This window comes from Anopheles moucheti, chromosome 3 (assembly GCF_943734755.1).
Source record: "Anopheles moucheti chromosome 3, idAnoMoucSN_F20_07, whole genome shotgun sequence".
NCBI lineage: Eukaryota > Metazoa > Arthropoda > Insecta > Diptera > Culicidae > Anopheles > Anopheles moucheti.
The window spans coordinates 10,666,388-10,729,858 of NC_069141.1; the positions used below are offsets into that span (position 1 = coordinate 10,666,388).

At 46.4% G+C, this 63,471-nt stretch overlaps 3 protein-coding genes across 3 annotated transcripts; 1 reads left to right on the forward strand and 2 right to left on the reverse strand.

The window, feature by feature from the left end:
* Positions 1–29,450: 29,450 nt before the first annotated feature.
* Positions 29,451–48,139, reverse strand: LOC128301600 (uncharacterized). The gene is made up of 18 exons (XM_053038169.1): positions 47,398–48,139; positions 43,783–43,952; positions 43,425–43,707; positions 43,165–43,356; positions 42,906–43,082; positions 40,100–40,282; positions 37,941–40,031; positions 37,711–37,877; positions 37,524–37,631; positions 37,349–37,442; positions 36,937–37,275; positions 36,704–36,854; positions 32,080–32,198; positions 31,843–32,002; positions 31,620–31,770; positions 31,191–31,554; positions 30,727–30,897; positions 29,451–30,598 (listed from the first exon to the last, which is right to left on the reverse strand). Exons 1-18 carry the CDS (start codon positions 47,459–47,461, stop codon positions 30,357–30,359), a joined length of 5,226 nt encoding a protein of 1,741 aa, XP_052894129.1. The 5' UTR covers positions 47,462–48,139; the 3' UTR covers positions 29,451–30,356.
* Positions 35,227–36,792, forward strand: LOC128301601 (uncharacterized). The gene is made up of 4 exons (XM_053038170.1): positions 35,227–35,535; positions 35,795–36,298; positions 36,396–36,525; positions 36,600–36,792. Exons 1-4 carry the CDS (start codon positions 35,227–35,229, stop codon positions 36,683–36,685), a joined length of 1,029 nt encoding a protein of 342 aa, XP_052894130.1. The 3' UTR covers positions 36,686–36,792.
* Positions 48,140–49,602: 1,463 nt separating the features above from the next.
* LOC128300472 (uncharacterized) lies at positions 49,603–59,384 on the reverse strand. The gene is made up of 15 exons (XM_053036544.1): positions 59,291–59,384; positions 57,749–57,984; positions 57,270–57,434; positions 56,032–56,453; positions 55,856–55,966; positions 55,639–55,788; positions 55,169–55,560; positions 54,988–55,093; positions 54,526–54,915; positions 54,244–54,448; positions 53,979–54,186; positions 53,361–53,909; positions 52,972–53,292; positions 52,561–52,898; positions 49,603–52,489 (listed from the first exon to the last, which is right to left on the reverse strand). Exons 1-15 carry the CDS (start codon positions 59,356–59,358, stop codon positions 52,137–52,139), a joined length of 4,014 nt encoding a protein of 1,337 aa, XP_052892504.1. The 5' UTR covers positions 59,359–59,384; the 3' UTR covers positions 49,603–52,136.
* Positions 59,385–63,471: the final 4,087 nt, after the last annotated feature.

Sequence of the window (63,471 nt, forward strand, 5' to 3'; positions counted from 1 at the left end):
CATAGAAAAAAAAATGGAGCGTTACGGTGGTACTAGTGAGCTTTACTAGCGTTTGCGCGGGACTGTGGACAAATGCACTGAATTTGTTTCCAGCCCAGCCTACGGCGCTCCCACAGCAGTACGACGAATCGAAACAAAGCGCCAAAAAAAGTATACATTAACCGACTTGTAAAGTACCAGAAATACGCTACAGATCATGCTTCAACCGCGGATAAGCCATCAATTATTCATGCTATTTTCCAGCTGATTTATGCAACACATTTAAAGAAACATGAGATTTCCCAACGCAAACGCAATGTCGGGGCCCCCCGTTGCCCAAAAACGCATCGTGCGCTTCGGCGAAACTCCACCCGTACGCACAGCTGCCGTGGTTTTGGCTAGATCTGCTTTCAGCGAAATTATCTGAATGTTAACTAGCGTCGTGAATTATGCGCCGTGTGGCATTCGGCAGCAAAATTGCAATTTTACTTCAACACACGGTTCGCTTCATTCGGTCATGATTTGTCGGTTTTGGGGGTACATTATAATCGCTATGATAAATTAGCTATAAATTTTCATCAAAATCCAATGCTTTTTGTGCATGAATGCGTGTGTGTGTGAAATGATTTTCGCGAAATTTGCATTACTTTTAGTAGTATATCTGTTCCTGTAGCATATGTTTCTGGGGAATACCAAGATGCTTTGCAGATAGTATACTTTCAGGCGGATAATTTAGTAAATAAGCGGAATACTATCTCCTTCCATCTAGGATGAATGAACTCCTTGCTGCACCGCGTTGTTCCTTTCCAAATATCGGAATACGATCCCGCTGGTACGGTGCCGTGCCTAACACAACTTAATAAACTCCCATCATCAGCAAAGCAAACAAGCTTAACCTCTTCAAGCGCTCCGCAAGAAACGGCGCTTTAGCGCGAACCACGCACCATCTCATCCATTATCTTTCACTGCATGCGATCGATGAAAGCGGCGACCGATACAGACACGGGCACGTGATTTGCGGTGTAGGATGTGTAATTTAAATATTTCATCCCCCTGCCGCTCTTTATTAAATTGTTTGAAATGTAATACATCAGCGAAAATTATGCTTCACCAAGACAAATGTGGGCAGTTATGAATATTTATGGCCGTGTGGTTCCAGTCTCTCCTTTATGCCCGGTGCCCAAAGATTTCACCATGCGAAATGGATGAGACGCACCACAACAACAACAACAACAATAAAAAAAACCACATGAAACACAGGCCCGAGCCACCGCATAAGCAGCATAACCATTCGGCATCCATTCAACTATGGCCAAAGTGTCGTAAAGCAGTACGGTATACGCATCGTGGCATCCTTCTCGCCCCTCTCCCAGAAAAATCAACCAACCATCCATTTGCTACGCTGGCTCGAAACAACTTTGCAATACGTTCGTGCTCGGAATTTTTCCCGCACATAAGTGTCGTTAAGTGAAGTGAGCCGAAAGCTTACGCGCACACGTTTCGCGGTGCTGGATCCTGCCGCTGCTTTCGTGCTTTGTGCTTTCGTTTTTATTTTCTTCGACCATTCACCCTCGAATTGATTCCAAATTCACTCAATAAGTACAATTCATCATGGGTGGAGGGATGGAGCGTAGTTTCGCGCGTTTTGCTCAATTTTTCCTTCGCTGTTGCGTGGAGGTAAATATTGATGATGCTTCGTAATTTTCATTCAATCGGTTCGTTATCGTGCATTAGCCAACCATGAGTTGCAATGTCTCAAAGTATTACTGTAAACGACTATCCGTATCTGGATCTGAATTGGGCCATTTTTTTCCATATTCATGCTTGTTGTGATGAATGTACTCTAAAGATTAGTGTTGGTAAAAAGATCGACAATTGTTGACGGAGCGGTACCTGGTTCTCGTTACAAAATTCCAGGTTACTTTGGTTCTGGTTGTCAAATGGAGACGTGTTAATTACTTCCCTGTTACTCTCTATATCGAGACCAGTATATGATCCCTTCTCTATCACACTCATTCGATTATTCAAATCGATTATCTAGTTGCTTTTTTTCATACCATACGATTCATACCAAGGTCTGTCTAGGATAGAGGTCGAGTAATATAGAGCAATTTGAAGAGTAGCCAAAAGTTCGTTACACGTGATTTGACGTTTTGGACGCCCTTTTTCATTCAAATGTTGTGTGTGTAGTTGTGTTGATTAATCGTGATATAGTAAACAAGTATGCTAAACGCAAGGAATCTTACACGGGCGACGAAATGTCAAATAAAATCCAAAATGGCGAACCTCTATCTTGGCTATTACTCGACCTCTATCATACACAGACCTTGGATACATACAATCACGCCTTGGACCCGGTTACTTTTCGTGTATATTACTAGGTTCAGTACTTAATTACAGCACCTCAGGTCGTTACCCTGGGAAAATTTCATTGCACATATTTTCACAGTGTAGATGTATTTCTTTAAAAGACATAATTAATTGTACATTCTCAATTTTAGCATTATTTAATGTAACTATTCCGATTCACCAGATCCGTTAGCACTTTACCATCACTGCTAAAGATGTTAAGTGTTATCTACATGATGGTATAAATTCAATTCTAACTTGCCTTACCTAGTAGACTCTTCTAAAACGTAGTTTGCCCTTCCTAAAACCTGTAGCAATTTAAGGAAATCGTTTTCCATATAACCTTCTTACAAATAACCGCATAAGGGGGTTAGTAAATCACGGAATTACTGTACGTTCTACGAATGAAAAACCAAGAATGGAATTTCCTTCCAATAAACCACACTCAATTTACAGCACAGCACTTGCTCTACCCACACAAACAATAAGTGTTATTGCGGGAGCGTTCGTATTCTGTCGTTAAACAGCTTCATCGCTTTCGCCTGCAGTGCCTGTTGATGGATTGTTACTTATTCCATTCCTGGAAGTCCTGGCGCGGGTGGAACACTGCCGGGATGGAAGGAAACTAAAGTACAATACACGTTACACATTCGAATCCCGAGAACAGCCCGTTTGCAGCCAGACTATCGGTTAATGTTGATAATTGATTTCTCATCCTCAGCGCTGCAGTACCGCAATCGGATGCAGTTTCATCTACTACCATTCCACAAACGGGAACATACAGCCCGCAATGTGTGGCACTATTTCCACTCCCAAATCTTCCGGCCAGTTCCTGGTTGATATCTAGGCAAGGATCGCAGAAGACTTTCGCTACTGCTTCTATTCTACGTACCAACAAAACTACAGAGCTTAAGTTCCCGATCCACACAGATAGTGTGTTCGTGTGAAGCCTTTCACTGGGTTCTTTATTTCTTCGAGAAATGGTAAGCAATTTTCTAATGGCAGTCTCTATCACCGACCTGTGAAGCCTGTTCTCCGCATGCACTCCACCGTACACAGTTTGGTTGGAATGAAGGCTGGCAAAAGGCAATAATTATGCTGAACAATTTCTCTGCTTCCGCTTTGCCCTGTACCAAGCAACTCCCGTACCCAGCGCTGAGCAACTTCTTGCCAGTGAGTGTACGTGTGTACGGGATCGCAAAGAAAAGGTGATATTATTCTAGCCCTTTTCCCGTTTGGTTCGTCTGCTTTCTGCTAGCCCTGAGCCCGGGCTTAACCTGCACTTAACTTGATTACACCCAAAACGCCACCACCTTGGGCCATCGTGTGCTGCGGGCAACGAAGCGAGGTAGAGCACAGTAACGGCACGAGAAACGGAAAAACGGATCGCTTTTCACTCAAGTGTGGCCAAGAGCGCATTTAAAAAACTATTACCCAAGCGACACGGCGTGGACTGAGAAAAAGATAAATGGCACTATGCCACGCACTTAAGTGTCGTAGTGGAAGGCGTGGCACCATGCAAACGGCACGGCGTGATTGTGCGAAACGAGACCCATTCAAACACCGTCCCGTTACGCTTTCTTTTGCCTGGTTCATTTGTTGCGCTGTTTGCAACCCGTTCCGGTGCCAACCAGTCCAGACGGTGTTGAAGTAGACATTTCCGGGATTTAAAACACGTGTAAGCTGTTTCTTATTTAATTTCTGCATCGTTGCAGCGCTTGAACTAACGCGCCAGGGTTTAGAAAGTCGCTGTCGCGTTCAATTCACCATTGCAACGAGCGCTTAACGTACACGTTACGCTATAAACCTTGGGCAAACACATCACCAAGATTGGAAGCAAAAACACACTTCCCGATCATTATTGAACCATTTGCCGATGTCTAAACCTATTATCCCAGAACGCATCCATCACAAGCGAACATGCTTCGTGACCTATCCTGGCGGGTTCTAATCTCTGCGAAATAATTTACCCATAACCTCTCCGACCTCCACCAACCCTCCATCACCCTCAACAATCATTCTCCCAATCACTTGATCGTTTCCTCGGGTGCCGGCAAACTGATTGCACCGCCTGTGCGATGGTACAGTTCATTCAATTATCCCTTTTTCTGATGCCTTTTTCTCCCCCCACCCCCCCCCCCCCCACCATATCCGACCCGACGCATAGCAGGCCGTGATTATGCTCTCGGGAAATTTGTCTGCGCGTGTTGTCACCTTCGGTAGCGCACAAGAACCACGGACGAGCACTCGGGGACATCCACTTTCCACTTTGTCGCACGCCGGCTGGAGAATGTTTACCGACGGAATAATGACACTCGCGTGCCTTTTCCCTTACACCAGCTGCGTGTGTTCCCATGGTGTATTAATATTCGTCGTTTGTTATCCATGTCGACACGTCGACTCATCCCCGTCGTTCATCTTCGTCCGAGCGTCGGATAAAAGCACAATGGAGACGGTGTGTGTGTATGTGTGTGTGTAGTGTTAAATTTGCCTTTTTTGCTTAACACCTTAGCTTCAGCAGGATGGTTTCGGCAAATAACTTCTTAGTTGGTGATATCACCATCCATCTCTTTCGCAAGTGGTGCCTTGATATGCGACGGCTAGTAGTTGGCATCCAGTACGATTACAACTGACCAGGCGTCTCCATTGTTGAGTAATAGTTGTTTGTCAAGTACATTTATCCTTGGAAACGACGCATCTATCTCGAACTTCTTTATTTTCTACAAAAAAAAAGAGTATTGTTACGTTTGGGGACAGCAAAAATCAATACATTCAACTACTTCTCACAATTTCTTCATAAAATTATGGTTTAAAAAGAATCCTCTAAAAGCCATATCTGTTATCCATACTGTCATAATCCATTGGCTGGACTATAAAACCACCATCCACCTAAGCAAACGAATTCTCTTCAATTAAACAACCATCAAAAACTCAAAACAAAAGCCACCCGTCTGCTGTTGTAATATTATTTTTCAATCCTCAAAGCTCACTTCCCCCTATTTTCTCACCTGTTCACCAACACCAACCCTGTTCAACCGGCCATTACGTACGACGGAAGAAAGGCTAAATTGAAAACGGACCGATCCCTTTGTAAGCAGCTTAGGCATGCCGGGATTTTGATGATACTAGTTTGCGGCAATGAACACCTTCACCGTATGACCATGCGGGCAACCGAAGAAACCTGCAGCTTAGTGGCATACAATCAGTCTTCACCGACGGAAGCGGATGGATGCCGGATAAACCGACAAAAACCCCACGTATGGAAAGCATGTCGATGCAAAACCTGCTCACGTGACACAAAGCTTTTGGAAAAAGCTCGATCAAAGGTGGCATGGATATTGCGTGGAAATGGTTAGTATTGGAAAACTTTGTGAGGGAGTGATAGTTTTGAGGTTCTATTCTCCAATATTTTCCCCGAAAAGTGTGTCAGATCATTCTGGGATGAATAATTTCCTTTTCTTGCCATTCCATACTCCATTGTTCGACCAGAATATCACCGAAATCTTTCGAAAGAAAAGAATGCTTTTTTTGTGGAAATATAATACCGTACCGTGACAGTGATGGTTTTTAATGGGGAAGCGAGTATTATATCATCGATCCAAAAAAAAACAAACACGTACTCACATTGCGTCATTCTCATCAATGGTGACGCGCGTCACCACTGTGGGCTCGATCCTATTAACGTCATGTGGAACACCCCTGCCTTACGAACAACAGCCGTGGAATAAAAGAAAATTCTTTTGGGTTTTAGAACCAAAAATAACTCTACCTGCCTCCTCCACTAGCGAACTAGCAATGTTCCCCGGGGCAATGACCCGCTTTATAAGGATGTGTTTTCTTGCACGGGAAGAGTTGTCCTTTCCGCATGCAGTGCCCACCGCATATACCGATGCCACCGAAACCACAACATTGTTTGCACAAATTAATGGCCCTTTCATCAGTGGGCCCTTACCGCCCGAAGCACCGGTAGGCCTTCGCTTGCTATCCATCCGGCCAACCATCAAGATCCAGCGTCCCCCAGTTGCACTGCTGCGATGCTGCGCCTCCGGGCTAATCCAACCGAGCGGTGGCATTGGTTTGTGCGAATCGAAGAAGAAAGATCCTTTGCTAGGAAAATGGCACGGTTCCTTTTGCCAGCAGCCGTTCGGGGCAGCCTGCCTGGACGTGACAAGAGAATGCAATTGCGATCTTCTTGTCGTACGTGTCACTTCACGCTTTCCACCAACGGGTGACGTTTCGCTGGGTGACGTCCCCGGTCCGTTTGTGGTCCGGCTGCCCGAAAGCGGTGGATGCAATCAGTGTCGCATATGCTCGCAGCCAGTGCCGGCACTATCCGGGCGTATCGCATGCGGTACACGCCCCGGAATGGATGGTTTTGGTATGCACAGCCGGCCTGGCCCGACCTGACCGATGGTGGTGACGATGATGATGATGATGACGTCGATTGCAAGAAAAACCTAAAAACCGTACCCGTACCCACTCAAGGAGAACGTTATTGCTTGCCTCGGGGTAGTGTGCTGCTTGAACAGCAACTACCAATGAAACGTTGCATGTTAGATGAATGGGCCGCCTGCCATCGCCGGTACATTCTTCACATGATGTACGGAAAAATGATTTTGTGTGGATAGAATAAAAACATTTCACAACGCCAACGCTTAGTACACTTAATTCCTCGTGTAAGTTAGAGGCGGAAAAGGTACGTAAAAATCAGCAATGTAATGAAAATATTATCCGCATTCTTATCACCACACACAAAAGCGGCCGCTTTATCACATTCAGCTATTTTAACGATACAAACACCTGATGAGCTGTAAAAGGATCATCATGCTCCTCCATATTTCTTCCCCGATAAAACCACAGCCCTTAACGGGCTGATGAGATTTATTGTCCACCCCTCCCCCCGGAGACAGGGAAACCAACAGGAAAAAAGCGCCTACTTCAATCACGTTGCTTCCGTGCCGAACCGTGTCCAATCGCTGGTTCATCAAATTTTGATAGACCGGTTTGAGCTAACCGCTACGAAAAGCAAGAAAAAAAAGGCCACCGGAAAGGAATACACGGGACGGATCGCTTCATAAATCAACCTTCCACCTACCGTGCGCGGGTGACCATCAACTACAACAATAACACCAGCTGCCCCAGCAGAAAAAAAAACGTATCAAACAAACAACGTCCAACGACCGATTGCCATTCCATTGCATGGCCACATAAAAATTAATCCCGTCGGATAATCCGCAAGAAAATACTGCCCGGATAAATCATACCCCAACACCCGCCTGGCCAAACACCGATTGCCCGATGACCCGGTAATGCCTGAAATCGGAAGTCACTGGCTGCCTTGGCGTTGCCTTGCAATAATCAGCTAAACTCCATTTTCACGGCCGATCATAAATCATCGGCAAACTTCAACGACCAACGGGAACGGTGCGAAACAGGTGCGTATCGCAAAGAGGCGGACAACTACACACACACACAACATTGCCCCAACCCGGTACGGTGGGTGACAGATGGATGACAACAAGCAAAAGGTTACCTCGCCGAACAGTCGATGCAAAAATTCCACGAGCTCTGAATCGCATCAAGAAGCCATTTTGCGCACAAAACCAAATGTAACGGATTGCTCGCGTAAAAATCCGCTTACCGGAGCGATTCTTTTGAAAATCCCACTTCTCTTCCTTGTGGCACATTCTGTTTGATCCCTGCCGGATGCGTGATCTGTGTGCTTCCGTCTGTTTTTTTTGTTTCAGTCTTCGTTTGACAATAATTATCCATTTGACCTGCATAATTAATCTTTATGCTCCCGGCATTTGTCAGGCGCCCTTTTTTTTGCGGGCTGTTGTTGTTTTGGTTCGGACACGCCAAAACCCTTAGCGCCATAAACAGCGCCCCAAAAGAATGTAGTAAGACAACGTAATGAGTGTGTTAAAATTTATAAAACGTGTCTTGTGCGCTCTTTTTTTACCGATGCGGACGCGTCCTGAAAACGAAAACACCCTGTCACAGCAGTGAATTGTGCTGACTGTGGGATTAAATGCGGCGACAAAGCGGGGGGAGCAAGGGGAGTGAAAAACAGCCAGAAGATAAAGGTTTAAGCATTTTTTGTTTTGTTTTCGTATCTATCCCATACGTCACCAACTTCATCCCCCTGTCCTCCAAATCGGGTCAGTTGCAGCACTAATGGATCAAACGGGATCCCGGGTTGCCCGCCCGGGGAACTCGCACCGATTCGAACCTGTCACTATATGGACCCTCGTTTACGTGCGAGTTATACGCCCCTTCGCTCTATAAAAGCTGTCACAGCTGCAAACACCATCGCTGATTAATCCACTGTGCTTTTCGATAAACTTTCCGGTCAGCTGTCTTGGTGTATTTCGGGGGAAACGGGTGTCGGGAAACACAACTCACACGGAGAAGTCACTTTTACAGCAACGGTTTCGATTTTGTGAAGTAAGCACCGATAAAATGCGTTGCTGGATGCGGGCAACGTTCGACCGATTCATTCGGACTTCGGATCACGTCCAGTTGGATGGTTGGTTATGGAGTTTCTACACGATTATTGCTATGTTTTCATTGTGTCAAGATTGGTACCCCATGTAAAGATGTCACCGTTAACGAACAAATTTTAACAAACAATCAAACACATTGCAAAAGGCTACAATGCTGCTACTTAACCCCAGCAGAATTTCAAGTAATTATAGCAAAATATTTGAAAATTCGACTCCCGAGGATGGACAGTTCTACTTCATTAAGACATTTTCGCTAGAAAATCTGTTCCAGCAGCAAATACCCAGAGCGGATGTCCATACGACATACTGTTACGTGTCGAACTTACATAAAATTTTACGATTCTGTGCAGCATTATCATCGCTATGCTCAGCTGCACTACCTTCAGGACCTCCTGCAAGTACCGCATCCGAATGCTAACGCATCCCATCTTCCACTGATTTGTTCGGTGATGAGTTTGCCTTTCGGCATTTCGGCTCAAATCAACATTATCTCGAAAACCAAAGCCAAGAAGCACTCGAATTGCAAAGTTCGTATTTCCCATCGGACCATCGGCTTAAGGTTGCCCTCCGGACGAGCGGCATTCCCAACCCCAAAAAACCGGGCGACCTTCGCTTTCGTTGGCCTTCCGATTTCGGAATGCGATCCGAATGCCGCCGGGCATTAGCCGGCAAACGCTTCGGCTGCGGATGGGGTGAAGCGTCTGGGAGCGTTACTCATGCAGATTGCCACAAGCAATCAAGCTCCGACACACTCCGGTCAAGCCATCGAATTTTCTGTCTAGCTTGGGAGGGTTTCTTTTTTCTTCCGAATAAAGATCCCAGTTTTGCGTGCAATCACAGACTAACGGGCTATTTGCCTGCCATACTACTAACAGGGAGGGAAAATGATAATTGAACCGGACATTAAGCAAGCACCGTGTGCTGGAGGTGCAAACTTCGGGAATGGGATAATCCCGTTCCCGGGCATCAACACCGACCGACAATCAGCCACTGATTCGAGAAAATGAGCAGCAGGTTTTTGGTGTGTTACATCTCTCGCTGGCACTGCTTTTGCATAGCATATAGCAGTCACTAAACCCGGTGCGGTGATACATCTCAGCAACACGCACGTAATACGCCGGGAGTGCGACGCATCGACGGGACACCCGGGGTTGAGATGCCGAAACGTACCGAACCTAACTGCCTGTTGCTGTGCGAGTTGACCTGCTGTTTTTATTAAGAGCCTGAGACGATGTTCCAGCGTCGTACCGTCTACTGCCACACGTGATGGTTTGGCTTTGGCTCCATAATCACCATACCACCCATACCGGTCGTGTAAACGGCTCGAGGGAAAACGGAAACCTGCTTCTGCTCGGAAAACGACAGCAATGGGCTGCAGCAATCGTGTATCGTTTAGTCGGTTCCCACTCGAATTGAAAGGGATTAGTTGTGCGAAACAAACTACAGTCAGTGATTTGAAGATGGAGCTAAAAAGGGGGTTTACCCGATGGGGAGGGCAGTACAGTTTTGCTAATTGGATTATTTCCGGTTTTACGCAGGTTGGGCACGGGCTGTCTGGTTAAGCTGTTTACATACCCTTAAGTCGCTGTAAATCAGGAAGTTTCCCCTACTGAAGAATTGGATGGAGTTCTTGTTGGAAGGATATTGCTTGTCTAATAAGAATCAACATCAGAGAACTCTGCTAATGCATATGTCGGATGTTTTAATACTTCCACTTCCCGATAAAACTCTCTATCTCGAGGACAGTAGTAATCATATTACTTCCAGCAAGAGTCACATAAAACATCTCCACCGCTTCTATGAACCTCCTGCTAAGTAAAATTCTAAAATATAAATAACCATCTGCCAGATCAAACACCGGTTCATCGAAATAATCAAAGCCCCACTCGTTCGCCCACAAGCTCAATAATCATTTCCATTCGTCGTGCGCTCATGCGGTCTTGCAACCACCACGAGGCGGGCACCTCATTAGACAAATATTTTACACAGATTACATTTCTCGTTCCGGCCGACTGGACCATCAAACGGGCGGAACTGATTACCGTGTAACAGTCGCGGTAAGGTAGCGCTGCTACGCGGTTGAAACGCGCAAACGGATGATCGGCGTAAATTGAGACAGCGCAACGCATCGATGTTGGTAATGAGCTGCGTGGAAGCAATTAGTTGCTAACATTAGGAATCATTTTGGTGCTCCCAGCAAACGTCGTGCCATTCAAAGGCAGTAGGATATAACTATAACATATTTTACTGCACCCGGCTGTATCACTGCGGACAGGTCAATAGAAGTTGATGTAATGGTCAAGTTTCAATAGCGCAACGTAATGGTACTGCCGAGTCGGTACCTAATTAGCTTCAAAACTGCTAATGAACGCACGGTAATACATGAGCGAACCGTGACACGAGAAATTATTTAATCCACAATAGCTCCAATAACCTCCACACCAAAGGATGTTCAATAATGATAATGAACAATTCCTTCCTTTCGCGGAATGATACACACCCGCTGAGCGGGCAGGTAAGACAGCGGTCCTGTTGTCGAAACCCACAAAGCAAAACCATTGTTGGACTTTTCATTACAAATCCCTGCAAAGGAAGATTCATCTACTGGGTGACTGATCAGTCGATTGTGTAACGCTCACCGCTGAGGCAATGTTTTGCCATCGAACCGCATCAAAGCGTCACTCCGGACTAAATACACACCCCAGCGACAAATCACTCACATCACTCGCTGCCTCGGATTAGCAGCTGATTAGCCTTATAGATTCTATTCAATTTGCGACGACATTCGAATGCAAGTGTCCCGTTTCCCGCGATACGTCATGCCGTAATGATCTGTTGAATGGTTGGAGCTGCGGATCCTGCGCTCCCACTGCCGGGAGGGTTGAAGCCCTGCCACCGCCGCTTCCACCGTTTCCGCTTGAAGTCAAACGCCACTCCGTCAACAGGTGCGGGCGTAGTGCAACTACCTCACGATGCAGTGTAGCCTCACCGTGTGCACGGTTAGCTGTTTGCTCAAGCTAATGATTTGAGTGTTGAAGCCCGATTAATATTCAAACAACGTATTCACGGTATGCTGCCCGGTTCAGTTTGACCTGCACGTTGCCCTATAAGATGAAGCAGACGGAGCTGCCACCAAGCGCTGTTAGCTTCCATCAAATTTTATCGCACCGCTATTTGCATCAACTTTTACTATGTAAATAGCTCATATGCATAGCATTACATTCGCAGAGAAAGGCAGGGGGTGGTGAAATAATGAGCATACAAACGAGATTTAATAGAAAATATGTTTAATGTATTCACTTCCACATAAAAGGGACATCTTGTTGTAAAATGTATTAAAAGCCAGAATATTATATAACGCTGTGCGTGGGAGTGCCTTTGCAACACATTGTACTATGGCCATAAGTCAACAAACGGACACAATGGTCTAGTAAAAATATTTCCATTAGCCATTTTAAAATTCTCCCACTGATGGTGGCCAGTTATTCACCACCAAAAGTAAATACACTTGGCGCTTTCCAATTTTGCTCGTATTTATTTTCATTGTCTCCTCTTTCACGGCAGGTAATCAAAAATGAACCGAATATTCAAACGGTGGCAACATTCTTTACACTGCGCCCGCTGTCAATTGATGGATAAACACTGACAAGCGCACATAAATCTCGCGGAAAAAGTGTGCAAACGCAGCAACCGAAACGAAACGAAACACAACAAAAAAAAACACGTTTTGTGAAATATTTCACATTCATCCGTTTTTTTTCCGGAGGTAGGAAATGAAATTATTTAAAACTCAATTTCCAGCACAAAACAACGACCGACATTATTTTTCAAACATTTTCATCCGCGTCCCTGGACTGGTATGCTGTGTGTTTAAAACAGTAAAAGTAAAACAATATTCCTTTTAGCTTCAATCCTTTCGTAGTCCTTTCACACGTCGCCTGTCTGATTCGGTGAGTGGTTGATGGGATGGTGCAACAATAATGACAAGAAAAAAAAACCCCAGCAACCCTGATGTGACGTGACCGTGATGGTTATGTATGCCACTCTGCCAAAACGGTTGTCGCTTTCGCTGCTGTGTGTGCGCTTTTTTGCTCTCGAAACATACAAAAAAAAAACACCCCAAATGATAGCACTGAATTATTCATAACTGTCCCGCCCAGAAACGGAACGCATAAGGTGATACCGGCCATGTCATCCATGGGGTTTCAAAAAAACCCGTAAATGGATGTGTTTCCAAAACCCATTCTCGTGCTAGGAGATAAGGCTAAAGATTGGCCTCCAATTTCTTCGTCGCCTGCCCGCGATATGTCCAATGTTTCCATTTCTCAATCAACATGTGCCCACACACACACACACACACACACGGATTTGGTTTCCACTTTTTTCATCCTTTCCGTGTTTGCATTTTCCGCTCCCGCTCCGGAGGGAAAATGCGTGTGCAAAGGATCAGTACTAATGGTGGAAGACATCGGCTGAAATATAATGTTTATATTGCACTCGATCCTTCCGGGAGTTCCGTATTGAAGAAGAAAACACGGTAAAGACACGGGGCGCGGGTCCCGGGTCCCGGGTCTGTTTGCTGAAGGATGTTTTCATTTTTATTCCCCCTGACCCGCTGTCTGTCCGGTTCGTTACTTATTTAAGTGTTGCTTGCTACTTTATGCATTCCTCGAGTACCGTGTAGCGGTTGCATGGTCACCCCATCTACCGGCACGGTTTTACTTATGGTTTTACAGGTTAGCAACGTGATTCTCTTTGCAGTGTGTTCGCTGTTGTTTCACCTTCTCATCCGGGCTAGTGTTTGGGGCGGTCCTTTTCATCACCACACACACACACACACTCTCGTAGTAGTACATGTTTACCCACTGTCTGGAAACCACTAGACGTATGACCAATTTCTCCGACGGCTTACTTTATGCTACAGCTTATGTTCATTTTAAGATTGTTTTAAGAGAAAATTGTAACGAGTTTTAGTATTTTTTTATTAACTACATGAGTTGAAAAGATATTTTTTTCTTTGTACAAAGTAATCAGCTACTTCTTTTATTGCCAAATGGCGATTAACATTGCAATATCCTATGTTCGTTTAGTTATTGTTTTGATTTCCATTTATTACAGTGCGTGAAATAACTATAAGGCATTTATTTATTGCGATGTCGTGTCAAGAAAAATGCATCGAAGCCGTATCGGACCGCCATACGCCAACTGTCCAGAACCTTAGTTAATGTCGCCCAAAACAAAAATGTAAGCATTTGGATTCGCTATTTCATGACCTTCAACTGTGAGTCTATGATGGCCTACAAGTTATTGAATTTGATTTTCTGTTGAAGTTTTGAGCTTTTGGAAGTTATTAAGAAAATTGGAAGGTAACCATTCGAAAGCATTTTAGCATCAGAAACCTTCGTTGCTCCTTCTAGGATATTGCCAGCTGGCCAGACGCTATTTCCCTGGTATTTATTGTCCAGTAACTTCATCATTGTTTGACCGATTGCTTCAACCTATAGAGAGAAGGAAGAGATCACTTACACCTCGATCTCCAATTTTTTGCAATGTACAATCACGTCCGTTGTTAGGTATCTTTTCTTTCGCTTTGTGATCTTCCTTTAGATAGGAGAGAACTTTATATATGTCTGCTCAACCGTACTAAGACTATGGTGGTGTATTGGTAGAAATGCCAGTCTTCATACAACCAAAACGAGACCAAAACCCCATCCGAATCAATCCCTCGTGTGCAGGACTTAACTATCCTGTTACGGGTTAAACAAAGCCAGAGAAAGCAACAAAACAACAGACCTAAGACGTCTAAAGGTTGTTGTACCGGTAAAGATAAGAGATGATATTTTGGTATCAAGTCATCATCGCCTACTAAGTGTCATCAATGTGACGCTGACGTAATTTAAATTAATATTCCAAATTCAAAGAAATTTTGATCGATTTATAACACTTTTTGAGTGGCGCTCAACACAATCATTAAATTGTACTTCTACTCGAACATCTTGTTAAAACATCTCCAACATCCCATGCGCTTCTTAAAGATGTTAAACACTTTCAGTTCAGCAAGACACTGTGAAAACAATCGGAAAGGGAAAATATTCCCGTTTATTATTGCGCCCAACACGAAAAGATGGCCGCCCCGTCGGGAAAGTTTTGTAATCCATCATTTCGCTCAATAAGCACCCAACAAACAGCTCAATAAAATTTTAATAAATAAGCTAATATCTTACGAGGGAAATTGCCGATCAGCCTTTAGACAATAAAACATACCCTCGGTTACCGCCCTGAACGATTCACGCCAGGAGCGCCTTCAGAACAACCCAGCGGAGCAGCGTACAAGCGTACAAGAATCATCATCACCATTCAACGATCCCTTTATTGATCCTTTTTTCCCCCTTGCTGGAACTCCACTGGAATGCTTTCACGCTCGGTATTTCACTGGCAAATTGCCAAACGTTCAGCTGGAATCAAATTGTAAAGCATAAACGGTGCAACTTTTGCAACAAATCGGCTCTCCCGACGGTACCCGCGGTCCGGGTTTGGTCGGTGCCCGGGAGGAAGCGTTACTGACTTTTGCTTGAAAGTCGTGAAGATAGATGGTGCACTACCCGTAGGGACGGTTTAGGTTTTTGCACGGTCGGTTCCCAAATAATGAACATTCCACAAACATCCCATTATTGGTTCGGTTGGGGATTCGCGCGACTGTTTCCTGCTGCTTTTACGCCACCACCAGTTCCACCGGCAGGGGTAAACGTTTAAAATTTATAGAATCACTCATACAATTCCCTTTCCCATTGCCCATCGCCCCATCGGTGTAATGGAGCAAGTGGGAGCAAGTCCACTTTCCACAATAGTGTCACCGCACAAATATGGCACCAAACCCGGAACGGTGGAAAATTGTATCGCACTCGTACACCGTAGACCGTTGGCTGGTGGGTTTTTAATTTCTTTCAACCCTTCAGAGCTTCAAAAAGTGGTCTCCAACTAGCCCCGGCCGGTTGATGCTCCGGGGCACCGCAGGGAAGAAAATTCTCACCACCGAACCAGATCGTTCGTTCCGGGTTGGCGACAAAAGAGGGAAATCAATTCCAACCAATTATCCACACCATCCCGTGTTGCCACCATGTTGGTGCCCGGGCAGGGCTTTTCCCGGGGATGCCCACTGCATTATTACCGACGCTTGGCGATGGGTGGTGGTTTTTGGTGTTGTCGTCAAACGACGTTTGCAGCTGCTACCGTGCTACTGCCATGTAAACACCCTTGTACAATACCGAATCGGACATTTACAATCCATGTTTGCCGTTATGCCGTACCGCGGCTCCACATGTACATGTCGCTCCGGTGCCACCGGTGGGTCAAACCCAGTGCGGCTACCATTATGGCCACAGCGGGTAATGTCGTTGTTGTTGTTGTATTTGTGTGTTTCGTTTTTTTTGGGAGGGGCCGCTAATAGCAATTAGCTAAACGTGCTGCAAAAATTACTCCAATTATAAAGGGATGAAAAGTAGACACCGGGACACGTTTCGGCGTACGGTTTTTGTGTGTGTGTGGGTTGGGGGGAGTGTTCTTAATTGAACTGTAATTTGATGAGTTAGGAGCCGAACGTGTTTGGCCGGATAGTTGAGAGTGCTTTTGGATGGTGACAAAGTGTAAAATTAACCAAATACAATGTTAAGCACGAAACAATAACTCCAAACTGCAGGGCCGCAAGTGCTGTCACATTTGGTTGTTTTCGTGTAACACGGCCATTATGCAACCAGGATGTCTTTTATGGCAGCTAATTTTTATCTTGCACCAATAGAGCTTGTATTTATATTTATTATTGGGATATTTCTCATGGAATTTCTGGCGAGTTCTAGCGAGTTTTAAGCTACTAAACTGATGCATTCTACATCAACTTCAACGCAGTCCAGTTAAACTTGTAAAGAGTGCAGAAGAGGTTCTAACTTTACCACATGAACTTGAAACTCGAATTTTTGCTTTGTTTGTCGTCTTGCAAAAGTTCTAGAAAGTAAAAAGGATTTCAGGACTGTCCTGACAATATTCTAACTTCAAAGTTGCTGCGTTGATCCTCAAAAACCCAGAATACCTTGAAAATCTGAATGTTCGATTTCTTTCTGGGGGAAAACAAACTTTTTCGCATTTTCATAACAACTACCGTCCGTTCCGTTCTCCAGAAGATGTCAATTGCACCCACACTGCTCTCATATCCTGTTGCTATCCACCAATCCAAGCAAACGGGGGCACCAGTTACCAGTAGCAACGACGCAAATGAGAACAAATCGCTTCGTCACCATCATCAACCAGGCGGCATCATAATGCCATTCTGTTTCCCTCACATGCAGACACCCACGGACACCTGGAACATCTCAACCGTCTACAACTGGTGCCAAGTCTCCCTTCCCCCAAGTCTTTTTGTAAAGTGTCTTTTTGAGCGCGTAAAATTTTAATTAAACTCTTCGCCGACTATAAAACCAGCCCCATGGAGCACGGTTTTGACATGGCTGCATGTTTGGCACAAAAGCCTATGTCTGAGTTCCGTTTTATTGCCTGACAATTTCGCAAATACCTTTCCCCTCCCCCCCCCCCCTTCTTAAAAATGCTCGCCCCCCTCCGCAAACCGCAAATAAAGCACTACCCGCGTATCCGTTAACTCTAATGGCAAAAGTTGGCTTTACACCGTGACTAGTAGCTCGTGGCGCGATTTGTTTCTGCGACTCGCGGAAACAGGTTGACTGTCAGGCGCGGACCCAGACCCATCGAAACGTAATGAAAAAGCGGCGGCAAACGCACCGTACCCGGCTGGAAACATCTTCCCGGCTGACTGATTGTTCCCCAAACTGACTTCGAAAGCGGACACATTTGCAGTAGTAACCATGCACAGCCAGTTATGAACATTCTTACGTGCCTTTAAAAACTTCATCGCGACAAACGGTGTTGAACACTTTTCAAACAAATCACGTCAGGCCATAACTTTTCGGCACAACCTTCCCTCATTCGGTTATCCGGTTCGCTGGCGCACTGCACAGCTGTGACTGTTGTGCGTACGCTCTTTACAACGGAAAACCGCTGAAGTACTTACGAAACTGCTTTCTTCAATGGCTGTCAACAGTCGTCTTACCTTCCGATTTATGTTCTCACGAATGCACTGCACGATTTAATGTGCTGCAGAAAGAAAGCGATGCGGTTTATTCATTTCGTTTTATAGGAACTCTCGCTTTAGTCGTGTTTTACTTAATAACCTTGAAATGTTGGAACTATTTTCACCACACTCCTATCCAGATATCTCTATTCTTGACGTAACGACCGTTTAGGGCAGTGGTCGGCAAAGTATGGCTCGCGAAAACATCCCACATCCAAATTGTAGCTGCATTAAGAAACCTTATCGTTAATTCATGAGAATGTGTAAATAAGTTCTAAACATTGTCGACATTTTCCTGGAGAACTTTGCGTCTGTCGACTGTGTTCGTCTTGCTTAAGAAGAGCGCCGAACTTGCGATCTTCGTATATCCGTTGTGTTCGGTCGCCATGGATACTTGAAGTTTGTTGCAGTATGTTGCAGCGATCTATCGTGATGGCTGTGGCGATTAGCAACAGCTTTTTTTACTACATCTAAACAATCACTCCCCAAGAAGGACTTTTTTGAGCGATCTTTATTCACCTATTCAATTATTGTGTGTTAACTTGGTGAAATATTAGAGATAGCCTTAAAGATATACAGAGGAGCTAAAAAATCATATCCTCGTTAGCCGAGTTAGCCGATCCTTTTAGCTCGGGTGTCCTCGGCTCGACCGGTTTCGCTGCTCAGTGTAGCGCCCTTTTCAAATGTCAAATGTTCAATAATGCCTCATCTAGTTTTCATTTTCATTTTCACTTCTTTTTTTTCGTTAGGAGATCGCTTTCTATTTGTTCCACATGTTTGGCTCTTTGAATCTCATTGCGTGTGCCCAGAAGTTTACCGACCACTGCTCTAGGGTCATTATAGTAGGGTCTGCCTTATAGTAACAGACTTTCTGGACTTGTTTCTATTCTGTGTGCAGGGATTCCTACTGGAGATTGGAGACTTTCTGCGTCGCTTTAAGACTGCTACCGTTATGCAGCCTATTAAACAGCAAAAAAGCTAGTTCTAACAAGAAAAATACATCTCAACGAGCATTTAAGCTATGTTTTGTTACTTTAGTTTTTCAATCACCACCAGCCCTATGCTCCATTTATTAAACTACACTGTAAAATGTCACAACCGCCGTTTATGGTCGTGTAGTAATCGCTCGTCAAATAAAACCCTGCTAATGCTTCCCGCTGTGTAATTACTTAGCAAGAATTGGCGCCATTTCATTGCGCTGCTCCGAACCGAACAACTTCACCATGCTTGCAGATAAACGGCGCACAAAACAATAACACCTCGGTGCAAAATAAAGCAAAACGGTTATCTGTGCAATGACCCTGAAAACGTGCACTACGTCCTGTGTCCATTATGCATAATACCGTACAACATTCAACAAATACACATCACTTACGGGAGGGGGTGAAATAAAACCTAACTTACTCGCCACATTCTTTCAAAAAGCCACACCAGTGTTATTATCACACACATGTTTCGGTGTGGTTTCATTTATTGTTTTTTTTTTTTTGGGCTACACAAACCCAACGGTGCCGAAATGTTACTTCCAGTCATTTAGTTTAGTCCCATCGAGTGGTAGCGTTTCACTTTTTAACACCATTAGTGCTCAGGGAAGCGGATCATACTTCCGGCTGTTAGAGTGTACTGCTAACCCTCCCCAATTGGAAGCCGTCGGTAGTCTTACGGTGCGGAAAGCATTATCCCACCGCACGTTCGTGTCCCGCCGTCGCGCGTGTACAGCTGCTAACAAAGTGTCGCTTACTTACATCAAAGCGACATGTAGCCCGTTGTAGCGAGTTAAGGATATTTCGGCCGGATACCGAGTACCATTCTGTCAAATTAACTCATTCCCATTCGGTGGTTGTTTTGGGTTCCGTTTGACTGTAGCTTACGGAACTATGGGTTTGGTGGGAGTAAATTTTCCGAACATTACTTCTAGCATATTTGAAAACTTCCCTCGCTGCCGTGTGGACACGGCCAGGAGCACGCAGCAATCGAGTGTATTCCACGTCGATGATGAAGCTACCCATCATATGGAAACAGTTACGGCAGGACGATTCCTGGCACCAACCGACCGTGGAATAAATGTCTTCAGCCAACCAGATGATACTGGAAGTGCTGATTTATCCCATGCCGAAGCGTTCGCCACTACTCCGCCCTCCGCCCCGCACTCATTACCGGGCCTTCCCCGGGATACTCCCGTGTGGAACGAGCAGGAACGAAAATGAATGAGTCTTATTTATGCTAATGGAAAGCAAATGCCGGCCCGTGAGCCACACGCTCGAAATGGCTAAAGCATCGCGCTGCGTGCCTCGAACGCGTTCGGAAGGAAAACGATACCATGGTGGGCTTCGCGTTCCCATCTTTCCAGCATCCGGAGCAACCCGGACTACGCAACACGCGTCATCGTAACTTCTTACCCGGGGAGCGTCAAACGTGAGCATTCCACATTCGTTGTCGCTTTCGCCCGACCAGCCAAGCGTATCCTGTGACCCGATGTGTTTGGACCGCTCTCCGGCCCACGTGGTTCGTTGCTGGGTGCTTCCGCATCCATGGCAAAGGATACTGCCCAACAACCGAACCGGCACAAAACCAGCAGCCAGCGGTGAGAAAAAGTTTCGCTGGAATCTTACCAAACACCGAAACACAACCGCCACGAACCGGTGGCATTGGAACCAACACAAAAAAAAACGAATGGGCCTCCGTCTTGGGCGTCTTTTGGGCGAGAGGAAGAAAAAAAAAGCAACCGGAAAAAGGCGCACCGAAACAGTGCAAATTTAGTGGAACAGACCCCGGAACTCATTATATTTTATGTGAAGTAACAAATTTTCTGGAACATGCACACCGTGGTTTCCACGCCGCCCAAAAAAAAAACGGGCTTGACGGAGAAGAAAACGCCGCTTTTCTTTTATTATTTCTTATTTATTCTCATGTAAGGTGATACGTACGTTCCATTCGACATGAAATGGAAACTTTAAAATGGTTTTCCCCTCCGCTCTGTACAGTTTCGTTCTAAATTATCTTCCCACCTGGAACGGCCAGCGGCAAGACCGTTCGTCGCTTGCTCAAACTTATTCCGATGAAACATAACCATCATAAATTCAGCAACATTTCAATACAACCACTCGGCAGCGGTATTGTGCCCAAACAACACTCTTCGTACCCAAACAAGTGCCGAAACTATGCAAATGAACATTTCTTATCAGCCACCATGCACAGTTTTCGCACGCTCGTTCCGATGTGTTCAAATACAACCACGCGCAAGAAAAAACGCGCCAAAACTAGAGCGCAAAGTGAATCAAAACCACCATCCCGGTATTGTACGAATGCCGCAAGAAAAAATGCGGGGAAACCATTATCCCCGCAGGACAAATTCATTTATAAAGCGATTAAACTAATATATTTCCCGCTCTCACCGTGCACATGCCCGCACAATGTGCGCTCCGGTAATGTGGCAACACAGTCTTCGAAAGTTTCTTTCCTATCTTTGGTTTCTTTGGCGTTGTTTGCCCACTGCTCTCGTGTGGCGCACGGTGATAGTGGCGAGAGCGCCAGATTATTCTAATGAACGAATGGTAAAGTGAAAATAAGTTTCTGCAACCATGGTTTAATCCAGTTAGAGGGTTTCGGCGACAAGTTTGATTGTTTTGCGTGGATAATAATGGCGAGAGGGAGTGGTTTTTATCGCCATTTTAACGCTCTCGTGGAAAATCACAACGGATTGTTTCGTTGCAATTATTACAACTTACTTCGTAACGAAATTCATTTTTGCTAGGGTGGTTTTTTCTTTCTTCCTTCTTCTTCCTTCTTGTTTCTTTCTTCTTTTTTCTTGCTTCTTTCTTCTTTCTTCTTTCTTCTTGCTTCTTTCTTCTTTCTTCTTGCTTCTTTCTTCTTTCTTCTTTCTGCTTTCTTCTTTCTTCTTTCTTTTTTCGATTAGCTTTATTTTCTTCCTTCTTTCTTCTTTTGTTCTCTCTTTTTTCTTCTTCTTCTTTCTTCTTTCTTCTTTCTTCTTTCTGCTTTCTTCTTTCTTCTCTCTTCTTTCTTCTTTCGTTTAGCTTTGTTTTCTTCCTTCTCTCTTCTTTCTTCTCTCTTTTTTCTTCTTTCTTCGTTTTTCTTTCTTGTGCTTTCCTAGTATAAAATCGTAATCTTACTAGAGGCATTCTCAACTACGTAAAATAGGATATAACAAAAATAATTCGCACTCACAAATCAAAGCGCCTAGCTGCACATGGAATATGTAACACAGGCGGACAGGACCAGGATCATAATTGTGTCAGACAGAAAACAAGTTAGTTATATTTTAAAATTTACATTGCGCTCTCGTACTTCTTGTGAGTAGATTTTACTAATTAGCGCCACTAATTAATATACGAGAGCGTATGATAAACAAAGTACTAATTACACTTAAAAAAAAGGATATACTTATAACAAATTCGCACGAATGCACACAGGTGCTCGCTTTAACCCAGTCGTTCCAGTTGCAGCTCGATGCCGTAGGGTCGCGTTGATGGTTGTTTAAAAGCATCATAATTCAAATGATGCACTTGTGTCGCTGTTGCCCTGTTCGCGGCATAATAAAGTATCTTTATGCCGTCAGTACCGACCCAGTAACGAGCCCTTGCTCCATTTCCGGTAGGTTGATCCTTACCCTACAAATTGCACATTTCACATGAGCGGATCTTTTATGTCGTTCCGTACCGCTTCGTGTGGGGCTTACCCGCGAGGAAAAGATCAAAATAATGCAGCTGGCACGTGGACGACTTTCGAAAGATGACTTACAAGTCCCGCCAAGAGCTTTCTTTCATGGCCTATAATTACGGGTAAGTGGAGTAAGTAAGTCACAGCATTATGCCTTTATGGCCGGTGTCCTTTCCACTGCGCGAAACGCGACACAACACATGGTCGCGTGCACATGCATTGTGTTGCTTCTGCCAAGCGAAACGCCATTCCTGCACACTCTGCACTTCCACGCTGCACGATGCAAAACTTATGCACGACCCGTTTCTTAAGGATAATAATTTTCTTCCTGCTCATCTACGACGCACAAGTCCTTGTTCAATGTGCACAGGGCGGGCATCGGGAAAAGCCACCAAATCGCCCACTTTTCTCGCCCCCCTACACGAACCGGCCGGTTGGAACCACCATCGGTCGATCCGCTACAACTCTTCCCCAACGTCTTATTGCTGCACTATCGTTCCCTCCTTCCAAGCACCGGCTCACCGTACACGTTCCGTGCTTGTGTGGGTTAAAATTTCTTCCTGGTGCCAACATGATCCTCACCGTTTCGGAGAATATTCACAGTTTGTGCACTTCGCCGCACCACCCGTACGGGTTTACTTTAATTACGAGAAATTGTTATTCATACGACATTCGCCGGGCAGCCTCGAAAAGGCCTCGCAACAAACCGACCGGATCCGGTAGCATCTGAGCCCAGCGAAACCCTCTCCACCCCATACAAGGAGGGGGGGTTCTTTCTTCTGCTGGTTAACCCCAAATACCCACCGGGAGAATGCAACGGTGGCAAGCACGATGAATGAAGCACCGGTAGGGTTCGTTGCCAGCTGTTACAAAGCAACGTATCGCATCGTCCCAACCCGGAGTACGAAACAAATAAAACCTTCCCCGGGTCGTAGGATCGAGTGCGACAGCGTGGAGCACAAAGAACAGGAAGAAATACAGTAGCTATAACCCTTTTGTCCAACTTGCAGCGCAAAGGAAACCCTGCTGAAAGCAAAAAAGGGAACTTACGGCCAAGCTTACGGCCGTACCATTGCCCGATAGTGCCAGCCAGCGTGTCTCAGGAGTAGCATTTGTAATAAACATTGCCACGGCTGAAGAACATGCTGGCAATCTAGACGTGAAAGTTAGAAGCGTACCAGTCACCAGTCCGTACCGGGTACCGGGCACGAAATTTCCACCCGGACCAATGAATATGAGCGGTTTGCCTGCATTTGTCTGCAATCGGAACCCACAGTGTGATCTTCTTTGAAGATGATCTCTGAAAATTACCATCGGGTAATTCAACTTTTGCCGGTGCAAACGCTCCCGGGATGCGGTACGCTACATGCACTACCGATAGGGCGTGCAGTTAATTGGAGTTTCTGCTGCAGAAATAAATTCGGTGTACGATTTGGTTCCAACTGGCAAATGGCTCGCCTGGTGACTATTGGCGGCAATCGAGTAGAACGTAACATTCTAAATAAATAATCCTTCTTTACATCGCTAGTGCAGTGTGTGTTCAATTGCTAATTTTACGATTAACATTATCATGTCTTATTGATAGAATGTATTTCTAACGTACCTACTTACCCCAGAAGACAATTGTCCTTAAAGAACCATTTAAGTTTTGTCAAAGATCCTGTTGATCAATTCTGACGAGAATTGAGTTCTTCATTCACAGAAACTTTGTTAAAAACGAAACACTATTCTAAAGTCTAATCATTTCATCACTTCCCGTCCCCAAAAGCGGGTCCGAATTCCAATGTCAAGAACAGTGTTGCCAGACCTCGCAGTACCTCAAGTCTAGTTTATCTTTACCCCCCTTGAGCTCAACGCCAGAAACCGAATGGAAACAAAAGATCTTCCCTTTGTCGGGACACATCCTTCCCGCGTTGTCTATCCTGCCAGAACACATCCTTCCGGATTCCGGCACGAATTCCTAGCTGTAGTTTCACACCCCCTTTCACCCGCCCCAATGCCAGTCACGACCCTTACCAAGCGAGGCGTTCGTTCCGGTGCGAAGTGCGAAGAAATCTGGATCCGGACAAGAAATATTTTTGCACATCCGGCCAAAAAATTCGTGTGACCAGCATGGTGGAACGACCGTCGAGCACACTTTTCCGGCAGTAAAAGTAGCACACAAACTTTCCAACCTACGGTGGCGCAATGTTTGACGAATCCCTGCACTGCATTCGCCCTTTTTCTCATGCACTTTTCGTGCTTTTCTTTTCGTTCCTGTTTCTTTGTCTTTTCTGTTGAACTTTTAAAAGTTTAGCTACACGAGCGAGTTGGATCAAATTGTGCCCGAGCGAAAAGTAACTGCTTTTACCTGTTTTAACCACTGTTCGATGTTTACTATGTAGCGCACGTACATTCCGCACAATTGAAAGATAAAATCTTATTCTTTGTTTTTGGTAAGTTGCAATGACTTTCAGGAATTGTTTTTTTTGTTTTGTTATTTTCGCTCCAGTCCTTCCGCATTGCAAATGGTCAACAAGCAAGAGTTGGTCGTTGAAGATTGCAAGAAGATGTTACAATGTTTGTCTTGTTGTGTGGTGTCCTTCGTCGTAAAACATAAATGCCAACGGAATGAGCAATCATGGTTTCATTGGGTTTTTGTCTAAATCCTCCGAAGGCGTAGAGTGCCCATCCGTGCTGCCGACAACACCTAAATGTTTTATGCTCATTCCACTCCCTTCCATTTCTCTTTCTTTCATCTAACCCCTTGCTGGTGCCAAACTATCACCAAGATCGTTAATTTGCATGTAATTAAACACTACAGTCCACTCTGCATGCACACACATCGGTGCATGGTGTCAAGCAGCAGACGGTATGACCTGAAGAATTCCAAACCACCTGCTCGGCGCCCACCTCCAACCCATGCGCTGTAATTACCGATTTGCACAACAGAACCAATTAGCAAAGTTATTCAACGGTAACTAGGTCACCGACATCGTGTTTTTTTTTTCGACTTCCACACAACAACCAGCATCCCGCAACCCGAGGGACACATTGTCACGGTGTGCTTCTTTGCGCCATCTCATCGAAACCAGCAAACCGGGAAAGTAAACGACGCACCGAGATGCAAAAATGGGCCAAGCCGAGCTGGTGCTCACCACCGGAGAAAATTCCCCAAGGAATGCGCAAAACCCCGAATGGATGCATTTCCGCACACAACGGCTTCCTGTAGCATTATTTGCATATTAAGGAATTGGAAATGAATCGACTCCATGTATGGATCGACACAGAAGGGGAGAGAGCGAGGCTGAAATTTACTTCATTTCCTGCTCATCCAGTGGGCTATGGAATCTAAAAATAGCACCACTCAAGCTACGGACATTTCACGTTCACATTCTAATGGAAGTGCGAAGCGATTTGCACTATTCGTTGCTTCTGTCTGGGGGGCATATTTGGGCAATCAAATGGAAAATGTGCGATCAATGCACCGCCGTACCTTACCCGGAGGAGTTCCACCCTCTCGGTACGTAAATGCGCCAATGATGGATGTCGGCGTCGAAACTGTGCTGCTGTGGTAGGCACTTATCTCTAGGGAAAAACGCCTCAAATTTGCATTCGAATTGAGCAATCATAGAATGTCAAAGAAAGTAGTCCGTAATAATTTTTGTTTTTAGTACATAATTATAACGGCCATTCTTCCCACCTCTTGAAATGTATGCCCAAATTTTTCAATTCATCAGCAAAGTTCTTTAAAATATTCCTCAAATTAAGCTCAACTTAGCACCGAAAAAAAGAGAAAGGTTTAACCATGTTCCATTAAGGTAAAATGTCGATAACAAACAACTCCCCCGAGGTGCAACATTTTAACATCGTTCACATACTCCTCCACGAAATGTCCACGGACACGGACAGCAAGTTTGCAACCGAAGGCAACGAGCCGACGTGTCGCCGGAAACGACACATCCAAATGGATGAGTTGATATGGGTTTTTGCCGTTCCATTCTAATGGCCCGAAACCTATTCGATGCTGATTGACATGCGTGCATTTAGCCTCGGGTCTGCAAAAGCCTTGTGGCATAGAAAAAGAGACACCTTCAGACGAATATGCTAGCACTGCAAGCGATAATGCATTTTACGTCCGGTTCTGTACGCCCATTTGCAGACTCCAGTACTACCAGTTCTTCATTGCTATGTTCTTAGATGGCAACCGTGTTTTTTTTACACTCCCTAACATACATTCGATGGCAAGGTTTCACTGTTAGTCAAGCTGCACAAACCTGTTAAATGGGAGGAACGAAATAACCTTCGGTATGTCACAAGGCCAAGAGCAATCTGTGCGATACGTATGGAAGAATTCACTGTGTGTGGGATTTCTTTTGCGTGAATTACACCAACATTCTGCGAAAAAATGTTAAACGAGTCCGTCAACTAGTGATGCTTCATACACGAGTACTTTGAGAAAATGTTTTTATACAAGTGAAGCATAAAACGTTAAATTTATTCCCGGAAAAGTCATTTGTTCAAGGTATTTATTTTAAGGAAATAAAACCGAAACTAAACCAAAATGCGAGGAATTAAAGAGTGTATTGAGGATCCATAATTTATTGATGTACAAAAGGATTCGTCTAGAGAGCAATGTATAAATTGACGGTGACGATCTCAATGTGGTAACAGAGAACCTTGCTAAGGTGCCGAGCTGCGAAAGCTGATTAGCAGCCTAATTCGCCAAGTGACATAAAAACCTTCTCCAATGTTTCAACCACTTTTACCGTTGTAAAATTCATAAATTTGCATGTCATATAAATGTTCAAGAAATTTGAGAAAGTTGTAATATACTAATTAACTCAATTTGCAACAATTTTTATAAAAATACTATATTTTTATAACGCTACAATAGTTAAAACTCCTGGAGTCCTATAGGAATCGAGTTGGTATCAAATAGATATCCAGGAGAAGTCCTAGAGAAGTCTAGCAGGAGCCAAGAACAAGTTCAGCAATAGTCCTATAAGATACCAATAGGAAATGTAAGAAACGGTACTAGTTATCATCTTTATTCGTGATCATCATCATCTTTAAGCAAGCTTGAAAAAAACAATACCAATTTCTCGATTTATTTTATTTCTTTCGTTCTTACCTTGATGACGTGAGAACTAATAATGAACTAAATTATTCATTCAAAAGAAAACTAAAACAAATACAAAAGGATTCCAAAGGATCAACGCCACTATGAAGAAAAACGTTACACAAAAAAAGGGGTAGCCAAATGATTAAATAATTAATTAAAAACACCCATTAACGATGGCTTGCGATTGTTTGCGCTAATTAAAATGAATGCTACATAAACTCATAATTTAATGTTAGATTGGCCTACAAATGGTTATGATAAACGCAACGCTGCAACACAAAAACACACTCATTAAAATGAATCGTACTCATTAAATGAATTGTTACCGGACGACGCTGGCGGTTTAAAATCTGTCACCCACCGTGACCGCATGCCAGCCATCACGCTTTTGCGTAAGCGCAATAAAAAAAAAAGCAGTACGCCACCAGCGTAAGTTCGGATTAATTAAAACAACAACCAACCTGGACCGACCGGACCAAAACCTTGCGTACTGTGGGTTAGCAAAAATAACGGTGCGCTCATCGAAATAGTAAAACATTGATATATATTTATATGTATTTCATTTGTAAGTATATAATATATAATATGTTCAATAAATTCCACCTGCATATTATTTACAGTTTACGTCACTATAACGCCAATGAAGGGGAGGATAAATTGTGCGCATAACAGGCACCTAATGTATGGGCGATAAAAACGATTACTCTGCTGATTGGGGAGGGCCACATCCATCGACGGCAACGCACACGCACGTTTAAAAAAAGAAGTCAGCATCCAGCAGCACTGTTCCACTTACAGGCAGGATGTTTCGTTGTCCACTATCCCTGGCCAAACAACCAAAAAAAAAAAAACACTCATCGCTTCGATGAAAGCAATTATACCGTAAACTCATTTTTGCACATAACGCTACAAAACAATCCACTCGCTTTGACGAATGACAAAGGGTGGAGATTATCGAAGATATGGACGAAAAAAACAAAACAACAAAAAACAGGCTTATCAACAAGGATTCACGCGCTTGCAACAGCAAACAACGGTGCCGCCATGTTGATATTACATTTGCGATTAAGTTGTGCATAAATTAACACACACCCACACACGAACGTACATCGGTTTATGGTGCGGTCGATAAATCGGTCACTTTTGTGTTGCAACATAACGCATCAATTAAATGGAACCAAACAACAACAACAATTACGAACGAAAAAAAAACACCCCCCAACAATGTCCCGATGCATCAAAGGATCATGCATGTTTTGCTGGTTTATTATTTATTCACCAGTCGCAAACCACCAAACCCGGTCCAAGTTGGCTGGCGATAGTTGTACGATTGTAAGCACGCAGCACTTCGATAAAGTGGCGTTTGAAACGATGCTTTCACACCGCCCATCCCAATGGGTGCTGGGATCATCGATAGAATGAAATGTGCGTCAAGCGTCAAACCACGCACGGATCGCTCTTTGCAACAAAAGCTTGCACGTCAGAACGGTCGGTGCGTGCAATCCATCAAACGGACAGCATCAGTACCGTGTCAGAGGCATCATCCACAGTGACAACGGTAAGAATGTGCGAAGCGTTGTTGCACCATCAACACAAACCATCCAAAAGATGCAAGCATTAAGCAGGACAGTCGGTATTAACGAATCGAATCATGGAGATGCTTCCGAGTTGTTCTTTTTTCTTCCCTATTTTTTGGGGATAACTGACGCGTTTAAGGATACTAATAATGGTCACCTGTACCCGTCGTTAACATCCGTACCTGTTCCCTGCTGGTAAATCAAAGCCCTTGCTTCCGGATAGCATTTATGTATAGTATTCGTGTAGCATAAATATCCATACGTACATCTTACATCGCTTAACGTAACGAGTATGTTGAATTTGATTTTCTTTTCTTTTTGACCCCATTTTGCCCGTGTTCCCGAAGAAGGAAAGCAAACAGGCAGCAGGATCTTGCAGGACAAATTAACGTTGCTAATGCTCCCATCTTCGTATCGCTGTAGTAATTCCCTTGCTTTTAGCACACTTGTCAATGCAGCGCGATATGTACTACCCCTTCGTGCTTATAATTCTGAGAAAAAAACCGAAGTTATTATCTGCTGATTAATTAAATTCCGTTGAGCTTGGATACGTGAGTTGCTTATTAATGATGTGTGTGTGTGAGTGATGTTGTTATTAACTTTGCCCAATCAATTGCATTATGATTATGTTTGCATTTGCTCTATGCAGTTTGTTATTGTATGGTTTTGCTTGCTTAAATCTTATTACTGTTATTAAGTAGCTACACCCCTTTACCGTCCCACCCAAACTCACTTCCACCTTCACCAGTACGCTTATAACGATCATCTTATGTTTTGTGCTGTTATGCTGGAACAATTCCTTAAACTGTTCACTGTGATTGCTGCTAATTGCTATTACCATTGCTTACTTTCGCCTTTGTTCAGCTGAGTGACTCTCTCATCGAAACCGATTTTCAAAGGGGGTTCGTGTCTTGCGGTGGTGCTGCCAACGGAACCATCCCGGCAAACATGTGTGACAGCATCCACCAATGCTAGTAGGTGGGGTCGTTTGTACGTTCCTTGCGACGAAACCCGGCAACTGAAACCGTTTAATTGTCCCGCTTGAACACGCCCTTCGCGTCGGTGCGCACATTTACCGCGTCCGGATTAACGCACGTCGGGATCGCGTTCGACCATTTGCCGTTCTTCAGACACTTCAGCATCTTGGCACCGCGCAGCTCCAGCCCCGCATCGCAGGTGAACGTGATACTTTCACCGATGGAGTAGTAGAACTTTACCGATGACATCCGACCACTGATGGCGGTACCGGGATACGAGCAGGCCTGTACACCTGCAACGTGAGAACAATGCGCAAAGAGAAGGGAAAAGTCATTTCAAACTGCTACAAACAGCATCTAATGTGAATCAAGAATAAAGAACGGAAATTGTCTTCAAATTTAAAGCAAAAAACACACTCACACTTTGGTAAACCACCCGACCAGCGTCCGTTATCCTGGCAAGCGATGATTGGCTGACCCTGCATCATGTACTCCGGATTACAGTTGAACTGTACCACATCACCGGCCCTATACGGTGGAGTTCCCTGAGCGTAACCATTTTGTGGTGCTCCCGGATGGAAACACTGTACCTCTTTAGAATAAATTACACAAATCGTTCGATTCTTGTTAGGATCTTCTGCTTTGGAGGCTTTTAGACAAGATATGATAAAGTTTGGAGCCTTCTCTGGATGTTTTTATCAAGTTGAGGTGGAAAATGTGAAAGAAGATGTGGGATCTTTTCATCTTTGTCCAGCTTTTCCAACGATCTGATAGATGTGCAAGCAATATATAGCTTCAATTTCGATTCCTCCTTTTATATTCCACCTCAACTTGAAAAGACTCGCTCGAGTTATCGCTCAAACCCCCCGCAACGGCACAACTTACCGACACATGACGGAAATGGACCACCCCATTCACCCGTTGGCAAACAGATGGCCTCACTGGGTCCCCTCAACCCATACCCCGGTGGACAGGAGAATGCCGCCCGTCCGCCAACCTCCCGGGACAGGATGGCAACTCGCGGAGCCGACCCATTGCTGCTCGGCTGTATCGGGACCTCGCCACACTCGACGCTCTCGCAGACGGGCAACGGTGCGCTCCAGTTGCCACTCGGCAGACAGCTAATCTCCGGTGTACCGATCAATGCGTTCCCGTTCGTGCAGGAGAACAGCACCCGCGTGCCCATCATCGTTTCACCGGTGCTGGCTGAAAGTCCTCGGCGTACCTGAATTTCGTTACAGTGAACTGCCTGCAGGAGGAATAGATAAAGACGAGTACAGTAATGGAAGACTTTTCCCCGTACAGCGGACATACCTTCACGATCACCTCGACCGTGTGTGTGTGACGGGCTGGTGTGACGCAGGTGAAGCTACCGGAGTCATCTTTCACCGCGTGCATGATACTGATGCGATACTCCAACTGGGGATCGCGACCCTCGTCTGAGCTCCAACCTTCCGGATACTTGCTGCCGATAAAAGCGAGGTGTTCCATGTATTGTAGCCTTTGCGTAAATCCAACCCAACTTCATCCAACCTACCGATAGTCGTGGCTGACGTTCCATTTTGGATTCCCAAACCGACGCATCCACAGACACTCGAGATGCACGGTAGTGCCCGGGTACACGATCAGCTTACCATCGTTGCTCTGCGCAATCGGACCATTCTGGTGGCGTATCAATATGGTTGGGGGTTTTTCCACTGCAAAGGGTCAAGCAGGTTTTCGGTTACAGTGCGCGGTAAAAATGGTTCTGAGGGCCAAAAAAGGCAAAGCTTACTTGCGTAGTCGTTCTCCTGATTCAACCCAAAACAGGATGGCTTTTGGCCACTCCACTCCGAACGAACGCACGTGCGGACGCTGGTACCAATCATGGCGTACTTTCCGATATCAACACATCTTTAAAGAAAATTGTTCGAACATATTTTGTAGTGGAAATATTGTTTAAACCAATACACATTCACATTGCAATATTTATTACCGCATGAAGGGCGAACTTAATTCAAGAAGAAAAACGACTATGAAAGCTAATATATCAATGGAATCTATATCCCATGGATATTTCCATCGTGTCTCAATTTCCCGTTCGATCAGTTCTAAAATAAACTGTATGAACAGTGAAGTAATAAAAACACAATGTGTTTCCTAGAAAAGCCCGCTGAAAATAAGCGCTTTGACTCTAATTTCATCCGATAATATCGCATCTATTCACAGCGCAATTTTTACGTTCAACGTACGCCAAACAAATACGCGCTGTTGGCAGGCCGCCAGCATCAACAGTAGCAGGCCTTGGTTTGCTGGTGCCAAATTTCCAGTTTTAAATTTCCTTCTTCAACAAGGCGCCCCTCCCCCAGTCCCAGCCGGTGGAAAATGCTATTAATTGGAAAATTGACAAATCGTCGCTCCGCACCGAGCTCAGCACGTGGAAAAAAGGCTCGCGCAAAACAAGATTTGGAAAAAATAAAACAGCCTACTGCGCAATAGAAGACCGAAGTGAACGATTCGTTTTCAATTCAATCATGCAATATGATACCTTTTTACACTGGGGGTGGGATTGGGGGTTGGGTCTATCAAATTAAATCGCATTCATTTCCCGCATTCATCAACGGACCGGACCTCGGTGTAGGCGGTGTACACAATCAGCACAGCCCATCGGGCAAAAAGCCAAGCACCTTTTTCAGCATCCAGAAAAGGAAAGTCGAATAGTTTCATACTCGCATACACACCACTCGCTGTAAAAAGGAGGTTGCTTTAAAAAAAAAAAGAGAAAGGGCCACATTTCATTCATTCGAAATTACGAGTTCAACCCAGCTTCAACCGTCACGCAAGCCGTCACGGCATCTTGGCTTCTTAATCAGATAAACTTTTCCGGCATCCGTCGTGCGATGCCGGTGTAGCAAGGACGCTTTCCCATTCTGCCCGTACGTCCGTCAAATGCCATTTTTATGTCGATTAGCAATCGAAGTGTGATGTTTATTCAATCTCGGACACAAAAGTTAACGAACCGTTCACCGTTGCTTCTCGCTTTGGTGGAAGATTTTTGCTTGAAAAGGAGAGCGCGTGCACGAGTGCGGGATGAAATGGGCTACTTCGATTTAAAGGATGCGACCGAAGGGAAATCGAAAGCCACTCATAAGCACTCAACAAAAATCGTCCATTCCAATTTGAGCCGCTGAGAAGGGAGAGTAGCTCTGGAACTCGCGCTTTACAACGCAACTTCCCAATGTACTTCAAACCTTAAGTTACTTCATTACGCACTTTTCCACGTTCCGAAATTTTGCTTCAAGTTGAAGAAAATGTTGCTCCAGCAAAGAAAAAAAAAGGAAATAAATAGTCACATCATTACAATGAGCTGCGGGACGGAGAACAAATCTTGAAGAGCACTCGGCGGGGCAGAAAAGCTCTTACTAACAACCCCCCCCTAACCGAAGGCGGAAGGCGAATCACTTTATTCGATAATGGTAATGGCAATGGGTGGTTGAAAAACAACATGAAGGCGTCACCATCGAGACGGATCGAGACCAAGCAAGTACGCGCCCATCCCCGCCACGAACGATCACAATTGCGCCGAGCGCGGCTGCAGAGCCACTGATAAGGAGCGTGCAGGGAGTGAGAGCACACCAGCTGCAAAACGTTTGATCCTGTTGCAAACCGCACACCGGAACGATGGCCGCTGCTTTCGTTGGTCAGAGTGTTTAAAATTTAGTTCTGAACAACAAAAATATTCGTCCGAAACGACAAAAAAATGGCGTTCCGCTTTTTCGGGGGATAAAAGTTTGCACAAATGAACGCACTAACGAACTGTATTCGTACTCGGGGAACAGGTGGGCACAACATCAAATGAATGTCATCTATCCTGTTAAAGTTATGCTTTTTTTCGCTTTTTTTCCTGGAAAACTGTGAAAAATTCGTTTCATCTTTTCATACTGAAGTTGCTGGATGTTTGCCCAAGTGTCCATATTGGGTGCAGAGTTAATTAAATCATACACTAGGGCGATTGCGTGGTTCGTGGCAGAAAAAAGCGTGCTTGCCCACTTGAATGAGTATTTTTGATTATGACTCCTGTTGGAGGATCCATTGTGGTGGTAGAATGAAATTATCGCATGGGCTATTACTTCACTTAAGAGCAATCTCCAATTCCCACTGATTTTGTCCAACAAGCACAATCAAACACGCCCATAGTTCTTGGACAGCCTGGTCTATTGAAAAATTCAATTGGTTTTCCGGGTGTTATCCCACTTCCCGTTAGGTTCCCAACACCGGAAAATATCCCCGGATCAGCGTAGCCATTTTCCAGTATCAATCCGTACGGCACAACTAACGCAACTGGAACTCGTCCCGGTGGAATTCCATTTTTTTAAACACAAGAGGTCCTCGCACATTCGTGCACTGTACAGTCATCACTTCAGCAGAGATTTCGCATCGAGTACGGCCGGAAGCAAACTCCCGGTCCAGGGAACCAGTGTGCTACTCCAAAAACGTTACTGTACCAGGGTTTTCCCGAACTTCAGCAACGCCCCAACTGTGCCCGGTGCTCAATTAGAGTACGAAAAATTAATCCAATCCGTCTACCAGACACGAGCAGGAGGAGGAGGAGTGGCCGAGTGCGGGAAAGTGAAACGGAACGGGAAATTTGGGTGAAAAATTTGCATCGAAAATCACTCCAGCCTGGTGGGCGAGGTTTGGTTGGCGCATAGACCGCTTGGTCTATTCGATTTGGAGTGGTTCGAGCGAGCGGTAGTGAAGGACCTGCCTGTAACAACAATGAACAGCAAGTGAAGTGATTGCTCAGTGTGGAATTAATACGATTTTCCTGGCCCAGCATCCCAGCAGCGGGAAGGCGAATAACAAAAGCACATACACCAGCGGTGGAAATTCGTTATACCAACTATAAAATAGTTAAACTTTTCGGTGCGCCAACGTTGCCATGGATGAAGTGCACGAAAAGATGAAGAATTTTTTAATTAATTCCGACACGAGTGGCATCGAGCTGGGCGAGTTTCTAGCGAACCAGCGATACCCCACACCCATTATCGCACCGTATCTTACGCTGGTTCCACCGGGCAGCGGCCACTGGCTACGGCAACGTTTGGCCAACCGAGGGAAAGCGGTACCGCTGCTGGTGCTGCTGGTGCTGGCCGTGCTCTTCGCAGCGACCCTGTGCACCGTGGGCGACCGCACGGCTGTCGGAGTACGGCGGTGGCCACTGCTGGCAACGTTGTTTGCAAATGAAGATGTAAATGAGAAATGGAATTAATTTCGCGTAATGAACGGTTCTCGCGTGTTTACATATTTTCGTGGAACCGCTTTTTCTGTTTGAAGTGCGCACCACGAGCTTCACTTTACGTTTCTAACCTCCGCTCCCCCAAAAATGGTGTCCTCGTTTCGGTGAAAAATGAATCAAAAGTGATTCTTTTTTTCCTCTTTCTCTCTCTCTCTCTCTCTCTCTTTCTTTCTCTCTTTCTCTCTCTCTCTTTCTCAACGTTTATTTCCAGTGCATTTTAACTATGCCGGCGCAGTTGCAAAAAGCATTCCGACCACCGGAAAGCTGTGGCTTCTGCCGGGCAGTTCACGGAACCATCCCACGGCTGTCCGGCGTACGTCCGGTGGAGTTTGCCCGTGAGTACGCGTACCGTGGTGGACCGGTGATTGTGACGGATGCCACCACCAACTGGACTGCGGTGGAACACTTCGACTATTGGTTCTTTAAGCGTGTGTACGAGACGCACGGCAGTGGCCCGAAAGCGGAACGCTGCCAGTTTTTCCCCTACAAGACCGGGTTGCGTGACATACGGGAGGCGTTATCGTTGCCGGAAGCGCGCGTACGGTACGACCCAGGCACGGAACCGTGGTACTTCGGGTGGAGCAACTGTGATCCGGCGATAGTGCGGGTGCTGCGGGAGCACTATCAGCGTCCGTACTTTCTGCCGGCCGACTCGGAAAACAGTGCCATCGATTGGGTGTTTATGGGTGGACCAGGACTCGGTGCACACATGCATGTGAGTGGCTCAACTGCAGCTCTTAAAACAGTCCTTAAAAGATGGTCCAAAAATCAAGCATTCACCTTCATACCTTCTCAACAAATTCTTTTCACAGGTCGACAATGTCCGCCTTCCCTCGTGGCAAGCTCAGCTGAAAGGTGCCAAGGAATGGATTCTTGCACCACCACCGGAGTGTTTCTACCAGTGCGAATTCCTGTCCGTCGTTGTACAAACTGGAGAGACAAGTATGTACGCTACAGAAATATTTAGGCAACATTTTATCTCAATTCCCCATACTCTTGTGCATTCCTTCGCGTAGTTGTGCTGGACACTAACAAATGGTACCACAAAACGAATGTCCTGCCCGGTCCGATCAGCATCACCGTGGGAGCCGAATACGATTAAGCTGCAGTGGTCACTTACCGCGATATGATTGTCGTCCCCGGTGGGAATTCCACAATATCCTCCCGTATTTCCAGATCGTTGTAAAAGCTGACCACGTGCGGTTCATTGTTGCGGAACATGCACGACCCATTCGCTGACGGCAGCCGGTGAAACAGTGGATCATCATCATCTACAAAAGCATACATATTGCTATCGTTGTTTTTCGTGTGATTCAAATAATAATAATAAACTGTACTGGTTAATGTGCGTACCGCAATTCATAGACCGTCCGATCCATTGCCCATCTTCGCAGATTATTTTCCACGTTGTCTGCTCGCCCGTGATCGATGCGATACAATCGAACGTTATCTCCGTACCGGATGGGAAGCCTTCGTCACTGCCCTCGTCCATCTGTTCGCCGTTCTTGTACACCAGCGAGCCATGGATCTTCCCGGGCGGACCACACTCACGGCCATCGTTTTCATCCTCGGACGACGTTACGTTGTTGCCATCGAGCACGATGATCGAGCTGCTGTCATCGTCGCGAGATTTGCGGGACGAAATGTACCCACAGTTGATCGTTTCCGGCGTAAGGGAACCGAGAGCACAATCTGGCGTCGAAGTAAAGAAGTCGCAGAAGTTTGCAGAAGTGTATAACAATTGTGGACAATAGTGATTGCTTACCCATCTGCACGGACGATGCACTTCCCATGCCACTCTCACACTGGATCATCACCGAACTTCCGTGCGCAATAGTCAGTCCTGCGCGATATCCTCCCTGAAATTGACAGCCAGGATCGCTTGTTTTAAATACATTTTAGCTTAAAATACAGTGAAGATTCACTAGAAGTCCTCCTACCTGATACATTGCATGCATAATCGGTGGCAGTACGCAGGGTGCGGGCAAACATTCCGGCAGTGAACTGACTGCCCACTCACCATTCCAGCAGCGCAGATTTGAAGGACCCTGTAGGATAGGAAGGATAGGATTAAAACACATCTAACGACCCCTCTTGAAGGTATTCAGCAAAAACCCAGCCACAAACCTGCGTGTTGTATCCGTGGTCACATTGGAAGTTAATCATCTTCCCATTCTCGATCATCTCCATCGGTGTCAGGGAAGCGGTGGTCGGACGCACTGCATCAAGCGTCGTCAGATCCACCGAAGCATCGTAGTACTTACCGTGTTCGGTCGATGGCACCAAGCAGGGCTCTGCGGATAGCAAAGAGTCAACAGTCAGTACGCCACCCATCCCACTTCCGACGCCTCACTCACTCATGCTGCACGTTGGCTTGGTGGGTTTCCATCGACCCCGCACACACTTGGCGGTCGCGTTCGGGTTGACAATGTTCGACACGTAGCCCTTCGTGCAGGTCACCCGCACAATCGTACCGGGGCCAAACGTTTCGTTCGGATCCTTGCCGGGTCGTACGATCTCCAGCTGGGCGTACGGTTCACTCGCCAACGGTTCACACGGTCCCTTAAACTTCACCTTCCGCGCCGGATCCATGCTGTCCACGTCGGTCTGATTCAGCGCCTTCCGGTTCGCCTTCTGGCCCCGCTTCGTTTCCTCCATCGAGCTGCCAGCGTCGCGCGTGTCCCGCTTCCGTCTGATGATCTGCGACTGGAGCTTCTCCATCAGCGCGAACGGGTTCTCCTCCACCGGTGGTTCCGTTCGGTTGCGGCCCCGGTACTGGGTCGCACGGTACTGGTTCCCTTCGTTCCGATGGCTAGGCGTCACCTCCGAAGCGAACTGCCAGCTCGTATGATACCGCCCGGTCAGTGGCGGCGGGAAGTAGTTGCTGTAGATGTCGTTCTCGTTCAGATGATCCGTGGTGCGGTTGCTTTCGGTGCTCTCGACAAAGTCCAACCGGTAGCGCGACTGTTCGTTAATATCCGGCACCGTAATCGGTGGCGGAAGCTTCGGTTTGCGCGCCTTACCCTGCTTGCCCTTGTGTGGCCGAGGCCGTCGCGTTGCGGTCGGTGAGGGAACGGACGTCCCGGCCAACTGTCCCGGTTCCGGCTCGCGCCCATTCTGCATGCCCCGGTTGCGACTTACCGGATCCGACTCCGGATACGAATGCCAGCGGCCGTCCTGCACGTGAATGTCGTCGTGTGTCGGCAGCGTTCGTGCCTTGTTAAACCCAAGCAGATTCTGCACATAGTTGCGATACCTTGCCTTTATCCGCTCGTAGTACTTGCTGTACGCTTTGTCCACATCCGACAGCTCTCGGCGCTCCCGTACCATTGCGCTGCGGAAAGCGCTTCTCAGCATTGCGTGCCGGTTCGCCTCGACGCTACGCTTCGCCCGAAACCGCTGAAAGTCGTCGAACGTGTAGTGGCGCTTGGCAGGGATCTGGCCCCGGTACGGTGAGGCAGCGGCACGCTTCACTATCTCATGCTGCTGATACGCGTCGTGCTCCTCGAGCTTACGCTGCAGATACCGGTAATGCTGCTTCAGCTGGTTCGATCGGTGGAACCGCATACGGAGATCCAACGATCGGCGTCGACGGTTCCAGCGCAACCGTGGATGCTGACCGGGCGTACAGATCGGCAACTCGGTCGGGCTCCACTTGCCACCGATGCAGGTCGCTCCGGGTGGTCCCGTCTCGATCACGTAACCCTTGTCACACTCGTACATGATTTGCTTGTTGTTGATCACCTTCCGCACGTACGGCCGGTAGTCGTACAGCCCCATGTTGCCCACCAGCAACACCTTCCCGTTGGGGATGTAGCCCGGAAACTGGCAGTACACCTCCGTACACTGCGGCATCTCACCGGTCCAATTACCGAACGAGCAGATCAGCACGTAGTTGTTCGGATCCGGGATGGGTTTTCCACCCGGTGCGGTCAGGTTATACCCATCCTTGCACTTGAACCTCGCCCGCATCCCGTGCTCCGTTTTCGGGGCCAACACCATCCCGAACTTGGGCGGTTTGGGCATGGTCTTACAGCGTGCCGGTGCACAGCGCGGTATCACGCTCCACGTGCCATTGTTACACGTCGGCGGCGATAGGGACGAGAACGGGAACTCGTAGTGCTCGTCGCACATTACCTCCAGCACCGTGCCGTGTTTCACCTTCGAGCTGCTACCGCTCGTCGGCACCACGGTCGTCGCGTTCACATCGATGTCGAACTCGATCGGGATGACCTGCCCCTGGGAGATGGACGGTACGACGCACGGTGCCAAACACTGCGGCAACGGGTAGCGCCAACGCCCATCAATCTGACACACCGAGGACGTGTTCCCGACCAGCAACATCTCCGGATGGCAGCGGAATATAATGCTCGCCCCCAGCCCGGTGCCACTTTCGATGTTTTCCAGCCAACCGTTGTACAGTGTGCCCGGATGGCCACAGTTGATTTCTAGCGAGATGACATACATCGGTTAGAGGTAGACCTAGGCGGAAGACTTTCCAATCGCGGTTACGTACCCTTGCAGGCTGGAAGCGTTCCGGTCCAGCGCTTGTCGGCACCACAACGACGGGAACTTTCGCCGACCAGCGTGTATCCGTAGCGGCACTCGTAACTAACCACGGAGTTATAGGAGGTGCTCGTGTAAATGGCCTTGCCGTTTCTCGGATTCTCCGGCGATGGACACTGTACCGAAGTCACGACTGAAATGTAAACAATTGTGTGGTTTAGTAGATCTTGCCCAATAAGGATCTGTTATACTCTGTTAGCACATCTGTTATACTCCACCTGTGCGAACTCTGTTCTACAAACGTAAAAGTTGTTTAATTTCTTTCCGATCTTTAGCCCCATCTGTGTGTTAACAACAAACATCTCAAGCAATAGTAGCAACAGAACGAAAACCGAAACAACCTACATACTACGGATGAATGAAATAGGAGAAGAAGGTGTGCGTATTCTACAGGTAAAATGCATGCGGTGGTGGACGTTGTTAGCTGTTAGCACCGGGTGGAAGGTCCTTTCACAGAAGCTTCTACCACCGTACCGCATGACTTATGAGCGCTTTCCAAACGGTTCATGTCCTCAAGCGAGTCTTCTGTCCTCCCTTTCGATCGTGCTATGTCGCGCGCTTCACTACGTCCTAACCTCAAACGCGTGTCATCCCGTGTTTTTTTGTTGTTGTTGCTGGGGAGTTTACAGGGAAACCACATAAATGCCACCACCGCCAATCGCTAATACCCGTACAAATCGCTTCATTTTGTTTAACACCTTCTTCTACCGTTTCATTGCCCTGGTAAAACAGAAAAGAGCGACAATAACCAAAAAGCACCATTAAAACGGAAGCATCGCTGCTTGCCTCGGCATTATGCAAAACCCCGGGAAATGAGAAATAAAACTCAAAATGACACAACAACACAAAACCATTACTGATAAGCAAAACATAAGGAACATAACTACCGGAAACCCCCTCGGTACCGGAAACTGGTACAAGTGATTAAAGCTTCGCCCCGTCAATCTTCACAACATAAAACTAAGCAACCCGGCCATCCCATCTTCTCACGTTCCTTAACCCACCACCCCCACCCCTTTGTTTTATTCGCGTTTTTTTTTTTTTCGCTGTCGTTGTTGTTGCTGTTGTTCGTACAAACAGGGTTAAACAAAATGAAACGAAATGAAACAAGTATTAGAGATTGCGGCAATGAATTTATTCAAGAAATAAACGTCACACTTGAGTACAATTTTAATCGCGTGCCAAGACTTATGTGACAGTTTGATGCGAGTTCCATCCCCCTTTGCTGTCCCATCCGTTCCGCCCTGACCTCTCGTCCCTCGCACACTTCAAACCTTCAACCCCCCACCCCATCAACAGGGTGCTTTTCTTTCATGATCCATTAAATCTCAACCCCTCTACACTTGACGTGTAAACACGCACACACACAGACTCTAGTAACGTCAAAGTGAGACACTCTATTCTACTGGGCCTGGTTTTTGCTCTGTTCTTCTTCGCTGCGTAAATATTTGCGTTAATATATGTCACCGTCTGTCCTTTCCTGCTTTTGTCCCAACCTCCTGCTTGATGCTCCGATAAAATCCTAACCCACATACGCCACAAAAAAGCAATGCAATAAGTACGGTGTTGAATGTGAAATGATTGTGAGGAAGCACAGCCACGCCGTGCCGACAGTTTTTGGCTAATTTTAAAGGAGCGTCCAGACTGTAGACCATAACAGTTATACGTAACAAAATTTTGTTATGTTATACTTGTTACGCGTAACAAAAACAGAATAGCGAAATGTTGAATCCGTACCGTAACATATGCTCGAATTTAGCAAATTCGAGTTGTTTTGCACCGGAAACAATTTTTAAACATTGGCGGTTGATCTAAGCACGGAATTAAACTTTTTCCCATGGTCTTTGTTGCCTAAATAATGTATTTCAGCAATAAAATAGATTCTTGTTACGCTACGCGGGGGATTTTGCGTCCACACTTGTTACGGTCCGTTCAGTGTTGCCAAATCATCCTAAAACGCAATTTTATGTCAATTTGGTTGCCAGAAACGCCGATTTTCTGCTCGAAAACCATTCGAGCGTATGTTACGCTTACAGTCTGGACGCTCCTTAAGAGTGATAAATTTCGGGGTTGTACGCTTCCCTTTACTGCCATGCGGTAGTGCCCCTTATCTGCACCCTACACACACTGCTGGGTAAGTTATGATACTGTTGTTTGTTGTTTTTGCTGGTCATTTTAATGTACTAAAAACTGCACCCGCCACCTGCACCACCCTGTGATAGGACACGCGCAACGAGCTCAGAATCGTGTCGCGTACATTCCACGAGGGGGTACGAGTCAAAGAGTCATCAACATCGGTAGGACATTTCATTAATCTTCAGGTGAGTACGTGTGTGTGTGTGTTTGTGTGTGTCAGTAGGGGCACTATACACTGTCCTTATCATTGGCCAAGTGTGTCAAAGCTACACGACTAGTAATGGGATTTTTTTCTGGTAAGCTCCGAGCTACTACGCGATGATCGAACGAACTGAATCACGGCCCTAGCGTACTTGGACCCTCTGGTTCCAACTTTTTGTTTGGGTTTCCATTACGAGTGTATCTTAGTCAGCCGCGGGTAGCGCTTAGTAGTTTGCAGCATTCAATGATGGGTTAGTTAGTAGAGGAAGGAAAAAGAAACACAGGTGCACGAAATGTTAGTACATGCGGAAGTACATTTGGCATGAAACTCATAACAGGAAGTAGAGGGCGATCTTCGGCAGTTTAGCATTGTTTCACATTCAAGCACAGTTTTCAAAAGGGATTCGCAAGCTACTTACGAACACAGGTCGGCAATTCCTTGGGTGTCCACGATCCATCCGCCTGACAGTAGCGCTCAGCACGTCCTACCAGCTCGTATCCTTCGCCACAGTGGTACGTTACCTTGCCACCAAACGTGTAGCTCTCCCCGGCATGCCAGCCATGGGCCGGATCCGGTGGCTGTCCACAGGAACGGGCTGGAAACCGTTTACCAAAAAAAAAAAAACACACTCAATGAGCGCCTCTCAACGCCAACGACTCCCGACATCGGCTACTTACGTTCGCAGGAAATGTCCGGTCCATACCAGCTTGCCTGTCCATCTACCGCCAAGCATTTGGCACGGGGAAACCCGGCCGTAGCATATCCCGTGTGGCAGTGGTACTGAACGGTGGAGTCGAGATCAAACGTGGCCTGTTCCGGGAGGGCCGAATGTCTTGCGTGCTCGATGGTCGGTGGCTCCAAACAGTAGACTGCGTGGAATAGTTCAATTTGAGTAGCTTCAAAACCACTTCGAAGGCCAGAATGGCCAATTACTTACTGTTCTGCTTGCACACCGGTTCACTGCCCGCCCAGCTCCCATCCGCCTGGCAGAGCCGGCTCTGCAGCCCAACCACGTGGTACCCATGGGGACAGGTGTAGGTGGCGCGCGATCCAAAATGTTTGCCGGACAGTGTTACCGAGCCCAGGCTCGGTTGCGTCAGATCCGGACACTCCCGGTCCGGTTTGATGCAGGACATACCGCACGCCCCATCACACAGACACTTCTTCTTCTTGCTCTTGCAGTCCTCATCCGACGAACATTTGCGCAAACACTTTTGACCCTGCAGGGATGGGGTCCGCGGATGGGGTGAGAAACGGATGACACACACATGTACACATGATCCGGCGGTACTTACCAGCAGCGTGGCCTGTTCCTCGTCCCGCGGACATTCGGTCGAGGGTGAATTCCTGGGATTCTTGTAGACTCGCCCATCGTCATCCGCTTCGGACGATTCCTCATCCTCGTCCCACTCGGAATCGTTCTCGTCGTCCGCCTCGGTGACGGCTGCGGTCGGCACACAGTACACTGGGGACGCAATGTGAAGAATGCAGATATACAATATAAATATTTCCTCCACACGGACTACAGGTACATCATTGAACAGCGACGCGGCAAGACGGACTCGGTGAGTTCTGGCCGCGTTCCAACGCAATGTTGTCATTGTTTTGTACGGCAAGTGCGATACACCCTCGCGTGTACTTATTTTAAGTTTCCCGTTCCGCTTCGAGTGAACCCGCCCGAATTCGTGGAAGGTACTCGAGAGTGGGATTTCTGAGGTGGAAATAATGAAATTCCTCCACATTGGCAACTAAATAGCGAGTCTTACAAACTGATCGGTGGATGCTTGTTTACGCCACCGGTCACATACATCCGATGCCATCTCAACACGTGAGAGTTCTATTTTTGGAGGTCCTTCCCCCCCTTACGAGAGGCTTATTGTTGGTGTTGTAACCGTCAGAATTCTACACTCTGTACGTGTACTTACAATTGTTCAACGATGGCAAACCAACCAACCCAAAAAAAACCCTTCAATTTCCGCATTCGTCCACCGGTTTGCGAATAGCGAAAAGCAACAAAACGATCATAAATCGTCATTTCGGTATCGGATCGGTAACACGGATCGGTAACGTACGGCGCAGCTGGTTTCCTCTCCTTATCAGTCGCGGTCGAAAACGAGTCCACGGTGCGTTAAAAATGTCACGCCATCTCGTGTCCCGTAACGGGTGTGACATACCGGGCCGGCGGCTAAAAAAAGCCATCCACGAGCGATGGCGTGTGTGTGTGTGTGTGTGTGTGTGTGTGTGTGTGTGTGTGTGTGTGTGTGTGTGGCCGTACCGAGTGTGGCCCAGACACGATGTCTGGTGCAGTCTGCGAACGGAAAAGCCAACTATGTCCAACCGGCCCAGACCAGCCGTAGTTGCCGTACTTCCGCTGGCTTTTACGCACCCCGGCAAACACGGCCCACCAGAGGTGGGGGGGGGGGAGAGAGAGTGGTCTACCGATCGTACGATCGTTGTCTGCGCCTACGAGACTTGTTGGAGCCATTGCACTGGTGGGTCGCGCGATTGCATTCACCAGCTGCTGCGTTGCCGAACAAGCTGACAATGCAGGAAGAGAGAACGAGAGAGAGAGAGAGAAAGAGAGAGTGAGAGAGAGCGAGATCGCAGCACCGAAACACCGGGGGCGCGCAAGATTTCGCGACCGCAAATCCCGAAATAACCAACCCCCCGGGTGTGTGGCGTGGCGTACGTTGTGCACCAGCGCTTTGCTAGACCGTGACGAAAGCCTACGCGAAAGACGCGCGCGCAGACACACAAACACACTGTCGGGCCAATTTGGCAGACATCGTGGCTAGACGGTGCACGAAAAGACAGGGCACAGACAGACAGACAGTCAGACACAGCCATCTCCAATAACCTCCCCGTCATCCGCCGCAGGACATGTGGAGTTGTTTGATCGTCGTACTGGGAGCGACCCCACGCAAGGGGTGGGGAATGGGGCATGCGACACTTTGTTGGCGGATCGGTCGCGCAAATTGCAGTGCTGCGACGATTTAGTTGAGCGGTTATGACACAGAAATATCTACTTAAGGTTAGTTAACAGATCCTGTGCGGCGCGCAACACCCTACACGGAAGGGCGACGAACGTACCACGATGCACACACCGATGACAAATGCCGGACCGATTACGTGCACTTGGAGGGGGGGGGGGGGGGGGAGGGTTTTGCTTTTGGATTCGTGACACCGGGCATGGCTGTGGCGGCAGAATCGGGCCCGTGCTTCACCCCGTGCGCCCTGTGCCGGGCTGAACGGTGAGGGCTATTTTTGTAGGGCAAAGCGTGTAGCAAAGTGCACGAAAACAAAACGCACGCGCTCCCGGTCGATTGGTTTGACCGGAAAGGTCACTAACTCGTTTATTGCCGCCAGGTGAACTGAGCCGTACCGTGCAGGGAGTGCAGTCGCACTCGTGTCTGCGTATGAGTCAGGTCGCATGTTGCATGAGCCACAAATCGTTCGGGCTGTTGTTTTTCCACTGTTATACTGACTTATATAACGTTAAGTAACGTTGGGGGTTTAGTCTTCTGCAAAGTATTTGGCACTGCTTAACTTACTACAGCTTAACTTCACTACTGCTTAACTTCACTACTAGAACTAGAACTAGAAGAAATTTCAACTGTTATACTGACTTATATAACGTTCAGTAACTTGGGATTTTAGTCTTGCAGAAAGTATTTACCACAACTTAACTTAAAGGATCTACGTATTTTGAAGAAGTATTCAGTAGTACTTATAGGAATTCACTACTGGAACTTATAGAAATTTCTACTGTTATACTGATATATATAACGCTAAGTAACGTTGGGGTTTTAGACTTGCAGAAAGCATTTATCACAGCTTAACTTGCAGGAACTTGTTAGTTTGAAGAAGTATTCAGAATAATTTACAAAAATTGACTTAAAATAGGTAATTTATTACTATACAGGAAAGAATTCGTACTGCATTCGATTCCTGATACCGTATAACACTATTCCAATGGTTCAGGAATTCAAGAATCTTGTACATCCAACCTTCAACTTCAAAAATTCTTGACTACTCCTGAATCACAAATCTTGCTGCATTCGATTCCTGATTCTACATTCAACGATTCCTGATGGACATTCCACTTTCGACAAATATTCGCCACCTTCGCACGCACACCTGATGAAACAAAACGCGACATTCATAAAGATGTAAACATTTCAAAATCAGCTGTCCGGACCGTCGGGATGGGCAGAGCAATAGTTTGCGAGCGAAACCCTATCCGCCCTATCCGGTCCGGATGTGCCGCACGTGAGAGAACACGTGAGAGCCGTCCGTTCGCTCACCGATACACACTCCGAAGGGGCGCGTTGGAGCACTTACACACGCACGCACACTGCTGGTTGGCTGGGTGGCAAAAACAAAATAAATGGAGAAAAAAGGCTCCCCAACAGGAACGACCTTCCGGGTGTACTGGTCCCGAATGCGACCCGAACTCCCGTACCGTGTGACCGATAAGGGAGAGTGCGCTGCTAGTACATCACTCCGTCTCCATTTGAGCTATGGTTGGGTGAAAATGCGCGGAGAAAAGGAGCTCCGCACGCCTGGGCCATGGAAGATGGAGGGAGGTTTGGGGGGCAACGGATATGTCACAGGATATGCGAGTGTGGTGCTGTAATCTGGCTTGTTCTGGAATGTCACTTTTTTTTTCTCCCGCTGCACTGGTTTGTCATATCGGGTATGTTAAGGTCATGGCCTGGTTTGGAAAAACTGTGGAGACTTTAGCACGAGAAAAAATCCCCCCCTACTACACGCTTGACACTGTTGACCGTATGTCGAATACTCGTGACCCAACGGAAGACACCACCGAGACACACCACCGAGTGGCCACTCTGGGACGAGCGCGTTCCCGCAAAGGAACTTGGCCACCGATTGCCGAAGAAAAGGCTCACCCGTTTTCACCAATATGGCTGACAGGAGCAGCCAGCAGAGAAGGTTTTTCCTCAGCAGCAGCATCTTCGCTTCTTCGCCGTTCGCGCCCGTGTGTAACACTCGTACGTACAAAAATTCGCCTGTCGAAACTTGCGTGTCAGCCGATGCACAATTTCATGTGGGGAATGGCCACTTTTGCGACCTTTTTGCAACCTTGCAACACCCTAACCGCACATGATACAGCAGCTCGCAGCAACCAGCGGGATCGATTTTCCACCAAACACAGCTTCCGGGGACAGAGAAACACACACACCAAGTAGGCACTGCACTGCTGGCGGGCTGCAGCTTCCACTTGGCAGGGTACTTGCGCCCGTACTTTGTACAATCGCGTTGTGGGGTGTGCGTTTTTTTTTTTCTTTTCTTTTCTTTGTTCGCTTTTCACTTCCTTTCTTTCACTTTTCGCTGCCTCTCTGGTGGTGCTTCTCTTGCCTTGGACGGCGCAAAGCAGCAAACACTACGCCCGAGAGTTACACACTTCCACTCGCGAACAGTGTCGGGTCGATTCTCACGCGAACGATTTCACAACGCTCGGTCGCCCGTGTGTTCTGGTCCCGTGTGGCTGATCCGATCCTGCCAGTGTTATGCCAGCGCTTCCTGCTTCCTGCCACCACCGAACCACCCCGTTTGGCGTAGTGCTTTCAATTGAACTGTTTTCATGTTACTGTTTTGCCAGCAGCCTTTTGTCACACGGAGCGGAATTATTTTGGCAAAAAAAGAGAGCGCGCTCAGCGATATTGGTTAGAACATCTTTGACCGCTCACTGCCGAGTGTAGTGAGTTTGTTGCAGTAAATCGTTGGGGGTGGTTGCTTTCCTTTTAGTTTTTTTTCTTGTTCGACAACTTAGCGAACGCTTGGAAAACGCTTTGATTTGTCAGTTTAGTAGCTGTGGCGAACGTGAAGTAATTATTTCACTAACAATATTTGTTTAAAATGAATAAACAATTTGTAATTTTTTCTCTCAACTGCCATCGTTACACGTTTCGCTCAAGATAGAGCTAAAAGCTGCCTTCTCTTATCACATCTCACAAACGAAATCTCAAAACCACGTGGTCTCGGCAGGGTTGCTTTGTTGCGATAATTTTCAAATATTGAAGCGTTTTCCGCCAGAAAGTATGCAATACGCAATAAAACGCTCACGGAAGGACAGACATATCACGGGCATATCACGAATGTTGCATTATTTTCCACCTTTTCGTAAGTTGTTATCATAGTTTTATCATCACGCACTCACACTGTCCACAGTTCAAAACACTTTAGTCGACAACTAGAACCCATTTCACCGAACGTTACTTCAAATAACGCTTGTTTTGATCAACAATTCGCTTAAAAACACTCGCAAAGAAATCGTTTGCCGTCGTTCTGTCTACCCGTTGAACAGTGGCGCGAGCTCAGACGTTCTGACGACAACGACCCGGGACGCAATGATACTGGTACTACTCAGCACGACCATGCTCGTGATGAATGGGGTCTGTAAACGACAAGTTCCACCACTGCTCACGGGAGACATTTCTAAAATAGTTCATGTGGGTGATGGGTTTTATTGATGCGGCTACTTTCACACCGAATTGTTTACATAATGAATGTAAGTGCGTTGCGCTGTTATCCTTGTGATTAACTACGGGATTAAGTGATAGTGCTTGTAAGCCAAGAAAAAATGTTCATGATTTGGAACAGATTAGTTTGGGAATTTTATTATTATAAATAAATTATTATAAATTCAAAAGGTCGCAGCAGGAACTAGTAAATGTTCAGCGAACAAATTTCCACCTTATTCAACATAGAATTTCACTATCACCGTGATGATCCCAGTGTTATCTCCCACATCTGACTCAACCGAACCAGTAGTGGACGGATGATAAACGATTTGCCGTTGACAGGATAGCCTTTAAGTGGTGGATTTTAAATTTAGATTTATTGACCATAAAGCATACCGGTATGTAGCAGAGACGCCCGCATAGAGAAGATGGGTGTGTCCGGTGTGCGAAAAAAAAAACGAAAGGTGAATTATGTTGGCCAAGGTAATGTTATCTCACTGAACGCCATCGCAGGTTCCGGGTATTTTATTCATTGCATAAAGTTTTCTTTCAAACCAGCACCATAAGATGAATGAAAACAACACTCCCTTCATCAGTAGCTTTCAATATTCAGTTTTCTTCTTTATCAGTTTATACTGTTTTGCTCTTGTTACAATGTCTCCGTGGTTTTCTTGTTTTTTTTTGTTGTTTCGTGATATATATATTTATGTATACGTATAATAGCTTGTTCTGCTTGTTCTCATCTTGAAAATACACACACACACATACATGTTTTTTTATATATAAATCAAAAGTAACAAATACAATATTACTTAAAAGATTTTACATAAAAATTGATAGTACTTCATCGCATATATGTTGTGTTGCGTTTGTTTGCTTTAGATTAATTCTTTCTTTCTCTCCTCTGTTTTGCTTCTTCTGCTATCCACTGTCATCCATTCCTTCCGTATCTTATGTTTTACTTGTTTTAGTTGTGCGTTTTACTCATATATGTATAGCTTTTATATGTTTTTGTGCGTTTTTGGAGCTTCACTTCCCAGCCACCAACAAACTTTCAATTTTTGTTGCTGTTTCTTTTGATTTGGATGTTAGTCCTTTCGCGATTAATTGGTTGAATGCGTGCGATCGCCGTCCGAGTACTTGGCGCACTATTCTCCATTTCGCACTACGTACACACATACACATTTTCACGCAGACTGCCTAATAGAGTGGATGACCTTTCCGTCACTGTTCACTGCCTACGGTACTCTTGCCGGTAACTAAAATCCGGAAACTATCACACCCACTTATGTTATAACGAGTCTCAAACCACCGAAATTGTGCGGCCTATGGCCCAACCGCAAAGCCGGGCCCTATCCCTACCACATATTATATTACCTGGATGTTTGTTTTGTCTCTTTTTGGTTTGGTTTTGGTCTCACAGCTGTATTTACGGGGGCAGGTGGTTTCAAGCGTTGAGAACAGCTGAATTGATTCAGAAGCATCGTGGTCGACCGTGGGGTTGGTTTTTCTATAGCTTGCAAGAATTCATCATCATCAAGGACCAGCCTTAATGTCTCATGCCAGATGAGATATTTTATCTAGTGTTATACTCTTGCTGCTTTCAGGTGGCAATATCTGAGGCTTGTAGGTGGGCTAGAAGGACCACTAACACCGTATTTGTATGCGCATCTATGGTTCTATGGCAATGGCTTTACTATTTTTAAATGTGGATTTGCTACATTGTATCCAGTTGGCTTAGCTTCGCAAAATTGTGACTATTCGCTTCGGCGTGTGACGTCAAACAATTGAATGTTACTATTTTAGACGGGTTTCTTTTGGTGGTTTCTCACTGTTCGACGTGTTGCTTATGTTGCATGGTTGCGGTATAGATAGGACAACTGCTAATTACTTCGTCTATTGATATCTTAAGTGGTTACGGTTTACAACTATTGCTCTATGCAGGATTAGCTAGGAGATGTGCGTAATGTATATATGGTATTTTCCGATAACGCTTCCGCCTTTTTTTCTGTCGTAACGTAACTAAGCACAGCTCACTACTTATGGCTTGTAAAAACAATAACCCCAAGCTCAGTAAATTCCACAAGATTCTGAGGAACTTAAACATTTTCTTCGAAACCAAAGTAAAGGATGTTTGTTTTGTAATGTCATGTTATGAATTAAACAGCCAAACGATTTATGAATAGTTGCAATTCCAATCATTGCAATGTAGTGTACGAATAAATAAATCCACAAACTGCCAATATCCAAGCTAGTTTCAAACCAGATCCAATTCTTTGTCCAATGTGTTCCCAGTCTGTGCGTACTATTACCATGGCTACAAACGTACTTAACCTAACTAAACAATAATTAACAACAATTAAACGATCACAATCATATAACAGAATAGTGTAAACCTGTCAATAAACGTTTGCTGAGTTCGAAAGTAAACGGAAACCAAGGAAGGAATAGTTCCGTGAGCTTCCTTTCAATAATAGCCCGAGTCCCTCAGAAAAAAACGAGCTAACTCACCAACGAAAGTATATAAATTTAAGTAGTAATCTGAGCAGTACCAGTGAGCCTAACACCTATCTGCTAAACGCTGCACACTTCAACGCGACTCGATGGTTCATCCCTAGTGTCAACATTTACTCTATGAAGGAAGATAATCGTATCGATACTTGCCACTCCCGCACTGAACGAAGGTTAGGAACGCTTCATCGCGCAATTGATCTGTTTTTGCTGCGCCAGAATGATTGCTAATGTGCGTTTTATTCTCATATTGTGCCTGCTTTGCTTTCCGGAAGCTATTTTACATGCACGCACGCATTCTGTGGTGTGCGAACTCTTACAGCTATTCATGCAATGCATTGCGACGGGAAACATTTCGCCTCCGTGTTACAATGGCCATTCTGTTAACCTTAGAAGATGGATGTGCAACGGGTGTGGATTCAATTCTTCGCTTACGAGCGGATTCTTTATCATTTATCTGTTTGCGCTACCGAGTGGTTATACGCTTGACATCAGTGGGTGGTGCAGTGGTGCAGAATATGCACACCAAGTCGGTGCTATTCGTACACTATCATATGAACACAATTCGTTATCTAACGTTCGCGCGTGTTGGGAGATTCATTCCAGCTATAGAAGGAAGCGACCTATCTTACATTCTGTGCGCTTTACTGCCTCTACTGCTTCAAATCGAATTGCTTACCGTCGTGTTCGGAGTTACCGTATACTATCGACGAACGTTCGTCCCCGGCTGTGGAGCCATCGCTGCCCGACCGCAGCTTCAGCGTGATCAGATTGTGGCGGTTCTCCAGCGCCAGTGCCAGGTACGAGCCACCGCTGAGTATTTCGCACGTCGTAATACGTTCCTCCGGCGTGTACACGGCCAGCAGGTTGCCACTATCGAGCTGCCAGAGCCGGATGGACATATCGCGCCCTTCCTTATCGCTCGAGAGCAAGATTTTCCCAGTTGGATCTATCTTCAGCAAGGTCACCGGAGCACTGTGACCCACCAGTGTACTACGGCAGTTACCTAAAAATTAACCAATGCAAAGCAATGAATAAAATCCCCGCTTGCTCCAGAGAAGCTCTATCCGATCTTACCGGTCACCAAGTCCCAGATTAAAATTCTCGCATCTTCCAGCCCCGCAATCACGCAGGTGTTGGTCTGCGAGATGGCTAGCGATACCGTGTTGCAGGACGGTTTCCACTTCTTGAACAGTGTGCCACTCTGCAGATCGTACACCACGATGAAGTTGGGGCTCGGTTCCGCCAGCTCCTTCGCAACCACACACACGTACGAACCTTCGTGCGTAATGGCGGACAACGAGGTGATAAAATCGTGGTGCGGTATGCGCAGATCGTAAAGCAGCTTCTTCTGCGACAGATGCCACACCAGCAACGGGAAAGGTTTCTGCGTTTCATCACCGCACACGAGAATTCTGAAAGAAATGGGATAAACTATTCGTCAAGCATCTCTGGGGATGAGTAGCGAACACCGCGAAAAACGCGTACCTTCCATCGCCCGATACGAGGAGTGAATTCAGGAACCGATCTTCACCCGCCTTGAACGTGGTCACACAATCACCCGACTCGATGTTCATCAGGTTCACGTACATGCGGTTGCGGGACAGACACACCAGGTGCGACGGATCGTGCAGTCCAAAGTATGGCATCTTCTGATTCATGACGCCCTTGAGCGTCACCTTAAACATGCCCTCGTTCAGATCGATGATGCGAATCTCTCGGCGACACAGAACGGCCACACCGTAGTCACCGACCGGACAAATCGCAGACGGTTGCGGAACTCCCGTGAGGGTCCGTACCTTTCGACATCTGATTTTTTTAGAGTAAGAAGCATTGTTAGTAACAGTCTCACCTTCATCACCACCAGAATTACTTACTTTGCAACATCCCAAACACAGATTTCTTCCCGTTCCGTACTGAGCGATATGACGAAGTACCCTTCAATGCTCAAGTTCATCATCAGATCGAACCCAGCATTGCCGGGTTTGTCGCCCGTTTGCTTCTCCCGGTCATCTACATCCTCTCCGGCCTGTGTCAACCTCTCCAGAAACGGTACGGCACTGTTATCGATCGTCTCCAGCCACTGCTGCACAATCACACTGTTCGCGTACGGCGAGCCGGCACGTTGCCGCTCCGCTACCAGCACCGGACGCAGTAACGAGTACAGCTGATGTCCGTCATAGTTGAGCGCCTTAAAGTGCACCTCGATGAATGACTTTAGCAGCGCCACATGCGTACCGGCACTAGCGGCACCATCGACTAGACAAATATCGTTTAAAATATGAACACATCCGGTAGCGATCAGTTTGTCCTGCAACCAGGCCAGATCGGTCAGGTACGGAGAGTTGGTAAAGGTGCTCTCGGTCGCTACCGCATCGAGCTTGTACTTGTGGTAGGGTAATTCGACAATCTTCCTATAGTTAAAACTGCAATTCGGAACCAATTGTCAAACGATTAGCACGCGACACATACGCCACCAGTGCGCGGTAACTCACCATCGCTCTTTGCCCTTCTTGTCGAGAAACACGTTCGGTTGCAGCTCGTAGTAATCGTACAGGATTCGGTGCGCCTGCTTAATGTCCGCTTCGTACCGCTTTTCCGCCACCTGTCGCAGCGTCCGATCGACGACGATAATGTTCTTATTGTGCAGAAAAAGTGGTCCCATCTTCCAGCAAAAGTGCGTCCACAGTTTTGTTGTTGATCCTACGGAATAGTGTGTTGTAGGACAATGTTGCACTAATAAGTCATAATGCCACTTACCGGTAACTAAATTAGAGTTCCTTATAAGTGTAATGATTTCCGTCTCCAGCAAACCTTCCCGGGAGGCTAGCAGCAGCGATACGATCAGCCTGACGATGGCGGCAGTAAACTTCTCTTCCAGTATCTCAAACACACGCTCGCTGATGTGCGATACGGATGTGTCGGAAAGGTTGGTGATGCCTAGCCATCCAAGCCACCAGAGAATCTAAAAAAGTTCCAAAAGAAAACCCCAGTTCTCAGTACACTTTGCTGGTTGGAAACGTTGGACGACTTCAAACACACCTTCGCTTGGATAGAAATTTTCTCGCCCGACTTTTTCCAACATTCGGGCAGCTGCAACGCACCGTTGGCGGCGTAAATATCGCCTCCACCGAAGCACAACACGTCCTCCCACTGCTCCTGGGTGAATGGGGTGAGACACAGGAAGCAGCTATCGTCACCAACCCGTTCCCGCAGACGCTGCAGTACAACACTGTCCGCAGTCGCTAGATCCTGACCGGTGCCGGCAGAGCTAACCGTCAGCACGAGCTTCACGTTGTCCAGCAGCGTCACGGGTAGCCAATCGAGCTCCTCCACGTCACGCAACGCATCGATCGAGTCGATCAGGATGGTGATCTGTTGCTTCGAACCCTCCAACAGCGACTTCAGCACACCGCCATATGATGGAATGGTCTGGGAAGGGAACATCGAGCGAGAAGGTTCAACAAAACGGTTCCAGTTCGCCGAATTTCTTCCATTACTCACATGCTGGCAGCGTGTCGGCACTCCCTTAATTAATACTGATATCTGCTCCGTTATCGATCCCAACAGCCCAGTTACATCCGAACTTTGCATGGTAAGGTTCGCATATCTGTAAACAGCAAACAAAAGACAGGCAGCGTGTTTTAGGTTCCACTTTTGCACTGTTCGTGACGACCACAAATACCTCATCACGAGATGGGACTCCGGCAGCCAGGTGTGGAGGTTTTGGGACAGTTTCGCCATGAAGACGCTCTTGCCCGCACCCATCGAGCCGTACACAACGAGCGGTTTGCCCCGGGCCGATGTGAGATAGTCGCGGACACGATCGGTCGTACTGAAGTTGGCGCAGTTTTCGTTCAACACACGCGAATGGCGGTTCACCTCTTCCAGCTCACTGAGCAGTCGTCGATCGACGCCGTACGTGCAGTGCGGTATCGAGTACTTGCTGACGTGTTCGTCGATGATGGAATCTATCTCATGCGCCAGACAGGTGTCCAGCATCGTACCAAACTGTTCCTGTTGCTGTTGGGCAATGTTGGCCGGGATGCGAATGATGTGCTTCTCGGACAGTTGATTCTGGAAGGATAAATAGATGGAGAGGTCAGTGAGTATTGTGTGGACATCTTCTGGGCACGTGACAGTGTCTTCCCTTACCTTCAGATCGTTCTGTATGTTGGTCAACCTTCGCACCATTTCCGCCTCGACAGAGGATAACCCTTCCGACTTTGGTGCTGCTACTGCACTCTGGATCCAGATGCAACGCTTGGATAGCTCTTGGCTGATCAGCACGGTATTGTTGATTTCCTGTAGCAATAAGAAGATTTAGTATTTCATATAGATGATCTCGACTTAACATGACAATTCTACACACCTGTTCAACGACGGTGGTTAAGTAAGAGTCGCGCAGCTCTTTCGAGAATATATCAATCAACGTCTGCAGCAGCGACGCGAGTTCCTTCTGCGATTCTTCCGCCGACATTGACTGAAAGTAAATGTTCACAAAACAATCAATACAAACTGCTTTCCCCCGCTATGCTCCATACGTACCGGTGTGGCTGTAGCATTTAACCGATAGCACGCTGGTTGCGATTTGTCGTCCAGCACGTACCACTTCTCCAGTATCGCTCGTTCCGCCGGATTCCGTTCGGCCATCTGCAGTGCCGCCACAAAGTCTTGGCTTTCGATCGTCAGCGGCAGCAGCGGATCACCCAACGTACCGCCAAGGAACAGCACCGGTATAAGGTACGAGTCACAGGACTGGCGGGCAATCTCCGCCAAACAGTTGGCGGCCAGCTCATGGCCACCCTGTGCCTCGAGCGGTCCACTGAACCATTTGCTCACATCGAAGCTGTTCCCTTTCGGCTGGAGCACATGCAGATCGGCCACGTGCAGCTCAAACCCACGGCTCTGGCATTTCTGGTTCAGTGCCTTAAACACCTCCCGCAGCATTGCCTTCTCCGTCTGGAAGCCTGTGCAAAAAAGTGTACAGGATTGGCCACAAATCAATCGGTTGTAATAGGTTCCATCGGTTCCACGAATCAATCGGCTAGCAAGTGTAATCCCATTCTTGCAAACAGTTTCCAACTCTTTCCCGTTTATTTGTCGTAAACTTCATCTTCATCATCTCGTAACCCTCGCAGCACACGCTCATACCGAGCCCGGAAAGGGTCAATTCGATCACCAGAGGATATTACGTCGGTTTCAACGACCGGGTCGGGTCACCGAAGCTCACTGAACCGTGTGGCATAAGATGTGGGGGGGGAGTGGGTAAAGTACACTAGCGGCAATAGAGCATGTTACCGGCTCTATGTAAAAGTAAAAATAAACTAACCAGTGCAAATCGGAACCATAATTGACATAAGGGAATCAAATCCAGTAGGTGAACGAATCGACATCACCGCTACCCCGAACGTTCCGTTCAGAGATTTGCGGAGAAAGAGGATGGTTGGTTGGACGGCTAAGCGAGTACCAAATGGAGACGAAAATAGGTCATATCAGGGCATGGTGTTGCAAGCCCCATCGAGCACATATTCAATATTGGATTTAGTTGTTTTTTTTTTTTGGACGTCCGTTTCTGATCCACAGTGGGGGTTTATAATGACCAAAGAAAAAAAAATCCTTCACGGAATCTTTTAAACTATATTTTCACGTATTAAGAGCTTCAATAAAACTTATTATAAGTGTAAAAAAGCTAACGTAACAGTAAAAGACATTTCGCCCAACTCGACACCCATAAACATATGCACCACACTGTAGCGTGCTGCAGTCCCGTGCAGAATGCTTACCATCGTCCGCGGCCAGTATGTAAAGGACGATCTTTTTGTACTTATCCGTCCGCCTATTGGTTGTCGGTTTGCCGTACAGTGGTGTTAGGTTTTGCGGTAAGTTCTGATGCACTAGCGGTATATCACATGGTGGCGACACGGTCATCGGGCTGTTCGTGGTGGAATCTGATGAAAAGCGGGCGACAACAAATTGTGATTGATAGGTTAGTTGATTGGCGATTGAAAAATTGCTATCTTCGACACTGGCACAAGTGGCACAACTGTTGGGGAGCTTTATTTAAGCGGTAAAGGGTTTAATATGGGTTCGAAATTCGAACATTTACCTGAAATTCTCGGATTTAATTTTTGAATTCAATTATATTTTCAAAGTCTTTCACACAATAACCTTAATGTATTAAATACCACTACGAACATAACTAAAAACCATCGTTATTAAATCTCCCCACAGTGTACCAGCTAGCATTAATTATTCATCTTACCCGACAGCGTCATCGATTGCACGTTCTGGAGTGCTTTCGGTTGTGCTCTGGCCCCATCAGCACCTCCTCCCGCGCCAGCCACACTGGACGCGTTGCACCCATTGGTCGCGTTGGAGCTGTTCGAGATTTGGCCCGTGCCGGATGCGTCCGATGTGACTTCCGGCGCCGCCAAGGGTGCCTCCTTCACATCGTTCACCTTGCTCTTTCCCTTATCCGCCAGCTGATAAGAGGGCGATCTGAAAGTATGGCGAACAACAATAACACAAATGGCATTAGAAACTAATTAGCGCGAAGGGTGTTTATAAAATCTTAGCTTCATACAAACTCAGCTCTATTCTCGTTACTGAAAGTTTGCCTCTGTTTTGAATATACTTCAACTGGCAAATAAACATCGGTGTGTGATTGATGTGCGGTACAAAAGCCACCACCTATCTGCATACGGCCCCACGCTTGCTGCGAATACCAACGATCCGGATACAGTGGCCACGCAGATTAAATATGATGTGACTAGTGACTAGGTTGACGTCAAAATTCAGCGCACACGCGACGTCACCCTACGCCAAGATAAACAGCGCACCAGTTGATGCTAGTGCCAACGTGTTCCTGCATCAATAAGTAATCGGCGGCGCACTCAACCGTCATTCAACACCATGCGCCTCCATTATGGGACGGAACGGTAAATGAGCCGAATTTTTGAACAGATTCTAATCAATCGACTTCGGTATGGGTGGTACGTATTGCTGAGAGTTTATATAACATATTTCTGGCCACAACAAACTGTCTCCTTAACTATTTCTACCCATTTGATGAACATTTTTAAAAAATCGTCATAAAACACCATGCGCCTCCATTGCAACGTCACGTGCGCTTATATTCAGCTTCATTTGAAAAGGATCTCGGAACGGAGTATTGTTTATCGAATCCATTCGTACAAACCACTATTCTTCTTTTGTACAAATTTATTCAACACTCAGCCCGGCCTGGCAAGCAAATTATAAGGTGAAAGTAGCTTCCAGGTAGCTCCGGAAGGCAGACACACAACCACATGTTGCTAAAGGGGCCGCTTATCGGCCCAACGGGCAATATCCATGCCCACCTTCCGTATCGTCACGTAAATCATCGCCCCAGCACAGGGGTTATTATGGTGGCATAAAATTTAATTTTCCGATAGTATGTGTCTCGCATCATCAGCGCGCACGGTGGTCTACAAAAACGGGAACGGATCGATACCAGGATGGGGCCCCTTCGAGTCGACCGGAGGCCCATATTGCACCGATGTGTGAATAATGTTTGCCAGCAAAGGCTGTCTGGTTGCATTTTGTGACACCAGGCACACGGTAGCGACGCAACATTAATATTCTCCGTACCGCTTTTCACGGCGCTTTTCTTCTGTTTGAATATTTCAAAACAATACGTTAGTTATCTTCTGTGTTCGATCTTTTTGCTCTAAATCTGACATTTGTAGCAGTTTAACATAAATTACAAAAACATTTAACATTTAAGAGGAACTGATAATTAGATCAGCTATTTCCCGATACTTACTCTTCGGATTTTTCCGAAACATTATCCTTATCCTTTTTCGTCTGTCCGGAACTACAGTAGTTGCCCATTTTACACTATGAACCTCTCTTTCTCTACACACACATGCACACAAGCGCACAAACACACTCACACGCACTGAGAAAGACTAACAGAAAGACGCTGACGTCTCTATTGCAGAGTGCTTATCACTTTTGTGCAATTATTTCTTCGCTTCCTTTCGCTACTATTGTGACACAATGTGGTTTGTTTGTCAGATCGGCCGAACACGGATCCTTTCGCTCTACTGTACTGGGAGCCTTCATCGGTACCATTGCCCCGTTAGCAATGGTTTTACCGCCTGCATCGAATGCTTCCGTAGCGTTGCCTCGATAGACGAGCCCTTATCTGCACCGTTGTTCCACACCGGATGCATTATGTACACACCAAACCCACACACACACACACAGCCACACAGCTACAGGATGTTCACTTTAAACTTTTATTTAATCACACCCGTGTGTACGGATACACACATCGAACCGAAATACCATTACACGGTACACGTTGGCGTTCCGTCGTTAGCTTCCGGTGTGGTTTAATGTTCTGCAACGATGGGTTCAAACACTTGGACGTTGTGATTTTCCCTCAAACACACATTCACCACATACACTTTGAACGGGACTCTCCGTCATCAGAAGCGATCGATCGGACGAACCACTGGTTCCCGCGCACTACTGCTGCCACTCACGAGACGCCCACCATGGACGAGATTCCGAGGCATTCCAAGCTAAATGCGTTCAACACTTTAACGTCATTTTTCACTTCTTTAATTATCACTCGTTTGATCGGCCAGGACGATCAAACGCGTTCCAATTTGTCTGTCGTTTAATCTATTTATGTTGCTACGTATTTTTTCGACCCCTTCCCAGCTGAAGCACACATTACGTCGGAGAAGGGCTGCGGAATGAATGTGGAAAGAGCTTAGTGCATGGAAAACCGGTGAAGGATGCTTACACTCACACTAATTGCTCTTAATGATTTAATTAACTTCACAAAGCATGTGCTCCAACCGTTTAACAAAATGGTAAATGATTTAATTGAATTTATATTCAATAATACAGCTCTTCGTGTAGGAAATGTTTATTTAAAAACGTAATTCAGGTTTATTTTTGGTAAACAAAAACTAATATACATAAACCATTCATATAACTATACAAAATATTGCAAAGCATAATTATAGCTTATGTCTCCTTTTATAGCAAGCTATCCATTATGGCAATATTAGTGCAAGAACCCTGCAAATAGGGATATTAAGGATAAGCTTTAGAAACATATTTTAATGTTAGACAGTTGAAGTCACCGAAGAATTATAAAGAGTTCCAAATCATACGAAACTCATCAAGAACTCCCAGGCTTCTCAGATGTACTTTCAAGTATATCACACTGCGCCTACTGCCACTAATAAAACTCAATCCAAGCGAAGTCCGGTAGAGGCAGTCTTATCGATGCGTATGCACTAAGTTTGCTTACAACTTTAAAACCTCAACCTCAAGCTGATGTGATTATCGCAACGGTGGAGCTGCCGGTGGACTGGGTTTTACACGCTCGTGAACTCGCACATATAATCACGCCCGTCGTCGAAATGGAAGGCTTAACTGTTTGCTTACTAAGCAACTAAGCAACAAAGTGCCAATTTCTAACAATGCACTCGATACAAACTAGCGACGGGGTTTTGGTTGCATCGCGGACTGCGAATCCACACGAACGACCGGCACATCCATTGGGGGAGTGGAGGGTAGCTTTAGGTTGATATCTGGCTGTGGTCTGGCGACAACGGCAGTCACAGCATATGGGTAGCACCGATAACCGTTCGGTAGATAAACCTAGTCCCCAGCTCGCTACACACACACACAAGCTCCGCAACGTCACCTAACTAATCTAATACAGCCGGGGCTAGTGAGCAACTTTTTGGCTCTGGCTAGAAGCATCGCCGGATTCAATTATAGCAAAACCGACACTTGCCAATGTGCCGCGAGTGCGGTGCGGTGGGCTTTACATTACCGTCGGCGATAAGGATGTGGATGTGAGGAATGGATAAGCAACTGTTTACCTTTCGAAAGCCACTACACACGCAAACAAACACACGCGTGCTCTCGGGAGGCAATGAGCCAACACAGCTGTTGCACGCTTATGTCGCACGCAGCAAAACGGGCTAAACCCGGTGCGCAAATCACTCTCCCCCGCTTGGAGAAGTGTTTGAAATGGATTGAACACGATGGTTCGGTTTTCCAGAGTGGTGAGATCACAGCAAACGAATTACGGTGGCGAGCGCGCTCGAAACGAAGCGTTCGTGCGGTGAATACTAAATAATTACTATCCGTCCCCGAGTGCATCACTCTTGCCCTTCTGTCTCCAGCGTGCTGCTGGAGAGTGTAAAGCAATCGAACCACATCAGAACCACTCAGTGCACAGCTCACTTCATAGCAAAGGGTCCGTGAAGCACTAACTTCATGAAACTGGAACCACGAACAGTCAGTTTTAGACGCACAAGACACCACACCACACGCAACAAGAACGAACCGTGTAGCGTAGCGCGTGCAACACGTCAGTCGACAGTGCGGCAAACCGAAGATACGTGTGCACCGCACAGCTATGCACCGCGGACACTGGCGGACAAGCAAAAGAGAGTCCCACCGACACGCTGCGACCACTATCGGGTCAACTAAAACACTGACCTACCGATATCCCGGTCCCGCCGTGGTCGTTGTTGTCGCGCCTCCATCGCCAACGAAGCAAGCGAGCGGAACCATTTTATTGCTTCTGCCCCGTTGTTAATGTGTTTGTAACGAGAGCGATACGGTGTGCGAGAGAGAGAAAGAGAGAAAGAGAGGAACACTAACACACACAGTGTCCAAAAATATAACGTTCTGTGTCCGCGCTAAACGGACGCGATTCATCTTCGCGGTTCGAATCGTAGTGTGCTGTGGTTGTTGCAGAGTGTATTTAGCCGTGTGTGTTCGGGTATATAGCGGTCATCTATCGAAACTAATTTACCATTTGACGACATCTCTTTCAACTCCCCCCCACACACACCAACACAACAACGGGGTGGTTGGGTGCAGCAAACAGCACAGCACAATTATGAGAGCACTTGTGCGCTGCAAAACAGTTGTCCAAGCGGCAAACGGAAAAAAAAAATACTGATCGACCGAGAGCGCTGTGCGTCACTCAAGTCAGCACAGCAAATACGCTACACGACATCGATGACGGCATAAGAATTTGGTTGACGATAATTATCAGCACCCGATCAGCCGATGAGTTGGCTATATGACGGTGACGGTGTGGACGGTGTGGACGGTACCGGTTGCTTTTTATTGCCCGTTCGTACTGATGATGCCGGATAAGTACCGTATGGTTTGTGCCGCAAACAAACAACCAACAAACGATCAAAATTACAATTGATCCCAATCGACGCCAATGACGCTCATGCTGCAACGTCACATCTGTCCAAACCGTAATCTTGCGTCTTCGCTGGCTGACGACGCCGACAAGGCAATTAAACGACCGGTTTGGGTAAACGGTTTGGTTGGTGGGGAATGGGATTTAAATGTGATAAATATTTAGAGCAAACTGCCCGAAGATCTGTTTCTTTTTTTCTTACGGATCGAGCGTTTACTTTTTTTCTAAAGTAAATTCCAAATAAATGAATAATGGAAATGGCGATCTCCGTGAAGAGCTAACAGTATAACATATTTATCATGCTTTTCTTGATACCATTCACTGCATTGGACAACTCTAATCGCCTTGATCGACGTACGATGATGCTCAAGTAGTGCGAAACACACACATTTCTTGCTTTGGTTTCACTTTTCACGTCCAAAATAAAATCGAATCTCTGGATGGCCACCAGAGACTTCCCATCCCACTTTCTTCACTCATCGCCCCCTCCTTTACCCCTAAACCATTCCGATTCGAATCGGATTTTCTACCCCTGGATCCTATTCTTACACATGCCGTGCACGACACTTTTCCCCCGGCTAATAATAGCACGCCAGATAGTTGTTTTGGATGACGCGTTTTTTTTTGCTGTTGCTTCTTTTCCCGAACTGAAACTGGAACTTGGTTTGTATCGTTTGCCGCACACTTCCCCCATACCATCCACACAAAAAACGGTCCTATCTAACGCGGCGGTACGATGTGTT

Bases quoted from the DNA above. Each gene is read 5' to 3' on its own strand.
- LOC128301601 (XM_053038170.1), top strand. From the start codon at position 35,227: ATGGATGAAGTGCACGAAAAGATGAAGAATTTTTTAATTAATTCCGAC. The intron at 36,299-36,395 runs GTGAGTGGCTCA...TTCTTTTCACAG, and splicing joins GACTCGGTGCACACATGCAT to GTCGACAATGTCCGCCTTCC. The intron at 36,526-36,599 runs GTATGTACGCTA...TCCTTCGCGTAG, and splicing joins TGTACAAACTGGAGAGACAA to TTGTGCTGGACACTAACAAA.
- LOC128301600 (XM_053038169.1), bottom strand. From the start codon at position 47,461: ATGCTGCTGCTGAGGAAAAACCTTCTCTGCTGGCTGCTCCTGTCAGCC. The intron at 37,878-37,940 runs GTGAGTGAGGCG...TGCTATCCGCAG, and splicing joins CAAGCCAACGTGCAGCATGA to AGCCCTGCTTGGTGCCATCG. The intron at 31,555-31,619 runs GTATGTCCGCTG...TTCCTCCTGCAG, and splicing joins CGGTCGAGGTGATCGTGAAG to GCAGTTCACTGTAACGAAAT.
- LOC128300472 (XM_053036544.1), bottom strand. From the start codon at position 59,358: ATGGGCAACTACTGTAGTTCCGGACAGACGAAAAAGGATAAGGATAAT. The intron at 55,967-56,031 runs GTACGTATGGAG...ATTTACTTTCAG, and splicing joins TAAATGCTACAGCCACACCG to TCAATGTCGGCGGAAGAATC. The intron at 52,899-52,971 runs GTACGCGTTTTT...CATTTCTTTCAG, and splicing joins CTCGTATCGGGCGATGGAAG to AATTCTCGTGTGCGGTGATG.